The sequence below is a fragment of the Centruroides sculpturatus genome, unplaced genomic scaffold (genome assembly GCF_000671375.1).
Source record: "Centruroides sculpturatus isolate CEXI.00-Female unplaced genomic scaffold, Cexi_2.0 scaffold473, whole genome shotgun sequence".
Taxonomy (NCBI): domain Eukaryota; kingdom Metazoa; phylum Arthropoda; class Arachnida; order Scorpiones; family Buthidae; genus Centruroides; species Centruroides sculpturatus.
Window position 1 is genome coordinate 137,179 of NW_019384687.1, and position 72,089 is coordinate 209,267.

Below are 72,089 nucleotides of genomic sequence, written 5' to 3' on the forward strand. Positions count from 1 at the left end.
TAATATGTAAATATAACTATGATAAATTTTAGCCAATTTTTAAATTTTTTTATATACAGCTATTAAATTAACTTAACATTATTAAAATAACTTATTTAATAAAGTCTTTTTTTTATTAAATTGAAGACAAAGTTTCATTAATTGTACGACATTCGGTACTGATCAAATGTTGCGAAATTTGCTAATAATTATATAAATCGTATATAATTCATATGAATTATATGAATATAATTATATGAATTGCTAATAATTGAAGGGTTGCAGTGTAAAAGATGGTAAGCGCCATAATGAATGTTGCTAGAAACTGGAAAAATTAAACTTCTTAAGAAGTTTTCTGCTTTGTTTACTTTAATCAGAAAAAAGTGCATATTACAAGTAAAACGTACAGTACATATAATATTTAAATTAAATATATTGCTGTACGCAATTAGCACGCATTACAATATACTAAAGGTATCTGACTCAACATACCTTTCAATTATAAAAAGTTCCAATAATAGTTTAGATGGATTTAAACCTTTTCTTAGAACCTATAGACGTTATTAAGAGGTTTTCATCAAATATTTTTCATAAAAATCTCTATTCAATCAAACATTTATTATGATATACAAAGTCAAAACCGTTTAGATATTTAATCATTTATAAATTTTGTTAAACTTGTCGGCTATAAAAATTTTGCAATGATCTAGATAGGTAATAGCACTATTGGAATTTTTATTTGGAAATAGTTTGCTCATGTTTATTTCAATAGAAATGAGCCAGATACTTCATTTTCATCTAAAAGTTAAATAAATATGAGATACGAAAATTATAAATTAATTACATCAGTTAATTTCCGGATTATGAATTATAACATTTCACAAATGAATAGATCTATGTAGACAGATAAATATCATTTATAAATGCTCAAGTCAATTTTCATTGTTTACTTCGTAGATTTAAAAAAAATTATTATAGTAAAACGTTATATTTTAGTTTTATTTCGTATTATTTAATGCTTCGAAGTGCTATTTGAAGTGAAGAATAAAAGAATATATCAAACTCTGCCTGACCAGAAATGATATCAAGATAGAAATTAAAATTAATATAATAAAAACTAAGTAATAATAAATTAATTTTCAAAAAAAAAAAAATAAAATGAACTAAAATATATCACAATCCACCTCAAAATAATTTTAATTATTATACCCTATTGATGGATATTTATATTTTGATGCTGTAAACGAATAGTTAGTTTCTGGCATAAAAATATTTTACCTTCTTTCCTTCATTAAAAATATTATTTATTTTTCTTGAAGTTAAATATATGTAGCAGCAAAAGATTATTCCTATATAAATTTTTTATATTTGGTTCAAATAATAAAAATTCACTAATAATTTGGCATTAGAATTGTTCTTGATCCGTACCAATGGAGTAAAAGAGTTTCTGCACTTATGGCGTGAAATCTTTACAAGTAGTCTTTTCATAATTATATTTAGAAACTACTGAATCGAAACAATCTGTGGCTCAGTAACCTCCAATCATATAGAATACAAAAAATTATTATGGGTTCTCTTTAACTAGATTCATTCTTCTGACAAAGAAGTCAGCATTTTGAAGTAATTTCACTTTTAACATAATTTGAAATAAATATTTCAAATTGCAGCCATTACTTTTTTGCACCTATGGGACAAAAAATTTCTAATTTCTTTTGCAAAACTGGTACTCATGCTAATCTAAGAGAATGATTCAGATTTCTATCGTGGTTAAAATTATATCTGTATTAACTATAGGTTCCTGCTTATCGATTCACGAAAGAGCCAATGATTCGGGTGAATCGGTAACTAGGGACTTCATAATTATCAATGATAACTTATCACTAATTCCTACAAATGATCACAGCAGTAAGATAAATCAGAACTTATTCAAATGCGTTTATCTAAGACCATACTTGATTTTAATTGAATGCAATACAGTATACTTAAAGCCTTAATAAACATTGAAAATATAAATTATCAATTGACTGACAGATTCTTTTGGTCAATATTTTTAAATTAAACATAGAATTTGTTTACACTAAAAATATATAATGTTAATAAAGTCTACATATAGCCTATCACAATAATACTGCATTCAAACAGAAATGTATGCAAACGATATTCGTTATTTGCTTATTTTTTTATTATTTTGAATGTTATTTTATTTGAATTCAATGGTGGAAATGTTATTAATATTATATATATAAAAATATTTTCTATTTCTACACAAAATATTCTGCACGAATGATGCAAATGATGCAAAAACTAACANGCAAACGATATTCGTTATTTGCTTATTTTTTTATTATTTTGAATGTTATTTTATTTGAATTCAATGGTGGAAATGTTATTAATATTATATATATATAAAAATATTTTCTATTTCTACACAAAATATTCTGCACGAATGATGCAAATGATGCAAAAACTAACAGATACAGTATACAGGAACTGCATTCACATTCTTCAGTGAATAATGATTAAGGTTAATACGTAGGCATATTATCGAAAATTATTTCATTTAAATATCTTAGTGTAGAAAGCCTAAAGATTGGAATTAAGCAGACTGAATAAATTACTTTATGCTTTTCGAATGTAAGAGCAATTATATTTGTAAAAATTTTCCAAAAATTTTTACAATTTATGAAAAATGTCTTTGAAATAATTTCTACAAATACAGGTTAACTGTTCTTACTTTATGGCTCTGGATATCGTTCTAAACCAGGCAAGATCAACATATGGCCCGTGGGCCAGATCCGGCCCGTGTAATAAATTTATGTGGCCCGCGATCATTCTTTCAATATTAGGTACTGAAGTCCGAATGGCTCGATGAAAAAATTCTGACGCCTAAAAAAAATTAACAACTCACTGTACGTTTAGAGTTAACCCACCATTATAAATCGTATATAATTCATATGAATTATATGAATATAATTATATGAATTGCTAATAATTGAAGGGTTGCAGTGTAAAAGATGGTAAGCGCCATAATGAATGTTGCTAGAAACTGGAAAAATTAAACTTCTTAAGAAGTTTTCTGCTTTGTTTACTTTAATCAGAAAAAAGTGCATATTACAAGTAAAACGTACAGTACATATAATATTTAAATTAAATATATTGCTGTACGCAATTAGCACGCATTACAATATACTAAAGGTATCTGACTCAACATACCTTTCAATTATAAAAAGTTCCAATAATAGTTTAGATGGATTTAAACCTTTTCTTAGAACCTATAGACGTTATTAAGAGGTTTTCATCAAATATTTTTCATAAAAATCTCTATTCAATCAAACATTTATTATGATATACAAAGTCAAAACCGTTTAGATATTTAATCATTTATAAATTTTGTTAAACTTGTCGGCTATAAAAATTTTGCAATGATCTAGATAGGTAATAGCACTATTGGAATTTTTATTTGGAAATAGTTTGCTCATGTTTATTTCAATAGAAATGAGCCAGATACTTCATTTTCATCTAAAAGTTAAATAAATATGAGATACGAAAATTATAAATTAATTACATCAGTTAATTTCCGGATTATGAATTATAACATTTCACAAATGAATAGNATAAGTTTTCGGTATAAATTTAACACGAAAAAATATAAAAATTATTGATAAACATTGTATTTATGATTAAATTTAAAATTCAAATACTTTTATGCTCTAAAAATCTTCGAATCTTCATACTTAACAATTTTCATTTTTCATAACCATCTAAAAGTTATGTATGAAAAAAAGCTTTTTGATATAATTTATTTTTTATCATCATTTTGGAAATGTTTCTAATATAAACTAAACAGTTTCATTAATTATATACTGTAAAATCTTTCACTTAATCTCTATTTTTTGTTATATAAGACGATTGTTTCCTATTATAAATTCTGAATATAGGCCTACATAAAGAGAAAGAGTTCAGTATAAAACTATTAATGAATTATAAGTTTAATTTATCAAATTTAATTTAATTTTTCAGTCGAGAAAATTTGAAAATAGGCGGAGGAAAAGTTAACCAATGAATGGCACGAAATTAGTTAGTTTTTTTTCCTCAGGAAAGAACCGAAAAAATTCTTATGACTTTTTTCAAAAAGTCATTTCTTTTCAATTTTCTCAGAATAGAGAAATTGTGTTAATCTTATATTCATTATGCAACAGATGTTAAAACAATACATTACTACAGATCATATTAAAATATTTATATACGTATATTATTTCTCTATGTAAAAATATTCATGAACGATGAAAAATACGTACTGTGCCAACAGCATGCATGTTTTAACGATTTTGTCGAAGCTATTCATAGGATTACGGCATCATGTTTACTTTGACATCAACTATGACATTAATTAGTTTAGGATTTAATTATAATATTAACGTAGATAGTTAACAATTAATTAATTATTGTTTATATTAGATCTTGTATAAGGAAAGATATGCCGATTTTATAAGTCCAGACTGTACACGATACAATTTCTTTTTAAATAATAAAATAGCCAGTTTTCTAGAAGTATTATTGATTTAGAAACACAAAAAATTAAAAAAAATATTTTAAAATTAGGGATACATGATACGAATGGTCAAAATAATTTTATAGATTTCATAAATATTTCTAGGAAAACGTATGCATCTGTAGTATGTTTTGCATCTTTATTTATGCACTCATTTATTAGTATGTAGCACTTAAAACAAAGATAAAAGTAGACCAATGTCATTGGTGATGCAGCAGGTATTGTCATAAACAGGTGGGAGACGTTGCTTAGCAACGGACCGATGCAAGCAGAAAATTTACACGAGAGAGGAGGAGGACATATTTCAGTCATGCAGCCGATGAATGACGATTTTCGATCCGTAGAAGTAAGATGTCAACGAAATCCTGCTACTTTCGAGGAGCAGCAAGACCGAACACACAGATGGACCACCATAGTGGTATGTGCTGTCACTGGTTCAATCCTCTTCATTGCTTTTCTACTAATTGTCATCTCCTTGTCATTATCACCTACTATTGATGAAAAAGGTATATATATGTGTGTGTAGAATATTATGTTTCCTTCTTTAAAAATAATTTATTCCGAATTTACCTTTAAATTAATTTATATATAACACAATAAATTTTAATTTTATATTTAGAAATTCAATTTTTGGTGTTTTGTTATTTTAACTAAATATCGCCGTTATGTAGCTATTTAAATATTTAAGATATTTAAATTATTTCCATTAATATTTAAATATCTTTTTGTGGTGCATCATTTTAAATAATACAAAAATCCATTTTGTCGAAATAGCATTTTTAAAAATCATTATAATTTTAATTAAAGACGCATAAACATTTATTTAATTTTTTTGATGTTTATAGGATTAAAACAAATAGAAAAATTCAAGATAAATAATTAAAAATTTATTATATTAACGTTATAAATTTTTTCTAAAATTTTTAATTAGCATAATTGAAATTAAATCTTTGTTTTTAGTAAAGGTTTTTAAATAATAAATAAGATAAAATATAATAATGGTTTTTTTTAATTTATTTATTTTATTTTATNGATTATGATATAAATCACTGTTGGAATAATTAAAATAGTACAGTTTTTCAAGTATTATAATTTTAGGTTATCCGAAACATTAGCTTAATTTAGCTGACACATTAATTTATATATAGCGATAAGAAATTTCGGTGAACTTGCAAGTAATTAGTATTCTAAATGACAAAAATTGCTTTAGTTTCTACAATATATTCTTTCTTAAAATAAAACTGAATTGGAGAAAAAAATTAAATGAGACAGTTAAAATGTCAATTAAATAAACACCTAAATCAATTTAGTAAATTTAAAGAAATAAAGTTAAATTCAATGTCACTTTCAAGTAAAATTATATATAAATTTAAAGAGAATAACAATTGAAATTTTAAAAATTAAAAAAAAAAAAAAATGTTAAAGATATTGATTCTCAATTTATTCTAATGTGATTTGTAAAAAGGTTTCCACAAACTTATATTGAAATTCTTCCAAATTTTTTATTTAATTTAATAAGATTTGATAAAATTATTACAACTTTACGTAAATTTAATTTTATTTAAAATTAGTTATAACATTTTTTTAATTGTAAATCCAATTTTGTGTAACAATTAATTGGATTCCTAATCGTTATAATTAATTTATAAAATCAAGTGAAGAGATCAATGTCAAATGTAAAATCTTTTAAAAAAATGAAATGATAAATAAGATTATAGAAAAGAAATATTTTCATTTTTATAGTTTGTTCTTCTATTTTGAAACCAATAATTAGATTTTCTTTTAGCAAATTTTTCTTTGTCTTTCGTTCTAATTCCAATATCGATAAAGGAATGTGTACAGATTAACGTTAATTCTCATATTTAATTATATAATTAAATGAAACTAATAAGTAAGAAACGATTTTGTACAATTTAATTAACAAATTTTCCGCTTTGGTATGTGTTTATCTGTGTGTCAGTCAAAATAATCCTATTTGATAATAATACAATATAATATTTTCTTAAAATAATTTTAAGTCATGTTATTACCATAATAGCTCATGAAATTAAAATAATTGATTTTAATTTCATTTATGAGCCATTGTAATAACTTACAATATTTCTAATCACAGTGATATATCTAATATGAAGTAATCAATCATAAAATTAACTTCACATACAACTAATTTTTACAAAATTAAATTTAACATTTTTTTAAATTATAAATGTAATTTTAATGTGTTATTTCTTAATTACATTTCCAATCATTTTAATTTACTGATAAAAATATATAATGTTTGCTTAGTTATTTTATAAATAAGTTTTCTTGTTGATGATTATTTCTCTAGCATGATTGGACGGAATCAATAAGTATATATCACACTAGAGCATCTCTTTATATCTTACAAATATGATTTATAACCAACATATCTCTAATCAGAGAGAACGTTCTGATATATTAGCAATCATTCTTAAAAATCAATATCTTTTTACACGTGATAATAAAGCATAAATCATATTTATTCTTGCGATAATATATAAGAAAAATACCTAAAATAGTTTATGTAACAAAACTGTAAATGTAATTTGCATACATGTTTTACTGTTCTGAATCAAAATGGAATATTATGATTTTCTGAGAATGTATCCTATTGATTTCTGGATATTGCTGTATGTACAATGATGCAAATAGAACTTGATATTTTAAGAATATTTTCAAAAAATATGTCTGGAGCTTGTGTTACTCCTACTTATTTATAGAATAAATGATGTGATGTCTGTTTGCCAAATAATTTTTTACAAGTTAAAGTGAAAAAAAAATATATTCAGATTTTGAATTTTTCAAGAGATTTAAATTATAGTTATAATTAAAATTGTCAATTTTTGTTACACTAAAATACACGAAAGGTTATCTTATATATAATATACAGATTTCTATTATATTTATTTACGTACTCCTGTTTAGCTGATCTAACTTATACAGCAAGTTTAAAACGGATTATGATATAAATCACTGTTGGAATAATTAAAATAGTACAGTTTTTCAAGTATTATAATTTTAGGTTATCCGAAACATTAGCTTAATTTAGCTGACACATTAATTTATATATAGCGATAAGAAATTTCGGTGAACTTGCAAGTAATTAGTATTCTAAATGACAAAAATTGCTTTAGTTTCTACAATATATTCTTTCTTAAAATAAAACTGAATTGGAGAAAAAAATTAAATGAGACAGTTAAAATGTCAATTAAATAAACACCTAAATCAATTTAGTAAATTTAAAGAAATAAAGTTAAATTCAATGTCACTTTCAAGTAAAATTATATATAAATTTAAAGAGAATAACAATTGAAATTTTAAAAATTAAAAAAAAAAAAAAATGTTAAAGATATTGATTCTCAATTTATTCTAATGTGATTTGTAAAAAGGTTTCCACAAACTTATATTGAAATTCTTCCAAATTTTTTATTTAATTTAATAAGATTTGATAAAATTATTACAACTTTACGTAAATTTAATTTTATTTAAAATTAGTTATAACATTTTTTTAATTGTAAATCCAATTTTGTGTAACAATTAATTGGATTCCTAATCGTTATAATTAATTTATAAAATCAAGTGAAGAGATCAATGTCAAATGTAAAATCTTTTAAAAAAATGAAATGATAAATAAGATTATAGAAAAGAAATATTTTCATTTTTATAGTTTGTTCTTCTATTTTGAAACCAATAATTAGATTTTCTTTTAGCAAATTTTTCTTTGTCTTTCGTTCTAATTCCAATATCGATAAAGGAATGTGTACAGATTAACGTTAATTCTCATATTTAATTATATAATTAAATGAAACTAATAAGTAAGAAACGATTTTGTACAATTTAATTAACAAATTTTCCGCTTTGGTATGTGTTTATCTGTGTGTCAGTCAAAATAATTCTATTTGTTATATCTAAATTTCTTAAAATATATGAATAATATTAAAATTTTGACCTAGTTCAGGAGCAATGAGTGGATAAAATAGTATTTTCTTAAATTTGCAGTATATTTATAAAAATATTCTTACAATTTGTTTGAAAATAAATACAAAAATATTCCTAAATAGGAACTAACCTTAGTTAAACATAATAAAAAGTTTAAATTTTTTTATAACTGTATCTAATGTAACCATTTTTGCAATTAAAATGCCTTTTTTAAAAAAGGAAACATGTTAAATAACAAGTTTAATTTGAGAATTTTTAAGATACTCTGTAGAAGATTTATGAATTTTTTATTCTTTAATATTTTATATTTAATAAATATATCATTAAAATTTTATGAGGCAATTTCTTAAATACACCAATTAAAATTCTTTACAATACAGTATTACTATATATAATTCTGAAAGATATATATGATATTTTCATCTTATTAATTAATGTATAAAACAAGAATATTTTTATATTTATTTCAACCTGTGACCTCTTTTTTTTAAATTTTATGAGTAACTTAGCCCTGTAAAAGCAATGCAGTATTTTATACTATCGTTATTTCATGTCTATGTTAGCTATGTTCTGCTTATTTCTTGTATTTATTTATTTATTATTTTTTAAATAAAACGGCAACTTTTAAAAAAAAAATTAAAAATGTATTTAGTGAGAAATATTCGGCCATTTTATAGATTTCTATAAATAATAAATAATTGTATTTATGTCTACTTCTGTCCTGTGGTGTAAAATTGTAGGAGAAACATTCAGCACCCAAACTTTGTTAGTATCGATCAAGTACAAAGTATGTTAGGAGTATGGAGAAATATACACAAAGTAAAATATCTATTGACCATAATAAATATAAAATATTCAAAAATTGTCGTTAGCATTAATATTTAGGTTATAGTTGGTATTAAAATATTCAAAAATTAAGAAAGAGTCAAAAGTTTCTTAGATGGATGGAAGATATTTCGGATAGTAGAGTATATCTAATTGAATTCGTGTCCCTGGTTCAACTCATAAATGGAAGGAAAGTTGCACATTTAAGTGGCTCTTATCTCAACCAGAACTTTTTGCTGTATTGTATTTTGTGGTATAAATCTTACATTTGACGAAAGATCAACCCGAATCTCACATATAAGACACATTCTACATAAATCTACAATGTATGTAGCTATCTGAGATCTTCTTGGAGAGAAATCTTATCCATTTATTCTTCTAACAAAATCAAGTTTAGAAAGAAAACATGGCTATATAAAAATTAAATTGAACAAAAATATTTCTTGTCTGTGGTTATTTATTTTACCAGTCTGACGTTAATTAAAATATAAGAAAACTTTCCGTATTATTAATGATTTTTGTTCTCCGTATATTTATTTATTTTTTACTCTGGTTTGAATTTTATTATTACTTTTTTAAAATTTATAAAAATAATTACAAGGAATGAAAATGTATTTAATCAATCGCAAACTTTAAATACAAACAAAACCAGATTACATATTAATATTACTTTCCAATACTGAATTTTATTTATAGTTTCAAACTCCAGTAAACTCCGATTTATTTTAACTTCGAGCTTTTTTTTAATTAACTTATATTCACTATAACAAACAGATATTCAGTTTGTTATAATATATAATTCTGCCCTAAGACTGAGAAGAAATAAACACAATTAAGTTATCTTCTTATCAATTAAAACATGCTAATTAACAATTTTTACTAAAAAAAATTCTAAAAGTTTTATATCATTTAAATTTGATGTTAATCTTAAAGCTTTAATTAAGTTAATGCACTTGAGTAAATACACTATAAAAAGAGCATTTGGCATTTATATGGTAAATAGTATACACCATACTGATTGTGAACAAATAAATCTTAGTAAACATAGGTTGAAAAGGCAATCGTTTCCGAGATATTAACAGTTTTGTATGTTACTATCATAGCTGACTTATTGGCTTCTACGTGTCGCATGCGACTTGAAAATAATAATAATAATAATAATAATCTTGCTAAATCTTTACTCAGATATTTACAAGTGTTCCAGACTTTTTCCTTCCACATTTATACACCCTGGCATCTTCTCACGAAGTCGCGAACTCCTGAAAATTTCGGGTCTTTGTCGGATTATTGAATTCAAAAACAGTCGAGTTTACGAATATGTTCACTGAGGTGTTTTTCTCAGTTTGGTTCATATTATCTACTATATAATTGCTGAATGCTTTTTTAAACATCATATATAATCTCCACCAGTAAAATAACATATATAAGAACCGAGAAGAATACATTAATTTCCTATAAGAAATAAATGCCCGAATGTTTATTATTAATGAAAACAGTATTTTTTTTCTGATTCAATCTTCTAACGATGTTTACTTAAAATGATAAAAGTATAAATAATTCTGTAGTTGCGGAAGAATGTTATTTCCTGTAGAAGCTTAAATTTCCGGTAGAAATGTAGCTCACATATACTGAAGATAATAACTCTAATCTCTTCAAAAACGACACCGATAAAATCAAATAAAAAACTTTTCTACACAGAGAAATGTTTATGATTTATATATAAATAATAAGATAGACTTACAATTATTTTTATAATTGCTTTACGCAATATTTAACTCAGTTGCTAATGTAAACTAATTTTAAATTCTAGTTACAAAGGTTATATTATATATTCTAGAGGTTAATATAGTTTATGAATCATATATATATAAACATCACTCATCATATATTATTTCATATCTATTAAATCATACAAAGTTGCTGGCAGCGAAGACAAGTCACTTCTACATTATTCAACTATGTGATTAAGCTGACAAGAGTATTCAATTTCTGTCCAAATATATGTCCCCGGGGCTTCAGTCAATTGATTATTATTTAAGAGATTGTCGGAAGTTATGAATATTTTCATTTTAAAATAAATTTCATGCAAAATATCATGATTTATGATTTTTTCCCCTCTCGTGATATTCCGTCCAGGCTAGTGATTAATGAAAAAGGTGATCCAGTTATTAAAATAGAGGCGTAAGTTCGAATATAATAATTAAAAAAAGAGATATTTTTAAGAATTTTGCTAGCTTCTAATATAAACAAAAATTCGTTTTAGACTGTCATACATTTTGTATTTAATAAGTTCGAAAATAAAAATTTTCTTTCTCCAGTTTATTGGATTTTAGTTAAATTCCAGAGTGGAATTTTCACTCCTTAATAGATGATAGATGACTTACACACTTCAGCAATTTCTGACACGGATTTGTTTATGTAATAACCTTTCTATAACAAAATATTTATGCCATTTAACCTTCTGTTTCAGTAGAAAATATTCGAATTATGCATTAGAAAACTGAATTAAATAATATTTTCTAGGTTAAATATGACATTATTGATAAATTCTTATTTAGCACGGTAGATTTAATTTTGATGTGTAAATTCATAAATTTTGACGAAGGCCGAGGCTAATTTTATTTTTGAAATATAAATACAAAGATGGTATTTTTATAAATAGTCTTATATATTTTTTTTAAAAAATTGCAGATTTAAGAGTATATTTCACTTTAAAGAATCGCTAATGAATCAGTTTTCTAGGCGAATTAAGTAGCTTGCCTACATAGATGTTAAATACTAAAAAAGTAATAGTTATAATAGTAATAGTACATAAAAATAAATAGAAAAAAGAAAATTGAATGCGAAATGTTTAATAGTTGTAAAATACATTTGCATAGTCCACGGCCATCGCCATTATCATTTATTCATGTGTAGGATATGATTGAAGAACTTGTGAGCAAAAAAAAACCCGAATATTTATTTATTTACGAGAAAATACAGCGATGTCACAACGATAACGATAGCTGACCCCCCTAATAACAAACAAACAACAAACCCATAAAGATAAAAATAAAACTAAAAGTACAGTCGAAGATAAATCCATTTCACTTTTCCTCCTTTCCATCCCTTCTACCACTCTTCTTCCCTTTTCATCTTTCCTTTCTTTAAAGTAAAATATAAAAAATAATACCAAATTTTTTGTTTTACATATGATAATGAATTCTGGCGTAAAAACGCAAAACTCCCAATAATTAAAAACGTTACATTAAATTTTAATTCTCATTATTAATCTCACTAATAAGCTTATATCACTTTAAAGCTTATTAGCGAGACCTTTAAATAATACATTTAATAATAATCATTAAATAAACGTTACACAAATTTTATATCGATAAAACTTTCTCTTAATAAATATGGAATGTTATTTTGGTAAATTGAAATTAATTCACGAATTAATTAAACTTAAAAATATATTTTAGTAGCATAATATGATAATTGACAAGACAATTGCTACAATTGTGATTATTTTATTAGAAAGAATGTTATCTGATGTGCTGTACGTTACAAAAAAATGTTTTATGATTAATCAGATTATATTTTGTTTTATATATTATCCACAGGTTTCCATCTTATAATAATCTTAATGTATATCTAATGACATTTTTCTACAAAAGCAGATGCAGATGCAGAGTAATCTCTGACAAGATCAAAAAATAAATAAAATAAAATAAAGAAAGACAGATACATTCGTTCTTTCGACATATTTTTGTCATGACTTTTTAAAGGATAAATATGAATTTATCTAAAAATAATAAAGATATTCGTTCTTTCTAAATATGAATGACATCCTTTCGGATCACTAAACATCACAAATATTTTATTGAATATGAATTTGGAAAAATTCAGATTATGGACGATAATTTTTTATTATTATTTCTATACGCAATTCTTATTTCCTTCGAATTATTTTGATATTTTTAAAAGTAGTGGTTTCCTATGTTTGCAATATTATAGATACTGTATAATATTTACGCATACCAATCGATTACCTACATAACTTTCGATTTTTAAATGTTTCTCATTTTAAAAATAATCTGTTAAATGTATTGTTAAATTATATTTATTGATATAGATAAATTAAAGTTCTTTTAACAGAATTTTTAGAAGGGTTTAGTAAAGTATTCTAATATTGAATTTTTTCCCAAAAATAAATCGATATTTTCTAAACGTTTAGAGTAAAGCTTGTACTTTATGATTAAAAAAGAGATGTAGAGCCATGAAAACAATTCATTTAAAAGCGAAATGTTGTTTATTTAGTACAGAAATTAAAATAATATTATTATAATATTATTAAAAGATTAAAAAATAGCAATGTCATTGCTTAAGTTAGCTGATATTTACATGACAATATCTAATCGCCTATCGAAAATTATAAATATGCTCGACAATGGCATATTTTATATCGATTCATTGCATTGCGAACAATAAATCCATATCATTCTAACATTTTCAAAAAGCAAGCCACAGAAAAACATGCATTCTCCATTCTCTTTAATGTCGAAGTCCGTTCAGGTAACAATCTTAGTAAATTCTTTCGTTCGAGTTATTATAAATTCAATTTAAATCAAAGTGAGAAAATCGAGTTTGAGTTTATTATTTTATAGTTACGGAAATACATTTTCTGCGAAATATAAACAAATGATTTGATATTATATACACAGTCTTAGATAACTCCATAATTTTGGCTCATTATAATAACATTTTTTATTATAAATTTACATTTGTACTGTACAATATCTAATTGAATTTATTATAGATTGATGTGTGTAATAAGATTAAATCGTTCGTCTTTTTGATTTTAATATCTGAGAAATCATACCTTCAAAAATGCAGTTGTCGACAATCTTTATGAAATTCTATGGAATCCAATGAGTTGTTTATTGCTTTAAAAATTTATTCAGAAATTTTAATTTAGTTTTCGCCTATAATTTTCAAATATATTTATTTAATAAGCTTCGTTACAATGCTGTTAAATATTCTAAACGAAACTTACGGTACTTGTATCTCATATTCGGCCTTTTTATTGTTTAGAATAATCGTTTTTGATAGTGGTTCTTGTGCTATAAGAAAAAAAAAATATTTTTATTTTTTATTATAGAAATAGTTTAGGCTAATGTTTTAAAATGGAGCCGTAATGAGAAAAATCTTCTTAAAGTGTAGAAGTGACATTTGCCAGAAATAGAATCAAAATACAAATCTACAAAAATGGTGTAAATGAAGCATTTGTTTTTACAAATTATAAATAAAATATTAAAACAGAAAAAAGAATTGAAATATCTACGAATATATTTGAAAACAGTACAGAACGTTCTGCAATGCAAGCAATCACGAGTAAGCAAATGAGGTATCAATCTCTTATGTTAGCAACAATACATTTTCAGACAATGACTGCATTAGACAACTTCCTTGACGTCAAACTACCTGAATCAAAGTTGCTCAAAGGTATACTAAAGATCAAATTTAATCAAAGTTATCATCATCATCAGTCACTTTAAGTCCCAGCTGTCCGGTTGAGACGTTCGCATTTCAAATGGGTTTATTTCGTGATTAGTCTTTGGAAACGGGGAAGATATATTTTTCAGGTTTTCAGATTTGTAACAAGAAGGCGTGACATCTTACTTATTGCATGAAAATTCAAATTCTTCTTATTTACATTTAGATACTGTAGCTGTAAATCTTTTATCATTTTGCTTTGCCTATTGCTTTTGCATGAAGTTTATTTTGCTTTTAAATTCTTTGTATAAAACCTTTATAATTCATTATCTCGATAAAATGAAATTTTACAATTTTAATTTTCTGAAGTGTATATAGAAAGTATTAATTAAGATAAATAGTTTTAATTAAGAAAATTTTGTATTACACCAATCGTAAATATTTACGCATCACGATTCTGTTATGAAAATGAATACCATAAATATATTGTATAAAAAATTTAATTTAAAAATTATTTATAAAAGTTTTAAATTTATTCTTCACTGTAAATATTATAAAAATAAATTTTAATGAGGATGAAAATACTAATACATTATTATTAAAGTTAACTACAGAATTCACAGTTTGACTTCTTCTTCTCAACTTATTTACATTAATTTAAAGAAAAAAATAATAAGAATCTTTTAATAAATTCTAAAATAATATAAATTTGTCTCCAAATAAAACAATAGAAAATTAGTTTAATTGATTTTCTTCTCGGAATTATTTTCAAAGTTTCTTTTCAACGATGTACTGTACAATATAAGAATATTTTTTCCTTCTTATATATATATATATATTCCATTTCTTAAAATATATTTTTATTCTTTATTTATTTGTATCAAAAATGTTTTCCCATAATATCATACAATATAATGTACTGTACACAAAAAACTTCCTTTCATCCGACACATGATTTATTGTTTAGTTTGAAGATAGAGCGTACAGTACAATATATATAGAGAATTAAAAAATATATTAAATCGATTTTATGTTCAAAGAGTTATTATAAGATATCACTAAGATAAATAAAAAAATTATGAATTTTATACTACCGTATCAAATAGTTTCTTCCCACAAAATAATCTGTCAAATTGCAGTTTTGCAGAAACTTTTCCGAGTTTATCAACAAGAATGATGATCTCAAATGGTTGAAATGAAGTGGAAGAAATGCTTAAAAAAAAGATAATCATGTCGAATACACTCTATTTGACAAACGGACTAGATTAATGATCAAACTTTTATACTTAATGTTACAAAATTCTTGTTGAATAATGCACGGTAAGACTCGCATTTTATTTCGTATCATTAATTTAAATCATTATTGAGAATAATTAAATAAAAAAGAAATATTATTGCAAAAAATTAAAAAAAATCATTTTTATTAAAAGAATATATGCTTTACATTAATCAAAGAATTAAATATTATAAACTATTAAAAATTATTACGTTTTATAGTAAGAAATGAAATTTAATTAAATCTCACTTCTTACTAAAGATGAAAATCAATTTTTTTTAATATTATATACTCGTAAATTAATATAAAATAGACCGATTATAGTTCAGAATATAAAAAAGATTTATTGATGAACGAATTCTTTTTAAATTCAAAGTTCTTGTGATATTTACTCCATTTAAAAGTAATAGAAAAATGAGAAATTTGTAGTAAGTTTATCAATTATTGAAGATTACAGAAAATCTCGGAACGTTGTTGCATTACATAATTATACGGTGTAGGTGTCCGTTTTCGTTTAGTCTATTTATATAATAAGAATTCAGTCATTATCGTTCCATTTAGCTATCGAGTTTCGAGAATTTCGAAAAATGATCATCTCCAATCTTTTATTTTTTCTTTTATAAAAGAACAAAAATGAAGTCGATCGTCCTTCAAATTGTTTCCATCGTCTTAATTCTTAAGGTGAAGTTATTTATTGATAAAAATCCATCTAAATTATTATTACTTTCTCTTAAATTTTTTTTTAAATATTTTTAAATCTTAAAATTAAAATATTTATATACAGTTTTTTAAGTTATAGAATATGAAACTATCAATTGCACTTTTACAAATTTGGGATTATCTTTAATTTCTATATTACTCGAATTAATTTTATATGTCTTCGACTTATTTATTTATTTATTTTTCGAGTAAAGAATTTTAAAATCTTTCGTTTGATTAGATTATTTTTTTCAACTCTTATAAGTGATAATTAATGTAATCACGGCAGGTGGGCCACACGTTAACCTAAAATATCGTATTATATATTTTTTGTTTCGTTGCAAAACTTCAAGTTCACGTGTGAGAAAGAACAAATTTTCTAGCAGCTGTTTAATGTAAGTAAAATGTTTATTTATAAGTACAGATTCGTCTGTAATTTTCTCATATTTTATAAACCATCAATTGGGAAAATAATTAACGTAAAACAGAGATAGAAAGAACCCTTATAGTTTTGGTTAAAAAAAATGTATGTAAAAATCGAGTTTAAATATCCAAGAAAAAGAAAAATGACGGATTTAGTATTCCACTTGAACTTTTATCTAAACAGCTAATTTTAAGTTTCGAGACTAGAAAAGATAATCTTGTAGTTGAACGATGCACGAGTAGAAAGAAAACAATATCGATAGCATCATTTAAATTATTCCGTATATATTATAAGCGTATCAACAATCGATATAAACTGTATCGTGTCATAAATATTGCAAAGAGTTCGTGCAAACTCAGTAGAATATAAATAATCCATAAATAGTAACAAAACTATTAGAACAAAACCATCTAACTTAATCGAATTAGAGTCGTAAAAATAATTCGAGGCTCGCATCCTTTTGGGAGTAATTTTATTATATAAACCGATATCAGGATCTCAACGATTTTGTCTCTTACACAGTTTATCTATTAATATTTTTCTAAGTTTTAATGGATTTCATAGATGCGATGAAGTGATAATGGAATTTCAGCTGCTATCTAAAAGCGTAATTTTGTACGTTGAATAATTATATTCATTCTTGTGATAACGTCATTATAATAATAGAAAGTACTAATGCATCACTAACTGTTACTATTGTACTTATTTGTTATGGCTATTAAACACGAAAGGGCATTTCGGAAATAATCGTAGTTTGATTTAAAAATAAATTTCCTTATTTTCTCCCATAAATTTAAGCTTCTTTATGAGTATCTTAAGTGGTTTCTCACCGTGTCATCGCATCACTTTTCTGAATCTGTGAGATAGATGAGGAGGGAATGCGTGTCCACGTGATTATCCGTTGCTATGGTGACGAAACACTAACTGAGAATGCGCACTGCCGACTGATTCACCTCTCTCGTGGACTGCCAACACTCAGCAAAGTGTACAGGTCACTTTAGGACCGGTGTCGATAGACTGAAGTTTCAAACCATGGAACCTGCCATGTCTCTTCCGGACCTATCTAATCCAGATAGAAGTTCTTTAAAGCAGAGTGTAAAAACCAAACAATCCAATGGTCATCCAAAAGGAATTATAGTGATGGTGACATCCGACGATGTCGAAGAACAGAAACCCAAGAAAAGTTCTCCGCGGGAAAGAAATTCTACGGAGCTTCAACTATTATCTATTCCAGATGGAAGTTGCACTCATAATTGTCGTAGACATTCCTATCAAGTGGACATGAATGAACGTCACCATCGCAAACATCACAAGAGGAGCAGGAAAGGTTCTTATCCGGAAACGGAACTGTACAGGGGACGAGTGGTTCCTGATATATCCAGTGATACCTTATCAACTAGCAGTTGTCGCCATTCCTCCAGGTGTTCCAGCATTAGTAGTGTCAATCACAGCAGGAGATCGTCCCATTCCGATTGCGGCTCTCAGAGACGAGCTTCTTGTCAAAGTTATCATCATCGAAGAAGTAGTCATTCTATATCCGGAGGAAGTAGTCACAGTCGGAGACCATCTGCAGCTCCTTCTATAGCTAAAGAAGAGCAGAACAGTCCTGAAAATCGGAGAAGAAGGACTATCATCTTCCTAATTGGTTTTGTATCATGTTTCATCTTACTCACTAGTGTTATTTTGATAGCCGTTAGCCTAACCCTTTCTCCAACCATAGACGAGTTAGGTAAGTTAGAAAAGTAATTCTACTCCATTTTATTACCTAATAAAACTGTAAATTCTTACAAATTAATCATATAAACAACTAATGTCCTAAAAAAAAAACTCGAGTAGACACTTTTATAATCATATATAAAAGTAAGCAAGATACAATCTGTAAAGTTTGATTAACGCTCTATTGTTATAAAATCAATATATTTAAAAACTATTTTTAACTGAGCTTATTATATAATCATTGTTAAACAATTTTAATAAATTTTAACCGAGAGGAAATTAACTGTTAGAGAAGTAGTTGCTGATGAGAGTCTCATCGATGGGTCTGATTTTGAAAATGTCAAAAGGCTCGTTGAATGCGGTTATTGACATACTTTCACTGTTCGTTAATTTATTCTAGCTCCTATTATTTATACTAAATAATAATTAATTCGATAAAGTTTAATTTCATTTATGTACATATATATATTTTTTTAATTTTAAACTAAGTTCGAACTAATTTCAATATGGGCGGAGATCAATCAAGGGAGAAAAATTAAGTAAAAGTTATAAATAAGTTATGTTTAGTTTAAAACTTTATTAAAATTGTAATTATTCCTACATAAATTAGCCTCATATTTATAGTTTTTTATGCAGTTACAAAGGTTATATTATATATTCTAGAGGTTAATATAGTTTATGAATCATATATATATAAACATCACTCATCATATATTATTTCATATCTATTAAATCATACAAAGTTGCTGGCAGCGAAGACAAGTCACTTCTACATTATTCAACTATGTGATTAAGCTGACAAGAGTATTCAATTTCTGTCCAAATATATGTCCCCGGGGCTTCAGTCAATTGATTATTATTTAAGAGATTGTCGGAAGTTATGAATATTTTCATTTTAAAATAAATTTCATGCAAAATATCATGATTTATGATTTTTTCCCCTCTCGTGATATTCCGTCCAGGCTAGTGATTAATGAAAAAGGTGATCCAGTTATTAAAATAGAGGCGTAAGTTCGAATATAATAATTAAAAAAAGAGATATTTTTAAGAATTTTGCTAGCTTCTAATATAAACAAAAATTCGTTTTAGACTGTCATACATTTTGTATTTAATAAGTTCGAAAATAAAAATTTTCTTTCTCCAGTTTATTGGATTTTAGTTAAATTCCAGAGTGGAATTTTCACTCCTTAATAGATGATAGATGACTTACACACTTCAGCAATTTCTGACACGGATTTGTTTATGTAATAACCTTTCTATAACAAAATATTTATGCCATTTAACCTTCTGTTTCAGTAGAAAATATTCGAATTATGCATTAGAAAACTGAATTAAATAATATTTTCTAGGTTAAATATGACATTATTGATAAATTCTTATTTAGCACGGTAGATTTAATTTTGATGTGTAAATTCATAAATTTTGACGAAGGCCGAGGCTAATTTTATTTTTGAAATATAAATACAAAGATGGTATTTTTATAAATAGTCTTATATATTTTTTTTAAAAAAATTGCAGATTTAAGAGTATATTTCACTTTAAAGAATCGCTAATGAATCAGTTTTCTAGGCGAATTAAGTAGCTTGCCTACATAGATGTTAAATACTAAAAAAGTAATAGTTGTAATAGTAATAGTACATAAAAATAAATAGAAAAAAGAAAATTGAATGCGAAATGTTTAATAGTTGTAAAATACATTTGCATAGTCCACGGCCATCGCCATTATCATTTATTCATGTGTAGGATATGATTGAAGAACTTGTGAGCAAAAAAAACCCGAATATTTATTTATTTACGAGAAAATACAGCGATGTCACAACGATAACGATAGCTGACCCCCCTAATAACAAACAAACAACAAACCCATAAAGATAAAAATAAAACTAAAAGTACAGTCGAAGATAAATCCATTTCACTTTTCCTCCTTTCCATCCCTTCTACCACTCTTCTTCCCTTTTCATCTTTCCTTTCTTTAAAGTAAAATATAAAAAATAATACCAAATTTTTTGTTTTACATATGATAATGAATTCTGGCGTAAAAACNTATTTTCTAATTACTCGAGTTGAAATTTTGTTCATTATTTCAAACTATTATATAAATATATTTATCTAAAGAGCTAAAGCACTTAAGTAATTTTAATTATTTAACAATAAAATTGTACAAAATAAAAAATAAATAAATAATATAAATTTCCTCAAATTTTGCTGTAATTATGAAAGTAATTTTATTATTTATTTAACTATACCTATATTAATATATAAAAGTTTTCAAACGTTATAAAATCGTATTATTCGTTAAAAAATCATTATAATTAGTAATTAAATAATCTTTTTTAAAGGTGGAATGGTAATAATTGAATTAAACGAATGATTACTTTTTTGTATAAAAAATTTGAGATTGTTATTATGATTTATTATCACAATTAAAATTGTGAGCATCTCTCGAGGAATGTATAAGAAAAAAGGTATTTTATGCTTCCAGATGTTTTTGACAGTAGCTAAACATACAAAAGTCCAAACAGTTCGCCTTTAATACAACATACAAAAGCTACTTGTTGAGTAAAAATGCCTATGCACGGATTGGAAAAAATAAAACATTAGGACAAACAAATCGAAAAGATCAATATTATATATATATATATATATAAATCCATTAAAGGTTTCATTTTTACAAAAATTTCTTTTTTATTTTTCGGTAAGTTGTTTTATTCTATAAAATGTATCTATATTTACTACATCGCTTCCAGTGTTTGGTAGAGTCCATTGTGATTACATCTTGTGCGGACATTCAATTTCGCATTCAATTTGTTGGTGTAAATAAAGTAGGAAATATAAAAATAAAAATATAATAGTAAAGAAAAGTTCGGTTTTTATAAAAGAATAAGCCATTAAAATAATCTGTAGTGAATTCTAGACAAAATAGAACTCTTCATTTTAAGGATTAACTAGAAAGTTTTAAAATTGTAGAAGTAGATTACTTTTTAAGTTTTTAATCTTGTAATGCTTTTTTTTTTTAAGGATTTTGATTTTTATATTCCCTTAAAACCTAATAAGAAAATTTTCCTTTATTTAGAATCCACTAGTGCCCGAGTGGATAAAACCTCGGGACTGGGTCATGGGTTCGCGCCTTAACAACAGGCTGGTCATGTGGGAGTCTTCCGGGTTTTCTTCGTGTATCTAACACTTAAATTTTTTTAGGAACCGGTTCCCGTAGAAAGTCCTCCCGGGAAAAATCCCCAGGTGCTGCGATGCCACCAATCCATTCCTTTGTTTAGTTATTCGCAAAACTTTAAAAATCAAAACTGAAAAACTTATTTTGAGAAATACCAAAATGTCTCAATAATCATTTATATATAACATTTTATAAATTCTTATCTCTTTTTATCTTTCGAATTGTTTAAAATGTTTTTCACAATTAAGGAAAATATGCAGAAAGGTAAAATTAATTAATTTTCTTTTTGTATAAAATATCTTATAAACATTCCTCATTTTCTGTTCTAAAATTAATTATTCACCAATTATTTTTAACCTATTTTTTATAATGATCTTTTAATATTCGAATTAAGTTTAATTGTGTTCTTCAAATGCCGGCATTTCTAAATAAATGTTTCTTTTTTTCTTTATTATAAATTTACCAAAAATTAAATTTTATTAAAATATACACTTTTACTATAAATTCGAATTTATATATTTAAATTCTTAAAATAATTATTTTTATAAAAATATTTTATTTTTGTAATTCTAAATTATATTTTTTTTGTTATTTCTTAATTATTTTACTATATTTAATGAATTCTTTAATTTCATTTTTAAAATTATTTTATAATGCACTTTTAATTTTTCTTCATTTTACATTTATTTTATTATATAACGTTTTGATTTCAATTTATCTCATATTTTATTTATTATATTTACATTATTTTTAAAAATTTAATTATATTTTCCTTCATTTAATACTTCACGAAGTACGTATTTTATTATTTTTACGTATAATAAACTAAATCATATCTCTTTTCTTATATAATAATTTTTTTATGTGCTTTATTATTATTGTACAGTTTAGGTTAAGCCATACATAATAAGATTTTTTATACTTTTTTCCTGAAAAATAGATTATGTATAATACATTGATATCATATATACAATTTTGAAAACTTTTCAGTTAAATTTATTTAAATTTTTAAATGTATTACATAGAGGAGGGGAAAAATACTTTTAACTGAACCTATATAATAATAATAATTATTATAAGTTTAGTTAAAACTATTTTCTTCTTCCTCTTCCATTAGTTTATCCTATTTCTGTATGGGATAAGCTAATGGAAGAAGAAGAAGAAAATAGTTTTAATTATATATATACTATTCATTTATTTATTATTAAGATATTGAAATTATTTTATATTTCATTATTTATATTACTATATTTCGACTTAACTCTGTAGTTTTATATTTTATTATATATTGTGTACAGGATGCATTAGAACAATGTTTGAAATGCTGTAGAGAGCTTCAAACATTGTTCTGACGCATCATCTATGTTTATTTTCATTAATTTTTATGTTATATATTTAAAAAATCATTATTCAAATTATTTATTTTTATTTCATTCGTTATATAATTGATTATTTTCTTATTTATTCGCTATTTGAATCATTATCGTGTCTAAATTATTACATTTTGATCATTTTTCGCAACCTCATCCATTACATTTTTGTTTATTTTTACATTCTCCTTTATGTTTCTTAACCATTTTCGCACTTAATCCATTATGTTCTATCATTTTCCTTCTTTTTTCTTGCATTTTCAACATTTTTTTCTTTCATAATCATTAATATAATTTGAATCATTTGTGTGTATTTTATATAAGGTTTATATTATTAAATTTCTCGATATATTTTTTTTAAAATAAATAAATGATGTAAAATTTAAAATAAATCATTTAATTTATTTTTAAGAATTAAAAAGTTTAAGGCTTTAAAAATTCATAAAAATATTTAAAAAACAAAATCATTTTAGTTTCCATGCACAAGATGGCGCGAAGAATAACACTAAAAATTTAGTCACTCCAAGACTTTTGTTAATTGAATTCGAGTTAGTGATTATTTTTAAATACTTCTTTAATTTAAATATATAAATTTAATTATATCAATTAATTATTATAATACGAGAAATCCAGAGAAAGAAAACATTTTAATTGGAATTAATTTAAAAAAATTAATTCTAATTGACATTTTAAATTAAGTTTCTAATTAAATTGACTATTGTTTAATTATTTGTTTTAAATAAACGACCAATTTATTCTTGTAATAAAATTTTATTTCAAATTTAAAAAGATTTTAAACTTATTAAGCGAGATTCAATAAGAAAGTTTTATTTGAATTAGTTTCTAAATTTAAATTTTTATAAAGACTTGGAGGCGGTTATTTAAAAAGATAAGTTGTTCATTCAACTATTTGAACTTTTTTAAATGAATGCATAAGTGATTTATTTATTTAAACCGACTTTCTTAAATCCAGCCGCGTCAGTATATTTTGACAAACATTTCCCGCAGCGTAATTTGTTTCCAATGATCATAATGAAATTTCATGTAGCGCCATTACTCACACAGACAATAAACAACAAGTATTGTTAACTTGTGTTCTAAGTATACCTGGCAAAGTGCAGAAATAACCGAAAAGTGCACTAGGTATAGCATAAGAGGAGGAGACAAATCATAGCTCCTGCTATAAATAGAACATTTCTGGAGATGTACAAAATCTGGCAGATCAAGAGAGTTTACTTGGAAAAGATCCAGAAAACATCCGGTACGGGTCGAATTAGTCCCAACTAATTCTAAGTGAACAAAAATGAGCGACGAACTATGCTCCGTTCATAATAGTTTAGCGTCAATATCTCCAGGCTCTACTCCGAAAACGATCGATAAAGAGTTAAAGGAGGCATTAGTTAAAAGATTGGAAACTAAAAGGTTATATCGAAGAGACAGTGACCGAGAGAAAGGGAGGAGAAATAGTAAGAAATTAAGAAGGTCAGTATCCGCCATCGAAGCCAGTAGATCACGCGAAAGACCAAGAATAAGAAGAAGTATTAGCGAAAGATGTCCGGACGAAAAACTTTTACATATTCCTAAAAGATGTAAGCAATCTTCGAGAAGAAGTCGATCGCGGCCTTCTTCCGAATTGTCAGTAGGTTCCGAATCGAGTTGTAGGACTGCTTCCAGTCAACCAGCATCCGTAGCCGAACTCGTTGCTCAAGAATTGGGTCTAAAAGAGATACCGGGCAAGGGAGCTAAAGAAGCAAGAAGAAGAAGAGCCGTTTGGGCAATTACTCTAACAAGTGTGGCATTGTTGACAGCTAGCGTCCTCCTAGTTGCCATTACATTATTATTGTCTCCGGCCGTCGATGCTCTGCGTAAGTACTACACAGATTCTTCGTATTAATTATGTTTATAACAAAAAATCGTGTAAATATAATAAATTTCAAACTTTTTAATGAATTATTTAATTTCAAACTGGAAATTTCCGTAATATTCTACTAAAAAGTCAACGAACTTTTCATTTACTTGTTCATATTTTTAGCTAAATAGTGTAATTTAAGTCGGCTTATAATTAAAGGAATATTATCCTTTATAAATAGTTTTTATAAAAATACTTTTTACCAAATTTTTAAATTATTTAATAAGTTTATTAACATATTTATAACTTTTTACATTATAAAAAGTCTTACTAATTGTTAAAAAGATTCAGTTTGTTCAAAGCCGAAAAGACAAACTTGTAATGCAAATAGTAGAAAAGAGATGTGAAGCGTGAGAAGTTGACAGAAGTTTGACAGTTAAAATATCGATTCTTGCTTTATTTCTAAAGCACATACAGCAGTAATGGAAGAGAAATATTTCATAAAGACAACGAATGTAGAGATGCTAAAGTTGTTAAAAGATTTAATTAAATTACTTCAGTCGAGAACAAAACTATTTCATTCAATCTAAGAAAAGTGTTTTCATAAAGAAGATTATTTATTATACATAAAAACTTTCTTCTTAAAAATTTGTTTCACACTTTTTCAAGAATAAATATTTTAAACTGCAAAAAACATAATAATTTTCTTTTTCATTGAAATTTGATTTTGGTTATCGTGAAAATGCAAATTTTATACTAAAAGAAAAGCTTCATTTTTCAGGCGAGTTTTAGTTGATTTTTTATTTAAAAAATATACAGTACTTCGATATTTTGTCGATATTTTTGTAAAAAAAAATTCATTAATATTTTTTGTACAGGAAACCAACGCATTTGTTTTTCTTCTTTTAATGTTTATCATAAAAGAAAATTCCCGAAAACGCAAAAGAAACATTTATAAAAAACAAACTTTTCCAAATATTAAAAAGAAATATCGAAATAAATTCTTATAATAATGTAATTTTATTCTTTAATCGTGTAGACCTTTTATAATCATTTTTTTAATTGCAATTAAACATTTTAAGTAATTATAAAATAGATGATAAATGTGTTATTTAGTGTTTTCTTTTTACGTTCCAATATCTTTTAATCTATTATTTTTCACATATGTTCTAATAAATATAGTTATTTATCTTGTTTCACACGTGTGAATGCGAATAAAAATGTTTTCGTTTCGCTTCTTTATTTAGAAACAGCGTTTGATCCTTTGACGTAGCTGTATAGGATATATAACATAATAATAAACCATGTCATTTATAAATACTTTCAAATATATATATAACATTTAACGCAGACAATTATTAACATAAACATCACTTTTTATGTTTTTATGCTTAAAATATATTTGTTACTTTCTAAATTCATGTAATAAATGAATAAAAATTAATATAATGACCAAAAATATGTTAATTTGTTTTCTTTTGAGAAATTTAGAGATAAGTAAGTGCTTGTTTCGAAAATTAAAAATACGAAAGAAAATTTAATAATTTAAAAAAAAAGAAAACTGATTTTTTATCCTCTTCAAGTTTTTGACGTAATATTTTATTTTTGAATTTTTTGCTATTAAATATTGTAAAAATGGCATATTTTTAAAGAAATTCGAGACTGATTTTATTTATATAAAATTCAAAGAAAAAAATGTACTTTTATAATAATAAAACACCGAACAGTTTTCATTTTTGGAATTTAAAAATATTAAAAAAAAAAATCTAATCGTTAATTTTGGAGATTAAACCTCAAAATAAATATCAGAAATTTAAAAAATGGACAAAAAATTAATTAAGGATTATTTTAAAATATGCTTTTAGCGATTAAAAATGCGAAAAAAATTTCAAATTTTCGCAGTTTAAAAGAGAAGGAAAAAAGTAATTTAAAAGAAATTTATGCACTTTTCTCAAACTTAATCTGTGTAGAAGCTGAGTAATTCGAGAATAATAATATAATTATTTTTTAAAAAACTAATTTATCTCTAGAGTTGAATAACAAATAATGAATAAAATGATCGATTTACAAAATATTAATTAATAGAAAAATTTTGGCATAAAATTTCATAAATATCAAATTTTATTCTATAACTTTTCTTGATGAGAAAAATGAAATATAATATTTCTTTTATTTTTCTTTATTTTGTATCCTTTAAAAATTTAATAAACGTATGATAGATTTCAGTAAATTTTATAAATTTTAAGATATTAAATATTGTTTGATAGAAGAATTTCATTTAGAATTTTAAAACAATTAAATTTGTTAAGAAATAATATAAATATTTCATATTTCTTGATAAATTTTTCAAGGATTTCTGATGAAAACAATAGAAAATGTAGACCTGTATCTATATATATAAATTTTCTTCAGTTGTATAAATCTAAAATTTGTATCGATCAATGGAATCGCTACATTTTTGGATTCAGAATTGGTAAATAAATATAATACATAAAATTTCAGTTTAGTTTCTAGAAATAAAATTGTTGAAAATTATAAAAGAAATATGAAATGTTATCGAAATATCATATTAAAGTTCAATAACAGCAAATAAAAAAAATATATAAAATTGAGAAATATAAAGTTCCTTTTAGCTTTATACGTTGAAGATGAAAGGAAAAGCTGATCGAGAAGATATAACTGAAGTTCACCAATGTCATAATATTTTTGTCATAGAATGATGAAAGATCCTATGGGATTTGATGGCAGGGAAAAATAAAATAAATAAAGTACTTCTCTAATATCCATTTCTAGAAAATAGAAATGGTATTTTCCAGAAAGTATTTTCATGTTTCAATTTTGGAATTTCAATAAATGAGTAATAAACAATAAGGAAAAATAAATTTTTAATCGTGCTTAAGGAATCGGAATTGAATTATTTTGTTTTTATACATTTTATTTCATAATAGCAATCGATTCCTTTCTCTTTCTTGGCCATATGTTGTTCCTAAAATAGTTTTTTGATGTTATTTTTGTTCTTGTCTGCCATTACTAATATAGACATTAGAGAAAGAAAAGAATTAAAAACTATTCAAATTCAAAATCATGAATAAATTTACAATTTTTATTGTTATTTTCTGCTTTTTTTTATTGTCAAAAACATTTAAAAAATCCCGTCTTTAGAAATATTTAAATTTATGATTTGTATAGTCTGACCATCTTATATGAATTATGTCCATGTTTATGTTAGATATTTTGCGCTTACCTTTTAAAATTTTTTAACTCGAGAAGTTGTTTAGAACTTATAAATCAAAGAAGCGGGCAACATCAAAGGAATTCTATTTACAAGAAGCTTTTTTTCTATTTATCTATTCTTATCATTTTATTTAGTTTGACACAAAATTTATAAAATAATTTTATTCTGCCAATTTATTATATAAGAAAAAATAAGCATTTAAAAATTTAAAAGTTTTTTATTATGATTTATTTAATACCCTAAAATTAATTTTTTAGTTGATAGATTAAAGATTTTAGGGCATAATACAATATAATATACTAATAAAACTTGGATGTCTTTATTATTTAAATATATCTTTCAACAATATTTAAAGAACTATCGATATTAATATTTTCACTCTTCGTTTTATATTAAATTAAGTTTATATTTCAATTTATTTAATTTTGTCTTCTTAATTTTTTAGTAATTCTTGTGAATATAATCAAGTTTTCTTTCATGATTCGAACATTTAAAAAATAAATTTAATGTTAAAATAATTTTAATATATTTTCAAGAAGTAAAAAAAATTATTGGTCGTGTTTGTCGAAATTGATTGTGGGGATAGAGTGAACTATCTTACTATAGTGCATTCATGCACACACACACATACATGATTAAATTCTATATTTGGTTATGTTTATCGGATTTAAGAATGGGGAGAATGATGGGTGTGGGCCACTCCCTAAAATATCATTAAAATGCATTGACTTAGGTATGTTCTCAAAGTTTCAGGCTTCTATCTTAATTAGAATTGGATGAAATTTGAGTTGCAAGATATGAGGACGATACAAAGCAAGTTAAATAAAAGCATTTAATTATATTAATTTTAATCTTAAATTAATTTAAAACAAATCACAAAAATCTTAAATTTACACAGATATAAATCTTTTTAAATTTAGTTTTGTGATTTTATTTTATTCATACTGATTGAGAAAAGAATAAGAAGAATTTTATGATATGTAAGATTTGTAGCAAATACTCTATATTTTATTATCGATGATTTGATTTTAAAATATGTACTTTCACAAAAATTTCAAATATATTTTACAAGATATGAAATGATTTTATTAAGTTATATAAAATACAAATATCGATAGCAAGAAAAATTCTATATTCGATATTTGTATTTTATATAACTTAATAAAATCTTGCACTTATACGAGAAAGCATCTTGTATACAGATTTAATAAGTAATAAATAAGTTACTTGTTAATTTAATTTTATGAATAAATCTATACTTGTTTGACATGGATGAAAGGAAGAAGCTTTTAGCATTTTGAATGAGAAAACGACCCTCAAAGCTATAGTAAACCTGATTCTATTTATAGCTCAAATTCTATAGCATATCTTTAAAGTCCCTACAGAATTTGAAAATCTTTAAATTGGGAAAATATCGAATTTTCGTAATTTCCTATTTGTATGCATTTCAACTCTGTAAGGAGGAATATAGTAGTTACGTGGTGTTAAATATTCACGTTATCTTGTTAATCATTAATAGAAAAAAAAACACTTGATTGCGATATTGCGGATGCAATCAAATTACAGGTAATTTTTGTGTCGATAAATGCTCCCACTGATGTTTATTGTTGTAATCTGGAATGACAACAAAAAAGTTTATTGAAGCTATTGTGTTTTATCTAGTTGTTAACTAAACGTGGTGAAGAATTCAAGTAAATATAATAAGTAGATACAGAATAGCTATATATGTATATATATAGAAAAAATTTCGGGGTAATTTCTGTATGTATGGATGTTAATGTGTGTGGGGAGGCACGATTTTGTTCACTCTCTTTGAAGCTTAATAACTCGGGTGCTTTTGGTCAAAAATTTCTGAAATTTTGCAGGAAAATGAGTGTATAGAGGGATTGATGTTATTAAATTTTGGTGATTAAAGGTCGAGGGGGTGGGAGATAAAAGGTCGTGTGTATCTCCAGTAGGGTCGGACTTAATTACGATTTTACTCGTTATTAGCATTTGTAATTTTTTTTATAATAACCCATCCCTACCTTCAAAATTAAGCTTTTTTGTCATTTTATAATAATTAAAAATATAAAAATCATTTTAAAATAAAGTATAATAACAGATGGCACCACCAAATGTTTCCGAGAAAGTTAAGCAACTCGTTACTGGAAATTTTATTCTAGAAAACTAAAACAATTTATAAACATTTATTTTTTGCAATTTTAATTCTTAGAAAGGCAATAAAATAATAATTATTGAACTTATTTTTATTTATCGATAGTAAAAGAGCAATATTTTTGTAAATTAATTTTTTCTGTTTTTTTTTTAATTAAATAAATAATAAAATATATAATATATAAAAAGAAATACATTGATATATAATATGAAAATTAAAAAACTAAATATGTAAACTTATTTATAAAAAAGTAGATCTAATAGAAGCAATAATAAGTATGGACTAATCTACAAATTATTTTACTATAGTTTGTAAATTAGTTCTCAAAAAATTAGACTCTCGAATGTTTAGTTATAACTTCTACGGTACAGTGTAGCCCAATAGTTAAGTAACCATGTTTTTATAAAAAAATTCACCAGTTTTTGATAATATACCAAACACAATTTGTACATTAAATAAGAAGGATCTCGCTTTAACAATTTTTGCAAAGTTAGTAGATAATAAAGTATTCGAATAAGACAGCAATTTAGTCTTTACAGCAGTTAACTGACTTTTGGTCCACCCTGTATAATATAATTTCAATATTTAATACTCTGAACAAATTTTGAAATTGATCTTAAAGACGTTGTATATATAAATTTAACTAATTTAGTAATTACAATACTTTAAATACGGTGCTTTCTTTTCTAGGCAGTTTGAGTAATATGTAACTAATTGTTTACCTCCATGAATTTTTAGAATAATGAATATAATAAAAATATTCAACGTTTAACACTTCAATGATCGAAATTGAGATGGGAATAAGTAAGTAAGATACAAAATATTTTTTTTTTTATTGTCTGCATCTGGGATTGAGTAGATAGAAATGACATTAGAACGTTCCAGTTTGTAAACAGAATCACGAATTCGATTTACAGAACCGAAATAATGACGACACGCAGCACCGAGCCGAGAATAAAGCGGTCCTGTACGCTAGCCACAAACGTCTACCTCTTGTAGGTTTCGATAAGCTAAATATAGTATCTCGATTACTGTCTCGTAACTAGATATAAGTACTCATAACACGAAAATGCAATAATCTTGGCAAATGATTAGGAGTCAGATTTCACCAACTGCCTCTATGTGTCTCTATTTACCAATTTTTCATCTTATACTAATCTGTAACTTGGACATTTTAATATTTATTATTATATTTTAAAAACTTCTTTCTTAATAAAGAATACTTATTATAACTCTTTGTAACTGTTATCTGTTTTTCTTTAGAATTTGTAACGCCTTAGGTTGTTGCCTAGTGAGTTGCACTGACCGACAACAAAGCTAGCCAGATACGTGTCTTGCATTTTTCAACAGGATCTGCTACTTGTTCTATACATAAAAATTGTAAATAGAAATTCTATTTTCTTTATCATTTTTTTTTTCCTTATTGGTCTAGAGACATACTCAAAACTATTTTTCTTCTGCTTAATATATATATATGTATATATATCTTACATTTTCCTCATAAGAAAACATACTTTCTTTATTACTAATTTAAAATTTATATTGTACATTCTTTTAATGTCAAGATGATATTCACTATTATTAATATTAAAGTAATGTTAAGCTAATATTCGTTATCCGAATAAATAAATTCCATTTCAGTTTGTTTTAAAATGAAATTCTTATAAACTTAAGGAATTTCTAAAACAAAGATTAAATAAATGAAATTTTTATTATAATTTTTTGTCGAAAAAATCAATTCTAATTATTTTTATTGGCGAAATTTCGTACATAAATTGGTCTTCGATTATAATAATGATTTCCAATCGAATTATTCTTATTTTAAGTCAAAACTTTAGTTTTTGATAATAGTATTATATAAATATTTTCTCTTATATTTATAATATTTTACTGGTTTCAAGAATGAAAATTCACAAAATTGTGAAAAATAAAATTTCAGGAATTTTATTTATTTATTTTTTAAATAAGAATTTCTCGAATTTTCATGGATAAAAATACAGTAAGAATTATTAATGTAGAAGTTGAAGTCATACTTTTTTCAAGAATGTAAATTTTATCCTGGATTATTTTTATATTCAGAAAAATAACAAAAGTATAAATGTGTATTTTCTAGTTTAAAAAAACTTCTGGATACTGTGACACGAGAATGCATATTCTTTAGAATGAATGAGTTTAGAGAGAAAGTGCTGACTCAATTTTCTTCTTTGTCGTATCTCTGACTTTTTCTTTCACTAAATTCTGACATTGACATACTTCTTAACGTCTTACAGTTTTCTTTTTCTAAATAAAAATACATTATATAAAGTTCTCATTAATTCTCTGTGAAGTTCTTTAACCAATGTTGTTATCGTTCCGAACGTTCGATCCGTTAAACTTATTTTTTTACCTCATTAAAAGAATCTTCTGCCTTTCATGTTAAAAATAGTCCGATGCAATTTATAAGACAAATGAATTTTTTATTATTTTTTTTTTTTTCGTAGACTTTATTGAAATAGTTAATTAACGAGAACTTAAAATGTGTTTCGCTCCATTAAACGTCTGTTTAGCCGAATAGTTATTAGAGAATCGTATTATCTTTCGCTTCAATTAACGGGTTGAAAGGTAGCAATTATTCAGTTATAGAACTTGGATAATATTTAATCATAACCTTCCAATGGTAAAGCAGAAATTATTTAAAATATAGAAGTTTTTTTTCCTTGCTTGGATGCGTGATTAATTAGAATTTTGATCACATGAAAGTGGCTTTGTGTTTAAAAATTGCTACATCATCACTTTTATATTTAAAAAATGAAAGTTTATTATGTATTAAATTGAAGATAAACTTACAACAAAGTAAAATTATAGATGTTAAGATTTAAAAACACAACTGGGATATTTCATTTTACAAGAAATATATTTGATTTATTGTTTTAAACATTTCAACACCCAAATCGAAAGTGTTGATTCGTATTTTATAAGTAACGCTTCGAAAAATAAATAAATTATATAATTTTACTGTGTAATTAANATAAGAAAGTTTTATTTGAATTAGTTTCTAAATTTAAATTTTTATAAAGACTTGGAGGCGGTTATTTAAAAAGATAAGTTGTTCATTCAACTATTTGAACTTTTTTAAATGAATGCATAAGTGATTTATTTATTTAAACCGACTTTCTTAAATCCAGCCGCGTCAGTATATTTTGACAAACATTTCCCGCAGCGTAATTTGTTTCCAATGATCATAATGAAATTTCATGTAGCGCCATTACTCACACAGACAATAAACAACAAGTATTGTTAACTTGTGTTCTAAGTATACCTGGCAAAGTGCAGAAATAACCGAAAAGTGCACTAGGTATAGCATAAGAGGAGGAGACAAATCATAGCTCCTGCTATAAATAGAACATTTCTGGAGATGTACAAAATCTGGCAGATCAAGAGAGTTTACTTGGAAAAGATCCAGAAAACATCCGGTACGGGTCGAATTAGTCCCAACTAATTCTAAGTGAACAAAAATGAGCGACGAACTATGCTCCGTTCATAATAGTTTAGCGTCAATATCTCCAGGCTCTACTCCGAAAACGATCGATAAAGAGTTAAAGGAGGCATTAGTTAAAAGATTGGAAACTAAAAGGTTATATCGAAGAGACAGTGACCGAGAGAAAGGGAGGAGAAATAGTAAGAAATTAAGAAGGTCAGTATCCGCCATCGAAGCCAGTAGATCACGCGAAAGACCAAGAATAAGAAGAAGTATTAGCGAAAGATGTCCGGACGAAAAACTTTTACATATTCCTAAAAGATGTAAGCAATCTTCGAGAAGAAGTCGATCGCGGCCTTCTTCCGAATTGTCAGTAGGTTCCGAATCGAGTTGTAGGACTGCTTCCAGTCAACCAGCATCCGTAGCCGAACTCGTTGCTCAAGAATTGGGTCTAAAAGAGATACCGGGCAAGGGAGCTAAAGAAGCAAGAAGAAGAAGAGCCGTTTGGGCAATTACTCTAACAAGTGTGGCATTGTTGACAGCTAGCGTCCTCCTAGTTGCCATTACATTATTATTGTCTCCGGCCGTCGATGCTCTGCGTAAGTACTACACAGATTCTTCGTATTAATTATGTTTATAACAAAAAATCGTGTAAATATAATAAATTTCAAACTTTTTAATGAATTATTTAATTTCAAATTGGAAATTTCCGTAATATTCTACTAAAAAGTCAACGAACTTTTCATTTACTTGTTCATATTTTTAGCTAAATAGTGTAATTTAAGTCGGCTTATAATTAAAGGAATATTATCCTTTATAAATAGTTTTTATAAAAATACTTTTTACCAAATTTTTAAATTATTTAATAAGTTTATTAACATATTTATAACTTTTTATATTATAAAAAGTCTTACTAATTGTTAAAAAGATTCAGTTTGTTCAAAGCCGAAAAGACAAACTTGTAATGCAAATAGTAGAAAAGAGATGTGAAGCGTGAGAAGTTGACAGAAGTTTGACAGTTAAAATATCGATTCTTGCTTTATTTCTAAAGCACATACAGCAGTAATGGAAGAGAAATATTTCATAAAGACAACGAATGTAGAGATGCTAAAGTTGTTAAAAGATTTAATTAAATTACTTCAGTCGAGAACAAAACTATTTCATTCAATCTAAGAAAAGTGTTTTCATAAAGAAGATTATTTATTATACATAAAAACTTTCTTCTTAAAAATTTGTTTCACACTTTTTCAAGAATAAATATTTTAAACTGCAAAAAACATAATAATTTTCTTTTTCATTGAAATTTGATTTTGGTTATCGTGAAAATGCAAATTTTATACTAAAAGAAAAGCTTCATTTTTCAGGCGAGTTTTAGTTGATTTTTTATTTAAAAAATATACAGTACTTCGATATTTTGTCGATATTTTTGTAAAAAAAAATTCATTAATATTTTTTGTACAGGAAACCAACGCATTTGTTTTTCTTCTTTTAATGTTTATCATAAAAGAAAATTCCCGAAAACGCAAAAGAAACATTTATAAAAAACAAACTTTTCCAAATATTAAAAAGAAATATCGAAATAAATTCTTATAATAATGTAATTTTATTCTTTAATCGTGTAGACCTTTTATAATCATTTTTTTAATTGCAATTAAACATTTTAAGTAATTATAAAATAGATGATAAATGTGTTATTTAGTGTTTTCTTTTTACGTTCCAATATCTTTTAATCTATTATTTTTCACATATGTTCTAATAAATATAGTTATTTATCTTGTTTCACACGTGTGAATGCGAATAAAAATGTTTTCGTTTCGCTTCTTTATTTAGAAACAGCGTTTGATCCTTTGACGTAGCTGTATAGGATATATAACATAATAATAAACCATGTCATTTATAAATACTTTCAAATATATATATAACATTTAACGCAGACAATTATTAACATAAACATCACTTTTTATGTTTTTATGCTTAAAATATATTTGTTACTTTCTAAATTCATGTAATAAATGAATAAAAATTAATATAATGACCAAAAATATGTTAATTTGTTTTCTTTTGAGAAATTTAGAAATAAGTAAGTGCTTGTTTCGAAAATTAAAAATACGAAAGAAAATTTAATAATTTAAAATAAAAAAAAACTGATTTTTTATCCTCTTCAAGTTTTTGACGTAATATTTTATTTTTGAATTTTTTGCTATTAAATATTGTAAAAATGGCATATTTTTAAAGAAATTCGAGACTGATTTTATTTATATAAAATTCAAAGAAAAAAATGTACTTTTATAATAATAAAACACCGAACAGTTTTCATTTTTGGAATTTAAAAATATTTAAAAAAAAAATCTAATCGTTAATTTTGGAGATTAAACCTCAAAATAAATATCAGAAATTTAAAAAATGGACAAAAAATTAATTAAGGATTATTTTAAAATATGCTTTTAGCGATTAAAAATGTGAAAAAAATTTCAAATTTTCGCAGTTTAAAAGAGAAGGAAAAAAGTAATTTAAAAGAAATTTATGCACTTTTCTCAAACTTAATCTGTGTAGAAGCTGAGTAATTCGAGAATAATAATATAATTATTTTTTAAAAAACTAATTTATCTCTAGAGTTGAATAACAAATAATGAATAAAATGATCGATTTACAAAATATTAATTAATAGAAAAATTTTGGCATAAAATTTCATAAATATCAAATTTTATTCTATAACTTTTCTTGATGAGAAAAATGAAATATAATATTTCTTTTATTTTTCTTTATTTTGTATCCTTTAAAAATTTAATAAACGTATGATAGATTTTAGTAAATTTTATAAATTTTAAGATATTAAATATTGTTTGATAGAAGAATTTCATTTAGAATTTTAAAACAATTAAATTTGTTAAGAAATAATATAAATATTTCATATTTCTTGATAAATTTTTCAAGGATTTCTGATGAAAACAATAGAAAATGTAGACCTGTATCTATATATATAAATTTTCTTCAGTTGTATAAATCTAAAATTTGTATCGATCAATGGAATCGCTACATTTTTGGATTCAGAATTGGTAAATAAATATAATACATAAAATTTCAGTTTAGTTTCTAGAAAGAAAATTGTTGAAAATTATAAAAGAAATATGAAATGTTATCGAAATATCATATTAAAGTTCAATAACAGCAAATAAAAAAAATATATAAAATTGAGAAATATAAAGTTCCTTTTAGCTTTATACGTTGAAGATGAAAGGAAAAGCTGATCGAGAAGATATAACTGAAGTTCACCAATGTCATAATATTTTTGTCATAGAATGATGAAAGATCCTATGGGATTTGATGGCAGGGAAAAATAAAATAAATAAAGTACTTCTCTAATATCCATTTCTAGAAAATAGAAATGGTATTTTCCAGAAAGTATTTTCATGTTTCAATTTTGGAATTTCAATAAATGAGTAATAAACAATAAGGAAAAATAAATTTTTAATCGTGCTTAAGGAATCGGAATTGAATTATTTTGTTTTTATACATTTTATTTCATAATAGCAATCGATTCCTTTCTCTTTCTTGGCCATATGTTGTTCCTAAAATAGTTTTTTGATGTTATTTTTGTTCTTGTCTGCCATTACTAATATAGACATTAGAGAAAGAAAAGAATTAAAAACTATTCAAATTCAAAATCATGAATAAATTTACAATTTTTATTGTTATTTTCTGCTTTTTTTTTTATTGTCAAAAACATTTAAAAAATCCCGTCTTTAGAAATATTTAAATTTATGATTTGTATAGTCTGACCATCTTATATGAATTATGTCCATGTTTATGTTAGATATTTTGCGCTTACCTTTTAAAATTTTTTAACTCGAGAAGTTGTTTAGAACTTATAAATCAAAGAAGCGGGCAACATCAAAGGAATTCTATTTACAAGAAGCTTTTTTTCTATTTATCTATTCTTATCATTTTATTTAGTTTGACACAAAATTTATAAAATAATTTTATTCTGCCAATTTATTATATAAGAAAAAATAAGCATTTAAAAATTTAAAAGTTTTTTATTATGATTTATTTAATACCCTAAAATTAATTTTTTAGTTGATAGATTAAAGATTTTAGGGCATAATACAATATAATATACTAATAAAACTTGGATTTCTTTATTATTTAAATATATCTTTCAACAATATTTAAAGAACTATCAATATTAATATTTTCACTCTTCGTTTTATATTAAATTAAGTTTATATTTCAATTTATTTAATTTTGTCTTCTTAATTTTTTAGTAATTCTTGTGAATATAATCAAGTTTTCTTTCATGATTCGAACATTTAAAAAATAAATTTAATGTTAAAATAATTTTAATATATTTTCAAGAAGTAAAAAAAATTATTGGTCGTGTTTGTCGAAATTGATTGTGGGGATAGAGTGAACTATCTTACTATAGTGCATTCATGCACACACACACATACATGATTAAATTCTATATTTGGTTATGTTTATCGGATTTAAGAATGGGGAGAATGATGGGTGTGGGCCACTCCCTAAAATATCATTAAAATGCATTGACTTAGGTATGTTCTCAAAGTTTCAGGCTTCTATCTTAATTAGAATTGGATGAAATTTGAGTTGCAAGATATGAGGACGATACAAAGCAAGTTAAATAAAAGCATTTAATTATATTAATTTTAATCTTAAATTAATTTAAAACAAATCACAAAAATCTTAAATTTACACAGATATAAATCTTTTTAAATTTAGTTTTGTGATTTTATTTTATTCATACTGATTGAGTAAAGAATAAGAAGAATTTTATGATATGTAAGATTTGTAGCAAATACTCTATATTTTATTATCGATGATTTGATTTTAAAATATGTACTTTCACAAAAATTTCAAATATATTTTACAAGATATGAAATGATTTTATTAAGTTATATAAAATACAAATATCGATAGCAAGAAAAATTCTATATTCGATATTTGTATTTTATATAACTTAATAAAATCTTGCACTTATACGAGAAAGCATCTTGTATACAGATTTAATAAGTAATAAATAAGTTACTTGTTAATTTAATTTTATGAATAAATCTATACTTGTTTGACATGGATGAAAGGAAGAAGCTTTTAGCATTTTGAATGAGAAAACGACCCTCAAAGCTATAGTAAACCTGATTCTATTTATAGCTCAAATTCTATAGCATATCTTTAAAGTCCCTACAGAATTTGAAAATCTTTAAATTGGGAAAATATCGAATTTTCGTAATTTCCTATTTGTATGCATTTCAACTCTGTAAGGAGGAATATAGTAGTTACGTGGTGTTAAATATTCACGTTATCTTGTTAATCATTAATAGAAAAAAAAACACTTGATTGCGATATTGCGGATGCAATCAAATTACAGGTAATTTTTGTGTCGATAAATGCTCCCACTGATGTTTATTGTTGTAATCTGGAATGACAACAAAAAAGTTTATTGAAGCTATTGTGTTTTATCTAGTTGTTAACTAAACGTGGTGAAGAATTCAAGTAAATATAATAAGTAGATACAGAATAGCTATATATGTATATATATAGAAAAAATTTCGGGGTAATTTCTGTATGTATGGATGTTAATGTGTGTGGGGAGGCACGATTTTGTTCACTCTCTTTGAAGCTTAATAACTCGGGTGCTTTTGGTCAAAAATTTCTGAAATTTTGCAGGAAAATGAGTGTATAGAGGGATTGATGTTATTAAATTTTGGTGATTAAAGGTCGAGGGGGTGGGAGATAAAAGGTCGTGTGTATCTCCAGTAGGGTCGGACTTAATTACGATTTTACTCGTTATTAGCATTTGTAATTTTTTTTATAATAACCCATCCCTACCTTCAAAATTAAGCTTTTTTGTCATTTTATAATAATTAAAAATATAAAAATCATTTTAAAATAAAGTATAATAACAGATGGCACCACCAAATGTTTCCGAGAAAGTTAAGCAACTCGTTACTGGAAATTTTATTCTAGAAAACTAAAACAATTTATAAACATTTATTTTTTGCAATTTTAATTCTTAGAAAGGCAATAAAATAATAATTATTGAACTTATTTTTATTTATCGATAGTAAAAGAGCAATATTTTTGTAAATTAATTTTTTCTGTTTTTTTTTTAATTAAATAAATAATAAAATATATAATATATAAAAAGAAATACATTGATATATAATATGAAAATTAAAAAACTAAATATGTAAACTTATTTATAAAAAAGTAGATCTAATAGAAGCAATAATAAGTATGGACTAATCTACAAATTATTTTACTATAGTTTGTAAATTAGTTCTCAAAAAATTAGACTCTCGAATGTTTAGTTATAACTTCTACGGTACAGTGTAGCCCAATAGTTAAGTAACCATGTTTTTATAAAAAAATTCACCAGTTTTTGATAATATACCAAACACAATTTGTACATTAAATAAGAAGGATCTCGCTTTAACAATTTTTGCAAAGTTAGTAGATAATAAAGTATTCGAATAAGACAGCAATTTAGTCTTTACAGCAGTTAACTGACTTTTGGTCCACCCTGTATAATCTAATTTCAATATTTAATACTCTGAACAAATTTTGAAATTGATCTTAAAGACGTTGTATATATAAATTTAACTAATTTAGTAATTACAATACTTTAAATACGGTGCTTTCTTTTCTAGACAGTTTGAGTAATATGTAACTAATTGTTTACCTCCATGAATTTTTAGAATAATGAATATAATAAAAATATTCAACGTTTAACACTTCAATGATCGAAATTGAGATGGGAATAAGTAAGTAAGATACAAAATATTTTTTTTTTTATTGTCTGCATCTGGGATTGAGTAGATAGAAATGACATTAGAACGTTCCAGTTTGTAAACAGAATCACGAATTCGATTTACAGAACCGAAATAATGACGACACGCAGCACCGAGCCGAGAATAAAGCGGTCCTGTACGCTAGCCACAAACGTCTACCTCTTGTAGGTTTCGATAAGCTAAATATAGTATCTCGATTACTGTCTCGTAACTAGATATAAGTACTCATAACACGAAAATGCAATAATCTTGGCAAATGATTAGGAGTCAGATTTCACCAACTGCCTCTATGTGTCTCTATTTACCAATTTTTCATCTTATACTAATCTGTAACTTGGACATTTTAATATTTATTATTATATTTTAAAAACTTCTTTCTTAATAAAGAATACTTATTATAACTCTTTGTAACTGTTATCTGTTTTTCTTTAGAATTTGTAACGCCTTAGGTTGTTGCCTAGTGAGTTGCACTGACCGACAACAAAGCTAGCCAGATACGTGTCTTGCATTTTTCAACAGGATCTGCTACTTGTTCTATACATAAAAATTGTAAATAGAAATTCTATTTTCTTTATCATTTTTTTTTTCCTTATTGGTCTAGAGACATACTCAAAACTATTTTTCTTCTGCTTAATATATATATATGTATATATATCTTACATTTTCCTCATAAGAAAACATACTTTCTTTATTACTAATTTAAAATTTATATTGTACATTCTTTTAATGTCAAGATGATATTCACTATTATTAATATTAAAGTAATGTTAAGCTAATATTCGTTATCCGAATAAATAAATTCCATTTCAGTTTGTTTTAAAATGAAATTCTTATAAACTTAAGGAATTTCTAAAACAAAGATTAAATAAATGAAATTTTTATTATAATTTTTTGTCGAAAAAATCAATTCTAATTATTTTTATTGGCGAAATTTCGTACATAAATTGGTCTTCGATTATAATAATGATTTCCAATCGAATTATTCTTATTTTAAGTCAAAACTTTAGTTTTTGATAATAGTATTATATAAATATTTTCTCTTATATTTATAATATTTTACTGGTTTCAAGAATGAAAATTCACAAAATTGTGAAAAATAAAATTTCAGGAATTTTATTTATTTATTTTTTAAATAAGAATTTCTCGAATTTTCATGGATAAAAATACAGTAAGAATTATTAATGTAGAAGTTGAAGTCATACTTTTTTCAAGAATGTAAATTTTATCCTGGATTATTTTTATATTCAGAAAAATAACAAAAGTATAAATGTGTATTTTCTAGTTTAAAAAAACTTCTGGATACTGTGACANGAGTAGAAAGAAAACAATATCGATAGCATCATTTAAATTATTCCGTATATATTATAAGCGTATCAACAATCGATATAAACTGTATCGTGTCATAAATATTGCAAAGAGTTCGTGCAAACTCAGTAGAATATAAATAATCCATAAATAGTAACAAAACTATTAGAACAAAACCATCTAACTTAATCGAATTAGAGTCGTAAAAATAATTCGAGGCTCGCATCCTTTTGGGAGTAATTTTATTATATAAACCGATATCAGGATCTCAACGATTTTGTCTCTTACACAGTTTATCTATTAATATTTTTCTAAGTTTTAATGGATTTCATAGATGCGATGAAGTGATAATGGAATTTCAGCTGCTATCTAAAAGCGTAATTTTGTACGTTGAATAATTATATTCATTCTTGTGATAACGTCATTATAATAATAGAAAGTACTAATGCATCACTAACTGTTACTATTGTACTTATTTGTTATGGCTATTAAACACGAAAGGGCATTTCGGAAATAATCGTAGTTTGATTTAAAAATAAATTTCCTTATTTTCTCCCATAAATTTAAGCTTCTTTATGAGTATCTTAAGTGGTTTCTCACCGTGTCATCGCATCACTTTTCTGAATCTGTGAGATAGATGAGGAGGGAATGCGTGTCCACGTGATTATCCGTTGCCATGGTGACGAAACACTAACTGAGAATGCGCACTGCCGACTGATTCACCTCTCTCGTGGACTGCCAACACTCAGCAAAGTGTACAGGTCACTTTAGGACCGGTGTCGATAGACTGAAGTTTCAAACCATGGAACCTGCCATGTCTCTTCCGGACCTATCTAATCCAGATAGAAGTTCTTTAAAGCAGAGTGTAAAAACCAAACAATCCAATGGTCATCCAAAAGGAATTATAGTGATGGTGACATCCGACGATGTCGAAGAACAGAAACCCAAGAAAAGTTCTCCGCGGGAAAGAAATTCTACGGAGCTTCAACTATTATCTATTCCAGATGGAAGTTGCACTCATAATTGTCGTAGACATTCCTATCAAGTGGACATGAATGAACGTCACCATCGCAAACATCACAAGAGGAGCAGGAAAGGTTCTTATCCGGAAACGGAACTGTACAGGGGACGAGTGGTTCCTGATATATCCAGTGATACCTTATCAACTAGCAGTTGTCGCCATTCCTCCAGGTGTTCCAGCATTAGTAGTGTCAATCACAGCAGGAGATCGTCCCATTCCGATTGCGGCTCTCAGAGACGAGCTTCTTGTCAAAGTTATCATCATCGAAGAAGTAGTCATTCTATATCCGGAGGAAGTAGTCACAGTCGGAGACCATCTGCAGCTCCTTCTATAGCTAAAGAAGAGCAGAACAGTCCTGAAAATCGGAGAAGAAGGACTATCATCTTCCTAATTGGTTTTGTATCATGTTTCATCTTACTCACTAGTGTTATTTTGATAGCCGTTAGCCTAACCCTTTCTCCAACCATAGACGAGTTAGGTAAGTTATAAAAGTAATTCTACTCCATTTTATTACCTAATAAAACTGTAAATTCTTACAAATTAATCATATAAACAACTAATGTCCTAAAAAAAAAACTCGAGTAGACACTTTTATAATCATATATAAAAGTAAGCAAGATACAATCTGTAAAGTTTGATTAACGCTCTATTGTTATAAAATCAATATATTTAAAAACTATTTTTAACTGAGCTTATTATATAATCATTGTTAAACAATTTTAATAAATTTTAACCGAGAGGAAATTAACTGTTAGAGAAGTAGTTGCTGATGAGAGTCTCATCGATGGGTCTGATTTTGAAAATGTCAAAAGGCTCGTTGAATGCGGTTATTGACATACTTTCACTGTTCGTTAATTTATTCTAGCTCCTATTATTTATACTAAATAATAATTAATTCGATAAAGTTTAATTTCATTTATGTACATATATTTTTTTTATAATTTTAAACTAAGTTCGAACTAATTTCAATATGGGCGGAGATCAATCAAGGGAGAAAAATTAAGTAAAAGTTATAAATAATGGAAGATATTTTGTCGCGTTTAAAGAATATAAACCTATAATTATTTTTATAATTTGACTTTATAAAGTTAATTTTTTCAGTAAAATTTTTCGTGTAATTTCTTCTTTTCAATCCTAAAATAATCATTTTTCTAAAAATAAATGCAAGAGGCTTGAGCCAATTTATTAATGAAGCATTTTTAAAGTGAAGAAGGCATTAACCTGAGCATTTTCTCACCCTTCAATTATTTGTGATTAAGATGCGATTAGTTCTGAAGAAAAAAGTATAATTCCCTGTCGAATCAATGTGTTATTGATGAGATGGTGAAAGCTTGCAGACTTATCGGGTTATAAACGTAAAATAAATAAATAAAAAATATTCATTACAGTTTACGTAGCATAAAAGACTCCATTTAATAATATTTTATTTAGATATATTTATATAAAATATTTCTAAATTTATTAATTAAAATTTAATAAGAATAAACTTAAGATTGAAAGGAAAAGTTTCTGCAATTAAACTATAGTTTTGTGAAGGAGAATTTTAATTGCAGCTATTATTAAATATTGTTAATTGTATAAAAAAAGCAAATATTCTTCCATTTTTCTTTTCATGGTTACAAAAAAGGATCAATAAAACGGTTCCTTACAATTGTTTCTTTCAATGTTCTTCATCAATTCATATATACTATACTCTTAAATATAGCAGAAACCTATGTATATTTTATTGAAAGTGATTACTTTTTAAGTTGTGAAAGAGACAAAATATTGCACAAGTTAGCTGTTATTTTTAACTGTATTTTTTATAGATTTCAGAGAAGACTTTCTTTAAAATTATAGCGAAACTTAAAAAAATAAATAAAAACTATCCAGAATTAATTATATTTAAATTCTATTCGTTAAATTCGATTTTAATCATAATATCTAATTTATTTTCGGAATTTTTTACATTCTCTCTCGTTAATAAAAAATTTTTTAGTGAAATTAAACTAGTTTTAAATTAAGTTTTTTCCTTTGTTAGAAATGGATACAGTGAAGTAATTTTCCTAATTGCTAACATGGAAAGTTTCAATTAAAACTCGCTGATAAAGCGAGTTTTAATTGAAATTTCTATTAATATAATATTCTAAACTAAAACTCTGATACAAATTCTAAGAATATAAATGATTAAGGAAAATGAATTTTGTGTAATTATGATAAAGAATTAACATATTTTTGTATTCAGTTTCTTGNATCAATGGAATCGCTACATTTTTGGATTCAGAATTGGTAAATAAATATAATACATAAAATTTCAGTTTAGTTTCTAGAAATAAAATTGTTGAAAATTATAAAAGAAATATGAAATGTTATCGAAATATCATATTAAAGTTCAATAACAGCAAATAAAAAAAATATATAAAATTGAGAAATATAAAGTTCCTTTTAGCTTTATACGTTGAAGATGAAAGGAAAAGCTGATCGAGAAGATATAACTGAAGTTCACCAATGTCATAATATTTTTGTCATAGAATGATGAAAGATCCTATGGGATTTGATGGCAGGGAAAAATAAAATAAATAAAGTACTTCTCTAATATCCATTTCTAGAAAATAGAAATGGTATTTTCCAGAAAGTATTTTCATGTTTCAATTTTGGAATTTCAATAAATGAGTAATAAACAATAAGGAAAAATAAATTTTTAATCGTGCTTAAGGAATCGGAATTGAATTATTTTGTTTTTATACATTTTATTTCATAATAGCAATCGATTCCTTTCTCTTTCTTGGCCATATGTTGTTCCTAAAATAGTTTTTTGATGTTATTTTTGTTCTTGTCTGCCATTACTAATATAGACATTAAAGAAAGAAAAGAATTAAAAACTATTCAAATTCAAAATCATGAATAAATTTACAATTTTTATTGTTATTTTCTGCTTTTTTTTTTATTGTCTGCATCTGGGATTGAGTAGATAGAAATGACATTAGAACGTTCCAGTTTGTAAACAGAATCACGAATTCGATTTACAGAACCGAAATAATGACGACACGCAGCACCGAGCCGAGAATAAAGCGGTCCTGTACGCTAGCCACAAACGTCTACCTCTTGTAGGTTTCGATAAGCTAAATATAGTATCTCGATTACTGTCTCGTAACTAGATATAAGTACTCATAACACGAAAATGCAATAATCTTGGCAAATGATTAGGAGTCAGATTTCACCAACTGCCTCTATGTGTCTCTATTTACCAATTTTTCATCTTATACTAATCTGTAACTTGGACATTTTAATATTTATTATTATATTTTAAAAACTTCTTTCTTAATAAAGAATACTTATTATAACTCTTTGTAACTGTTATCTGTTTTTCTTTAGAATTTGTAACGCCTTAGGTTGTTGCCTAGTGAGTTGCACTGACCGACAACAAAGCTAGCCAGATACGTGTCTTGCATTTTTCAACAGGATCTGCTACTTGTTCTATACATAAAAATTGTAAATAGAAATTCTATTTTCTTTATCATTTTTTTTTTCCTTATTGGTCTAGAGACATACTCAAAACTATTTTTCTTCTGCTTAATATATATATATGTATATATATCTTACATTTTCCTCATAAGAAAACATACTTTCTTTATTACTAATTTAAAATTTATATTGTACATTCTTTTAATGTCAAGATGATATTCACTATTATTAATATTAAAGTAATGTTAAGCTAATATTCGTTATCCGAATAAATAAATTCCATTTCAGTTTGTTTTAAAATGAAATTCTTATAAACTTAAGGAATTTCTAAAACAAAGATTAAATAAATGAAATTTTTATTATAATTTTTTGTCGAAAAAATCAATTCTAATTATTTTTATTGGCGAAATTTCGTACATAAATTGGTCTTCGATTATAATAATGATTTCCAATCGAATTATTCTTATTTTAAGTCAAAACTTTAGTTTTTGATAATAGTATTATATAAATATTTTCTCTTATATTTATAATATTTTACTGGTTTCAAGAATGAAAATTCACAAAATTGTGAAAAATAAAATTTCAGGAATTTTATTTATTTATTTTTTAAATAAGAATTTCTCGAATTTTCATGGATAAAAATACAGTAAGAATTATTAATGTAGAAGTTGAAGTCATACTTTTTTCAAGAATGTAAATTTTATCCTGGATTATTTTTATATTCAGAAAAATAACAAAAGTATAAATGTGTATTTTCTAGTTTAAAAAAACTTCTGGATACTGTGACACGAGAATGCATATTCTTTAGAATGAATGAGTTTAGAGAGAAAGTGCTGACTCAATTTTCTTCTTTGTCGTATCTCTGACTTTTTCTTTCACTAAATTCTGACATTGACATACTTCTTAACGTCTTACAGTTTTCTTTTTCTAAATAAAAATACATTATATAAAGTTCTCATTAATTCTCTGTGAAGTTCTTTAACCAATGTTGTTATCGTTCCGAACGTTCGATCCGTTAAACTTATTTTTTTACCTCATTAAAAGAATCTTCTGCCTTTCATGTTAAAAATAGTCCGATGCAATTTATAAGACAAATGAATTTTTTATTATTATTTTTTTTTTNTAAAAACTATTCAAATTCAAAATCATGAATAAATTTACAATTTTTATTGTTATTTTCTGCTTTTTTTTATTGTCAAAAACATTTAAAAAATCCCGTCTTTAGAAATATTTAAATTTATGATTTGTATAGTCTGACCATCTTATATGAATTATGTCCATGTTTATGTTAGATATTTTGCGCTTACCTTTTAAAATTTTTTAACTCGAGAAGTTGTTTAGAACTTATAAATCAAAGAAGCGGGCAACATCAAAGGAATTCTATTTACAAGAAGCTTTTTTTCTATTTATCTATTCTTATCATTTTATTTAGTTTGACACAAAATTTATAAAATAATTTTATTCTGCCAATTTATTATATAAGAAAAAATAAGCATTTAAAAATTTAAAAGTTTTTTATTATGATTTATTTAATACCCTAAAATTAATTTTTTAGTTGATAGATTAAAGATTTTAGGGCATAATACAATATAATATACTAATAAAACTTGGATGTCTTTATTATTTAAATATATCTTTCAACAATATTTAAAGAACTATCGATATTAATATTTTCACTCTTCGTTTTATATTAAATTAAGTTTATATTTCAATTTATTTAATTTTGTCTTCTTAATTTTTTAGTAATTCTTGTGAATATAATCAAGTTTTCTTTCATGATTCGAACATTTAAAAAATAAATTTAATGTTAAAATAATTTTAATATATTTTCAAGAAGTAAAAAAAATTATTGGTCGTGTTTGTCGAAATTGATTGTGGGGATAGAGTGAACTATCTTACTATAGTGCATTCATGCACACACACACATACATGATTAAATTCTATATTTGGTTATGTTTATCGGATTTAAGAATGGGGAGAATGATGGGTGTGGGCCACTCCCTAAAATATCATTAAAATGCATTGACTTAGGTATGTTCTCAAAGTTTCAGGCTTCTATCTTAATTAGAATTGGATGAAATTTGAGTTGCAAGATATGAGGACGATACAAAGCAAGTTAAATAAAAGCATTTAATTATATTAATTTTAATCTTAAATTAATTTAAAACAAATCACAAAAATCTTAAATTTACACAGATATAAATCTTTTTAAATTTAGTTTTGTGATTTTATTTTATTCATACTGATTGAGAAAAGAATAAGAAGAATTTTATGATATGTAAGATTTGTAGCAAATACTCTATATTTTATTATCGATGATTTGATTTTAAAATATGTACTTTCACAAAAATTTCAAATATATTTTACAAGATATGAAATGATTTTATTAAGTTATATAAAATACAAATATCGATAGCAAGAAAAATTCTATATTCGATATTTGTATTTTATATAACTTAATAAAATCTTGCACTTATACGAGAAAGCATCTTGTATACAGATTTAATAAGTAATAAATAAGTTACTTGTTAATTTAATTTTATGAATAAATCTATACTTGTTTGACATGGATGAAAGGAAGAAGCTTTTAGCATTTTGAATGAGAAAACGACCCTCAAAGCTATAGTAAACCTGATTCTATTTATAGCTCAAATTCTATAGCATATCTTTAAAGTCCCTACAGAATTTGAAAATCTTTAAATTGGGAAAATATCGAATTTTCGTAATTTCCTATTTGTATGCATTTCAACTCTGTAAGGAGGAATATAGTAGTTACGTGGTGTTAAATATTCACGTTATCTTGTTAATCATTAATAGAAAAAAAAACACTTGATTGCGATATTGCGGATGCAATCAAATTACAGGTAATTTTTGTGTCGATAAATGCTCCCACTGATGTTTATTGTTGTAATCTGGAATGACAACAAAAAAGTTTATTGAAGCTATTGTGTTTTATCTAGTTGTTAACTAAACGTGGTGAAGAATTCAAGTAAATATAATAAGTAGATACAGAATAGCTATATATGTATATATATAGAAAAAATTTCGGGGTAATTTCTGTATGTATGGATGTTAATGTGTGTGGGGAGGCACGATTTTGTTCACTCTCTTTGAAGCTTAATAACTCGGGTGCTTTTGGTCAAAAATTTCTGAAATTTTGCAGGAAAATGAGTGTATAGAGGGATTGATGTTATTAAATTTTGGTGATTAAAGGTCGAGGGGGTGGGAGATAAAAGGTCGTGTGTATCTCCAGTAGGGTCGGACTTAATTACGATTTTACTCGTTATTAGCATTTGTAATTTTTTTTATAATAACCCATCCCTACCTTCAAAATTAAGCTTTTTTGTCATTTTATAATAATTAAAAATATAAAAATCATTTTAAAATAAAGTATAATAACAGATGGCACCACCAAATGTTTCCGAGAAAGTTAAGCAACTCGTTACTGGAAATTTTATTCTAGAAAACTAAAACAATTTATAAACATTTATTTTTTGCAATTTTAATTCTTAGAAAGGCAATAAAATAATAATTATTGAACTTATTTTTATTTATCGATAGTAAAAGAGCAATATTTTTGTAAATTAATTTTTTCTGTTTTTTTTTTAATTAAATAAATAATAAAATATATAATATATAAAAAGAAATACATTGATATATAATATGAAAATTAAAAAACTAAATATGTAAACTTATTTATAAAAAAGTAGATCTAATAGAAGCAATAATAAGTATGGACTAATCTACAAATTATTTTACTATAGTTTGTAAATTAGTTCTCAAAAAATTAGACTCTCGAATGTTTAGTTATAACTTCTACGGTACAGTGTAGCCCAATAGTTAAGTAACCATGTTTTTATAAAAAAATTCACCAGTTTTTGATAATATACCAAACACAATTTGTACATTAAATAAGAAGGATCTCGCTTTAACAATTTTTGCAAAGTTAGTAGATAATAAAGTATTCGAATAAGACAGCAATTTAGTCTTTACAGCAGTTAACTGACTTTTGGTCCACCCTGTATAATCTAATTTCAATATTTAATACTCTGAACAAATTTTGAAATTGATCTTAAAGACGTTGTATATATAAATTTAACTAATTTAGTAATTACAATACTTTAAATACGGTGCTTTCTTTTCTAGACAGTTTGAGTAATATGTAACTAATTGTTTACCTCCATGAATTTTTAGAATAATGAATATAATAAAAATATTCAACGTTTAACACTTCAATGATCGAAATTGAGATGGGAATAAGTAAGTAAGATACAAAATATTTCTTTTTTTTTTATTGTCTGCATCTGGGATTGAGTAGATAGAAATGACATTAGAACGTTCCAGTTTGTAAACAGAATCACGAATTCGAATTACAGAACCGAAATAATGACGACACGCAGCACCGAGCCGAGAATAAAGCGGTCCTGTACGCTAGCCACAAACGTCTACCTCTTGTAGGTTTCGATAAGCTAAATATAGTATCTCGATTACTGTCTCGTAACTAGATATAAGTACTCATAACACGAAAATGCAATAATCTTGGCAAATGATTAGGAGTCAGATTTCACCAACTGCCTCTATGTGTCTCTATTTACCAATTTTTCATCTTATACTAATCTGTAACTTGGACATTTTAATATTTATTATTATATTTTAAAAACTTCTTTCTTAATAAAGAATACTTATTATAACTCTTTGTAACTGTTATCTGTTTTTCTTTAGAATTTGTAACGCCTTAGGTTGTTGCCTAGTGAGTTGCACTGACCGACAACAAAGCTAGCCAGATACGTGTCTTGCATTTTTCAACAGGATCTGCTACTTGTTCTATACATAAAAATTGTAAATAGAAATTCTATTTTCTTTATCATTTTTTTTTTCCTTATTGGTCTAGAGACATACTCAAAACTATTTTTCTTCTGCTTAATATATATATATGTATATATATCTTACATTTTCCTCATAAGAAAACATACTTTCTTTATTACTAATTTAAAATTTATATTGTACATTCTTTTAATGTCAAGATGATATTCACTATTATTAATATTAAAGTAATGTTAAGCTAATATTCGTTATCCGAATAAATAAATTCCATTTCAGTTTGTTTTAAAATGAAATTCTTATAAACTTAAGGAATTTCTAAAACAAAGATTAAATAAATGAAATTTTTATTATAATTTTTTGTCGAAAAAATCAATTCTAATTATTTTTATTGGCGAAATTTCGTACATAAATTGGTCTTCGATTATAATAATGATTTCCAATCGAATTATTCTTATTTTAAGTCAAAACTTTAGTTTTTGATAATAGTATTATATAAATATTTTCTCTTATATTTATAATATTTTACTGGTTTCAAGAATGAAAATTCACAAAATTGTGAAAAATAAAATTTCAGGAATTTTATTTATTTATTTTTTAAATAAGAATTTCTCGAATTTTCATGGATAAAAATACAGTAAGAATTATTAATGTAGAAGTTGAAGTCATACTTTTTTCAAGAATGTAAATTTTATCCTGGATTATTTTTATATTCAGAAAAATAACAAAAGTATAAATGTGTATTTTCTAGTTTAAAAAAACTTCTGGATACTGTGACACGAGAATGCATATTCTTTAGAATGAATGAGTTTAGAGAGAAAGTGCTGACTCAATTTTCTTCTTTGTCGTATCTCTGACTTTTTCTTTCACTAAATTCTGACATTGACATACTTCTTAACGTCTTACAGTTTTCTTTTTCTAAATAAAAATACATTATATAAAGTTCTCATTAATTCTCTGTGAAGTTCTTTAACCAATGTTGTTATCGTTCCGAACGTTCGATCCGTTAAACTTATTTTTTTACCTCATTAAAAGAATCTTCTGCCTTTCATGTTAAAAATAGTCCGATGCAATTTATAAGACAAATGAATTTTTTATTATTATTTTTTTTTTTCGTAGACTTTATTGAAATAGTTAATTAACGAGAACTTAAAATGTGTTTCGCTCCATTAAACGTCTGTTTAGCCGAATAGTTATTAGAGAATCGTATTATCTTTCGCTTCAATTAACGGGTTGAAAGGTAGCAATTATTCAGTTATAGAACTTGGATAATATTTAATCATAACCTTCCAATGGTAAAGCAGAAATTATTTAAAATATAGAAGTTTTTTTTCCTTGCTTGGATGCGTGATTAATTAGAATTTTGATCACATGAAAGTGGCTTTGTGTTTAAAAATTGCTACATCATCACTTTTATATTTAAAAAATGAAAGTTTATTATGTATTAAATTGAAGATAAACTTACAACAAAGTAAAATTATAGATGTTAAGATTTAAAAACACAACTGGGATATTTCATTTTACAAGAAATATATTTGATTTATTGTTTTAAACATTTCAACACCCAAATCGAAAGTGTTGATTCGTATTTTATAAGTAACGCTTCGAAAAATAAATAAATTATATAATTTTACTGTGTAATTAATTATAAACATCATCACTACATAATATAAAAAAACTATAAAGTGATTTTTTTATATTACATGCTTATAAATTATAATTAATTAATCATTGATTAGTTAATAAGAAATTTTGTTACTATTTTAATGTAAAAATATGAAATTTAATTTAATAATTGTTAATTTTGAAGAGAAATTTAGTTATTTTTTTTAATTAAATTATAAATTAAAATTTTTCACAATCTTTCACAATTTAATAATGATTGTTGAAAAAATAATAAAATTATAAATTAAATTTTATAAAATTTTCTATTTAAAATTTGCCTACGAGATTTTAATAAATTAAAATGTATATTTAAGAAAAATGAATTATAATTCACGTGTAATTTTTGGCAACATATATTTTCAATTTAACATTTAAAATTTATATAATTAAAATAATTAATTATCAATTTTTTAAAAAATAATTACCCAAAATTCATTATAACGAATAGTTGTTATAATTACATTTTATCGTGTTCTTTTAATTAAAATGTTTTTTAAAAATAATATTTAAAATGTATTTGACTTTAAAAAGTTAATTTTTTCAGTAAAATTTTTCGTGTAATTTCTTCTTTTCAATCCTAAAATAATCATTTTTCTAAAAATAAATGCAAGAGGCTTGAGCCAATTTATTAATGAAGCATTTTTAAAGTGAAGAAGGCATTAACCTGAGCATTTTCTCACCCTTCAATTATTTGTGATTAAGATGCGATTAGTTCTGAAGAAAAAAGTATAATTCCCTGTCGAATCAATGTGTTATTGATGAGATGGTGAAAGCTTGCAGACTTATCGGGTTATAAACGTAAAATAAATAAATAAAAAATATTCATTACAGTTTACGTAGCATAAAAGACTCCATTTAATAATATTTTATTTAGATATATTTATATAAAATATTTCTAAATTTATTAATTAAAATTTAATAAGAATAAACTTAAGATTGAAAGGAAAAGTTTCTGCAATTAAACTATAGTTTTGTGAAGGAGAATTTTAATTGCAGCTATTATTAAATATTGTTAATTGTATAAAAAAAGCAAATATTCTTCCATTTTTCTTTTCATGGTTACAAAAAAGGATCAATAAAACGGTTCCTTACAATTGTTTCTTTCAATGTTCTTCATCAATTCATATATACTATACTCTTAAATATAGCAGAAACCTATGTATATTTTATTGAAAGTGATTACTTTTTAAGTTGTGAAAGAGACAAAATATTGCACAAGTTAGCTGTTATTTTTAACTGTATTTTTTATAGATTTCAGAGAAGACTTTCTTTAAAATTATAGCGAAACTTAAAAAAATAAATAAAAACTATCCAGAATTAATTATATTTAAATTCTATTCGTTAAATTCGATTTTAATCATAATATCTAATTTATTTTCGGAATTTTTTACATTCTCTCTCGTTAATAAAAAATTTTTCAGTGAAATTAAACTAGTTTTAAATTAAGTTTTTTCCTTTGTTAGAAATGGATACAGTGAAGTAATTTTCCTAATTGCTAACATGGAAAGTTTCAATTAAAACTCGCTGATAAAGCGAGTTTTAATTGAAATTTCTATTAATATAATATTCTAAGCTAAAACTCTGATACAAATTCTAAGAATATAAATGATTAAGGAAAATGAATTTTGTGTAATTATGATAAAGAATTAACATATTTTTGTATTCAGTTTCTTGAATATTTCTTTGATTCTTAAAGAAAACTTTAATGATGTACTGTACTTATTAAATATTATTGAATTGAATAAAAAGGAATTAAATAGAAAATTTTTAAGTGAATTGATTGAATTTGAGAAACAAAGACGGACAGACATCAGCTGTCGATCAATGATTTCCTTTGACGGAATCCGACTTAAATGTAAGAATACCATAGGGTAATCATGTCATTTTTCTCTGTTTATTTTAAAAAAGGTGGAAGGAAAAACCTCGCCGGTGAAATTTGTAAAAGTGGATGGTATCAAAACGCATTAGTGTCATGTAGAATTACTTTATATAGATTCTTCTTATAAGTGACAAATTATATTTTCGCTTTATAAATTCTACTCGAATTATCTAAGTAGAATAACTTATAAGTAAATGTATTTTGTCATCAAATTTTATCGTCACTTTTATTATAATTAATAGTAGTTTGTAGGTTAAAGATTGAATTCCATTATAGTTTAATCATAAAAGCATAATTTTTAATGTAAAACATAATTTTAAAACTCTTCAAACTGCATATTGATTTTCAAAAAATTTTTAAAAGGGCTTATTTCAGTTAATAAACACAGTTTAAGAGGATGATAAAAGTTTGTTTATTACTCTTTGCTATTTTTATTTCACACTCAAAGTCGTCTACTAAAGTTCTAGTAGTCCTCTGGGAATACTTTCTTGAAAAAATTCAATTCAAATAATCTTAAAGCCGAAGTTTAATGATGATCGTCAAACTCGGTTAACCGTGAAAGTTCCGTTAATTCCTCTCTTCAGTTCAAATATTATATGATCACTCCCATTCGAGATACTATAATTAAATGCAAAATTTACATTTGGATCTATAGTAATATGATTCGAACTTGTCGACAACTTTATAACGTAGTTAATTATAGTTAATAAATATCTCGTGTTAAATCAATACATTAACAGATTTATACGTTCGTCTTTATACATACTCAGTGGCGTGTTATAGCTTCGTGGGAGCCCAGGCAAATTTGAATTAGTACAGTATTGACTTCAGACATCTTTCTCGAGGTATTTTTGGGGAAAAATATTTTCTTATAAATGATTGGTTGGGGGCCCCCAGTTGGTGAGTGCCCCAGGCAATTCCACTTAGCCATAGGATAACGCACTCATTAGGCAGTTATCTAGAGAGGTGAAATTTTGGGAGCGATAAAATGCAAAAGTAAAGTAGTAGTAATCTAATGAAGGGAAATGGTGTGTGCACTTTTATTCTGACTTAAAAGTCACGTTAGTTTTACTTTACGTTAAGTTAAAGTCATGGAGCAGCAAATAAGCTAGAGCCGGCCTTTCTTACAAGTATATGCATTAAAAATCGATTACCAACAGATTTGTTTTTTTAATTTTTTTCAGTTCGTAAAGAAAACGAAGAGATGTTTCGAGGTCTAACATCGTCAGGAACATCTACTTCAACCGAAGCCGAGACAAACAACCAAACCATGATTCCTTCAACAGTTCATCCGAGCTGAAAGCAAAACTAATCATCAGAATAATGAACAGTAACTTTCGTGTACGGAAACACGTTAATTCTCGATAAGTATGTGCAGTATTTTTGTTTTGTTTTTTTAAAATTTAGTCTTCATTCATTCGTCATGGATGATGAGAAAAAAAACCGATAATTCTATTCTGTGAGATAGATTTAAACACGATAAATGAAGCAATAATTGCTGTTGTTCATTTAGTTTTACACGCTTTTAAATTTAATGTAGTTGTAAATTGCAATTAGCTTTATTTTGTCAACCAGAAATTTATAAAAAGATAAGAAAAAGTTATAAATAATGGAAGATATTTTGTCGCGTTTAAAGAATATAAACCTATAATTATTTTTATAATTATAATGGTTACTATGTAAATAAACTAGAATATTTTAGAATATTTAAAATTTGAACTAGAAATATTTAGTAAAAGAAAATGTTGTACATCTCCAGATATTTCCAAATCTCTATATGTTATATACCAGTTGAATGTTGAATGTTATGGTTTAATTACTAGTAAAGAAATTAATTGTTCTTCTTTTTGTATCATCAGAAAATACAAACTTGGTGCCTGTAGCTCATTAAACTTGATGATAGAACATTGTTACGAAAAATAAATGATTATATTTAAACATATTTCTATAAAACGAAAGGAGAAATATATTTAAATATTTAAAATGATGTAAACTTCAAATTGTATTAATAAATTTTCGACTGTTTAGAAATTGTTCGTGTTATTTGTTGAAGATAATTTCGACTACATGAAGATTTTTATCTTATTAAATAAAGTAATAAAGTATTTTCTTCAAAGAATCTGATAAAACTATAAAGAATTTAAAAGCAATTTATTCTTAAAGGTTTAAATAAGCAATATATCATATCAAAGTTTTAACCCAGTAAATGAGTCTTATCAGTTATAAATTTCTTCTGGGAACAGAACTATTTACAACAGAGATTACCACAAGTAACTCATTTTATCTTTAGTTAACAAAAAAAAAAAAAAAAAAAAATCGATAAAAATGTCGGAAGGTCGATTGTTCATTACCTCAAATTCTCCAAATTCTTCAAAGGTATAATTGATACGTAGTTACACAATAAAGAGAGCAACTCCATGACAGTTATTATCTTTTTCACTGTCTATGGATAGCTCTCTTAACAGTATAACTTCTCGAATTCTCGAATATTTACTTCCGAAAAGCATTTTTCTCTTTCGTTCGTGAATTACCACCTAAAATATGACAACCGAGCAAAAATTTTATTTATAAATGAGTACACTTTAGCTTTTATGCCGTAATAAGTTCAAAATATTAATATTTTCGAATACTTATAAATTCTCAAGTAATTTCTTTCCTCTTCCTTTATTTAATTATAACAAAAATTAACATAATTTAAACAATTTCCAATTTATAAAGCTGTATTATGCCTTAAGAACTTAACAGATTCGTTCTACAGGTTGTAAACAATTTTTAAAAAGTAGGTTGATTAATTCTACTAATTAAATAACTTAATTATAAAATATTTATTATATTAATCTAAACAAAATTCAAATATTAAATTTGAATTTTTTACAAATAAAATATAGTGTAAATTGCGCCAAACGGTTAATTTCTCTTACCTGAGTAGTAGTTTAGTCGTTTAGTCCATTTAGTTACCTGTCGCATCCTGTTGACACTGTTTGTCTAATCCACAAGAATGATAACAAATGACGACAAACGAATTCGAATGCATTTAGATAAGATAATGTTATTTAAATAAGAAAAAAATAGTCTCGTTATAATTTTTATGAACTTCCTTCTGCAGTGGCAATTAATACAAATGTAATTCATTTAAAAAGAATGCGTAAATTAAATAATTTTTTTTTAAAAATGATATTTATAAAGCTTAAAAATTGCTATTTTATGTCGTTAAATTAATAATTTCAAGAACAGTTTTTGAAAAATTTATTTTATTCAGGTTATCAGAAAGGAAATGAGTAATAAAAACTGTTTACAGAATAAATGACTTTATCGAATTTTATATTAAATATATTTATTCCAAAAGGATTTTATTCGTTTATCGTAAATTTTATAATTAAATTCATTTTTTAATTAATCATTTTAACAGATTAATACAATGTTCCTTTAAATGCTTTATAAATTTCATATAATAATCATCCTGTCAGTTGTTAAATTTGCCTCTCGTTAATTATCTATTCAGAAAGAATACAGGAAACTGAATAATGAGACGATAAAAATTAAAAAAAAACTATCAATCATAAGATTACTACTTAATGGAATTAAATGAGGTTTTAAAACCTTATAATATTTTTTATTTAAAATTCATTATCAAGAAATCATTACATTAGGGAATTACATTTCAAAAACTTTTCGTGATAAGATTGAAATTTTCGAAAGAAATTATAACTTTTTTATTGACTTTTTTTGGGAAAAAAGAAAAATTTAAAACCTTAACCGGTAAAAAAAAAAACATGTTTTTTAAGAATGCTCTCCGCCAATCTGGCTTAGATTATCAAATATTTAATATATTATTTCCAATTTGAGTGAATAATTATTTTAATTATGTGTAGTAATAAGACAGACTTCATTATTTTTCATTTCTTAAAATAATTAATTTCTAAAAGATTTTAATTATACTAAAACAATGCTCTGTACCATTGGAAAATACTTTCTTTGAATACTCTCATCAAACAAACATTTAAAGACATTCAAGTAAAGTTTATTACTGATTTTACGAGGTTTATGGCTTACTTGTAAAATTAATTTATTTTGTGATTAAAGAGTAGAATTAAATGCTATTGTATTGTAATTTAAGCTACTAAAATTTGAATTAATTAAAGAATAGAGAATTTATTTACATTAATTAATGTAACGCAAGAAATCTTGGTTCATTATTTTATTATAATGCCAATACAAATTATTTTTATTCCATTTCATTTATTTTTACATACAGAAGGAGATTTTGAATAAATTTATTTCTTGTCAGGAACAGATAAGATATTTCCTCCATTCAACATGTGTAGATAAGAATTAAGTAAAGGATCCCAAGGTTGGAAAGGATTATAACGTTTATTCCCAAATCCTCTTTTATTATCGAATTGTCTCTTTTCTGCAAATCCTCGTTTCTCTCCAAATCCTCTTTTCTCCCCGAAACCTCGTTTGTGATGACAACCCACGCAATTATTTTTTGTCAATTCGTCATTTGTCTCTTTTTCTGTAATATCAGAAGCCGAAATCGTATTTGGAAAGGTGTATCTCATCAGATTTAAACGATCTTCTGGTGTCAAAGAGTTCCAATCCATGCATCTGATTGGAAATTTTAAGATGAAGCCAATTGTCAGAACCAATAACAGATGCAAACTCTTCATATCTGAACTGTAAATTTAGAAAAATAATTACAGTAAATATTAAAAAAAATTATTTATTCAATTTCTATTGGCGTATTTTAACGAGAAGTAAATTATATTCGATAATTTAAAATACGTAAAAGGCGAATTCTAAAATGGCTGAAGAATTTGAAGAAGCCGAGATGAACAAGGAACAATCCAAAGAAAAATCATCGGATTATGATGGCGGCTTGGATTTAAGAGAAATTGATACTAAGCGACCGTTTAAAATTGATTATTCTTGCGAAAAAGATAAAATAAGGAAGAAAAAGATATGTTTAGAAGCACTGAGATTAGCTAGAGAACATTTTGATTTAAAACAATATTCTATGTGTAGATTTATGATTGAGAAGATCCCTAATAAAGAATGTAGTGCGGAAGCAATGTTTACGTTAGGGGTTCTCTATTTTGATGGTCTAGCGGTTCAGAAAGATCAAGCCAAAGCGTTACAAATTATGATACGCACTGGGCTGATGAAGTCTTATCCACAAGAAGAAGAAGATTTTATCGTACAAGCTCAATTTAATGTAGGCGAAGCGTATTTTTACGGTACTGGAACTCTTAACAACGATGCCGAAGCGGAAAAATGGTGGCTTAAGGCAGCTTTAAAGAAACGCAATCCGGGAGCAATCAGAGCACAATCGGCTCTTGGAAAATTTTATTCCAGAAGGCTCTATTTCTTCCCAGACAAAAGTTTTTATTGGCATTCGAAAGCTTGTGAAAATGGAAGTTTAGAATCACAAACCGCTCTCGGTATTATGTACTTTTATGGTATATGGGTCGAGAAAAACGAATATATCGCTTATAAGTATCTTTCCAGCGCTTCGCACCGAGGAAGTGTAATGGCTATGGCTCAAATGATGGTATTTTATTACCAGCGTAGACTCTATCAAAGTACGGCACAGTTAGGTAAACAACTTTGTAAATATTTCGATATTTTGGAGGTATCTAGAAACACGGAATGCTCTTTCGGAAGTGTCGTGGAAGGTCTATGCATCGCTTATTTTTATTTAGGAAGATGTTATCATCGTGGTGCAGGAATCGAGCAAAACATAGAAAAAGCTCTCGTTCTTTACAAGAAAGCTACGGAATATTCATCAAGAACGGCTTCGCAACTGCATACAAAATTGTTAAACGGTCTGATATAATCAGGATGAATCTTAAACTGATTTATTTAATTACCATTAAAGTCGTTACAATAAATTTCTCTCGATTCTTGATTTTTCTCATTAAACTAAACCATCTTATAATAGGTAGACCTACATTCTTTACTAGCTACAAAGAAATTGTTAAATAACGTGCACTTACCTCTAAATGTTGTCGAGATGTGATTTAATTTGCGTTTAACTCCCAATTTTATATACGAAGCATTCGAAATCTTAGTAAATCCCCAAATGATTAAAATTTAATTTATTTTAGAAGAGATACATAATTGAGCGATTAGTCTTACAAACCGTATTTCTCCATTTTAGTGTGTAGTAAATTTAAATTTTTTTTTTATTAGAGAGGATTTTAAAAAATATATTAAGTTTTGGAATATTCTTATGATTTATAAAAATAGTTTTTTCATATCTACATTTACTTATTAGATAAACAAGTTGATTAAAGTTGCATGTATCTTTTTAATTAAAATATTTAAATTTCTACTTGAGGGTTTGAAATTTTTTGAAAATATGCAAAACAAGTTAAATTTTTTGATAAATATTTTAGTATTTAATTACATTTAACTTTGTTTTTCTTATAATTGCTTAAAAAAGAAATAAAAAATTTATTAAATGATTATTTAGACCTAATTTTAATATAGCATGTAAGGAATACAATACAACGTACAAGAATCTGATTACTTGATATTAAAATATGTATAAATGAAGGAAACTAAATCTAACATTTAACATGTTAGACCCAGTTCTAAGTTGTTGAAAATTTAATTTAACAATTATCAAGAAATTGAGTTCACAAAAATCAGATAAATTTTTATCTACTTTATTAATTATTTATAAATGTTTGTGACATTATTTTAAAATTATCAAATGTGAAAATCTTTTCTAACTTTTTGTAAATTTACAAATCAATTTATGCTGTAGAATACCTTATTTTTTTCCTACAGGGAATACAAAATAAAATTAATTTTGACTAAAACATACAAAATGTACACTTTTAAATAAGTTTAACTTAGATTAAAAGTTTTTATCATAGCATGTTGCAATAGTCATGAATAAATAATAAAATTACTTTTTAATATTATCAAAATCAAAATAGTAATAAAATCTTATCTTTGTCTATATGTGAGCATTAAATGTTTAAAATTTCAAATTTAAATTTTTTAAAACTACAGCAAGTAAACAAATTAATGATTCTGGTAGTAGCAGCATACTATATTAAATAAAACTTTTATTTTTTAAAAATGTGATAGAAATTTAGAATGATTGATCATGTAATTTAGAAATTTATATTTATTACATTAAAAAAAATGTTATGTTTGAACTTAAAAATTAATTTTTTAGAGATTATTTTCTTTAAAAACTTAATGTAAATACAATTTTTTCTAATGTAATCATGAGATTTAATAAAATTCAGTACTCTGTAAATATTTAAAATGAAATCGTCACTATTTTATTATTATTAATTTTTCAATTGAAGATTTTTCTGTAAATAATCAAAATGAGGACTTTGAACTTTAAAACAGCACAGAGCACTTAATTGAATAGTTTATTCCAACTTAGAAAATTAAAGATAATATTTGGGAAGAAATTCTACTAAGAATTTATTACTTAATAACCAAATTAATTTTAATAAGAAAAAAATATGTCTTAAAAAAATTTATATATTTATATAATTAATGTATATCTATTACTAACTGACAAAGTTCAAAACAAATTCTAAAATTCCAAATTGATTTAATATACTAAACATAAAAGTTCACCTAAAAATTATTTCTTGTAATATTATTTATTTCATATATATCTTTCTATCTTTCAACTTCCATACCACATGTTGTAATATAATTGCATGAAATTCATATATGTTATGGAGTATATTATTGAGCATTAAATAAGCATTGCATCATTATCATTACAAATACCTACATAAAAATAAATAATATTACAACATGAAATTCATAAAACATATTGTAGCATTTATTATTTGTGTTTGTACATTTATGATTACTTTGTACCTACATTTTACAAGGTAGAAGCCAAAAGTTTCCAGCCTAACTAGGTTTTAGAGTTTATAGGTATAAAACAATTATGTCATTTTTCAATATAGTCTCCTTGTAGTTCAACACACTTATTACATCTTGGAATTTGCATTTCAAAACTGCAGACTATTTTTTCAAGAATTTTCCCTTTAAAAAATAGTTTGCAGTTTTGTCTACAAAGTGCTCATAAACTTTCTCCTAAAACTTTTCATCACTTTTTTTAAAGGCGTTTTTTGAGTTTTAGAAAAAGATAATAATCACTAGGAGCAGGTCCATGGAGGGGAGGATGTCAAGCTCCTCAAACCCACACTCCTTTACAGCAGCCTTGGCAGTGTACTAGCATATTGTCCTGCAAGAGGAGAACATGATGCAAACTAATGTAACAATTCTAACTAAAATGAATGTTTTCAAGTGACTTATGCAAATTGGCAGGAAAAATTGTTTTATTAGTTCACATAGAGATATTGTTATCTGATACTATTGTTATTTTATTCCTATCATGTCTAAAATATAGTTAGGCTGGAAACTTTTCGTATATTTATAAACTTCTTTTCAAGAAGAAAGAATTTTTAGGGTAAATATTACAATACTACTCATGTTTATTGAAGTAATACACCAAATTCATATTATTTTCTTTTTATTGAAAACAAAATACTGTTTATACAGATTAACAAATTTATGTATAAGGCACCTTTATGGTATTTCTAACAAAATATTGTAATTGATACTTTGACTGCATCAAGTATTCTCATTTGCAGATGTAAAAACTTTTGTATTTACATACAAAATATTTCCATAGATTTTTAAAACAGTGTTAATATTTGCTTAGAGTCTAAAATTCACAAATTTATTTGATATAATAAATAAAATTTTATACCAATTATTTGTCATCTCCCACTCTTTTAACTCGAACTAGAATAAAAATTAAAGGAATTTATCATTACAATTTTATATTGTTAAAGATAATCATTTAAAAAATGTTTACCTTTGTCATAATTTATCTGCAACTGTTCTGCAACTCTCATACATGCATTTGTGATTTCAAAGTGCAGTCCTAATCGTAACATTGTATTATTATGTTCAATTAATTCTGCAATTTCCATTTCTAATTTATTCCCAAGAACACTGCAACCCTGTTAAATTAAACATATCAAAATTTTAATAAATTCAAAAAAAAAAAAACAAATTAATGAAATAAATGAATGTAATTAACTTGCAAAAATCAAATAATTAAGTCAAAACTTTGTCTAATTTTAAAAATCCATGAATATTTTTTATTGATTTTGTATTTATCTGATTAAATTTAATAAATACATCTGCTCTTTTTATATTTTTCAATTTTAAATTACTATACTTATATAAAACTTAATATTCTATTCAATAAAAGACATATCTGAATGTATCAAAATTTTTTTTCTTCAAAACAGTAAAAAATTAGTAATTAATATTAAAAAACGTATAAGAATGTAATATTTTAATTATTTTTGATTTGCCATGTTTTGATAAATAAAATGTTTATAGTTTCTATAAGAAATATTTATGATTAGAGATCTGATTCAAAATATGTTAATAGTGGATACTGTAATAATAAATTATGTGAATGTTTGCAAAATGTCTGAATTCTTGTGTTAAATAAATAATATTTTGAAAAACACTAAAATACATTTTCTTAATGGTTTATTTATATTTAAACAATTGCATACCTGATTTGCAGCTCGAAATTCTATCACAGTCTGATTCTTATTAATGGCTTCAATAATATTTTTTACCATAATATTACTTATGTAATTTGATTCTACATTTAAGATTATTAAAGCAGTATTCTCTTTTAAAGCTTCAACAAGCAACTATAGAAATATAATGAAGGCAATAATTTAGTAAGAGTATAAAACAAAAAACAAAAATTACATAAATTGATCATTAATAATATTGAAAACAACAATTCTTTACTAATTTTCTTAATAAAAGCTTATTTTTTTATATATCAATAATTTAAATAAAATAGTAGCTAAATTATCCTTTAACATATACATTATTTAATGTTATACTATTCTTGAATTTATAGCATATAATATCATCCACCAGTATTACACTAAATAATATATATATATATATGTATTATCATTCTTAATATGAATTCAATTACTCAACATACATATTTTAAAATTAAATAATAAATTACAGCAATATCTAACATTTAAAAATAATATTATATTAGTATTTTTTTATTATTTCTTAGTAAAATAAATAAATACCTCAGTAGGACTATCAGTTAGACCTGTATTGGCTACACTTAAAGACTTCAAATGGGTATTTTTAGCTAAACCTTTGAATAATCTTTGAAATTTCTCCTTAGAAATATTCTGAAAAGAGAAAAATAAGTGCATTATTTTTTAGTTAAACATTTNATAATCTTGCACCACCAACCAGACTTTCACCTCATAGAACAGTACAAGCACAACTTTGGCCTCACACTCAGTTTGGAGCAAAGCAGGCATTTTCTGGATCTGGATACACATCTCAACCATTGGATATTTTTAAATTTTCTATATTTACAAATTGTTCCCAAATATTCTTTTAACAGTATACAAAGTCAGTAAAGAAGATGCTGATTATTTTTGTATATAAAAAAAAACAAAAATTTTTAGGAATACACATCAAACTATATAGGGTAAAAATAACATGACTCTGCAAAACAGAATGGAATGTAATTGCAAAATGAGGTCTGTCATTTTTTATAGTGTAAACTAGTCTCTGTCATTCTTTAATAAGCAAACAGTAGAACAAACAGAACACCGTTATGAAACTATTGGAAAAGTTGCCAATCTGCCAATTAATTTTGTTGATATAATTTAGTAAGATAAATATAATTTAAAAATGACATTAGTGTCTAACTCATTTTATTTCTATTTAATAAAAATTTCATTTCTAACTAAACTCTGATAAATTCTACACAGATTTTTAATTTAAAAGAAAAAAAAATAAGAAAAATAAAAACAGAGAGAAGTTTATATTTAAGAAGTAAAACAAAATATTCATGGAAAAGATCCAAAATTTTAGCAGCAAATGAAGAATTTTGATATTTTCTTAGAACATATGCTATTCATTAGTGTGAGACATCAAAGGAAAAGATCATATTTTATTTTTGTTGAATTTATACACACACATTGGGTAAAAAAATATTTTTAAAAATGTCTAGATAAAAAAATTATTTATAAAAACAAAAGTACGGTAAGAAATTGTCAATAAAATACAATACAGCTGAATTACTTAATATTAAATGTTGAAAAGAGAAAATACTGTAAATTTTTATGCTGGTAGAGAAAGATGAAATTATTCATATTTTATCGATAAATACTCAAAATTAAAAATACTTAAAAATCAAAACAGATTTTGTTAAATTAGGTAAATAAATTCTTCTATCATCTTTATAAGCTTTAATTTTTCAGTTTAATATAATTTGATATATATGTATATATACATTATATTGTTGATAATATATACTGTACAGTATATTAGTTAAATATAAAAGATCAGTCTATTTATATAGAATATATAATTTAAAATAGTGAATATATAATGAATAGTGGAATATTTATAATACAATATTCAATTATTATTGTCATTACAAAATTCTTAAAATCTATATACAGTAGAGCATCGATTATCCGACTCAATTGGGGACTCAGGTTGGTCGGATAACTGAAAAAATCGAATAACCGAAAAGAAGGAAAAAAATACATTATTAGTATAGTATATTAGAATATTAGTATATCCCATGTAATTAGTTTATTAGTATATCGCTATTAACCAACTTTGCGTTGAATTTTCATCGATGTTTAGCCTAACAAATTTTTTTTTTAAATAATAATCGTCGCTATTGTGTCATTAAAAATTATTTTAAAATTATTTTATTTCTCACGAAACAAACAACCACTCATAATTAGAAAATTAAGCCTCGTTTAAATACTGGCCTCCCTTTCATGGTTGAGCGATGCTGCTAGCTAAAACACGCAAAACTTTAACAAAAATAATATTAAAGTAGCCAAGACATAGCCAAATATTGTACTGCCACATCACTAGCGAACATTTGAAATTTGCCGACTAGAACGGTCGGTTAACCGATGTGACGGTTAATCGAGAGTCGGATAATCGATGCTCTACTGTACTAAAAATATTTGTAGAGTTAGATCTTTATATTACTTCATAAATTTATTTTATTTTAATTCAATATTTCTGTAATTAATATTCATAATGTTGGCTCATACTATATTTAAAAATATCTACCATATTGCTAAATGTTTATAAAAGTTTCTTAGTATAATCTTCTTTACTTCAAAACAGAAGCTAAACTAAGAAAATTATAATGAAATGATATATATAACAATTGCCCACTTTTCATACTTCTTAAATTTTTGTTAGCATTCTTTATTATATTATGAATACCAATTTGGATTAAAATATATCTTCAATTTTTTACATTATTTCATTTGCTTCTTTGATCCTAGAATTATACTGTAAATTCTAATTTAACAATATAATATTAAAGTATGAAAATATGACAGTCAATATTCTTTTCTTCTTGTATGTCCTTTTATTAAAAAGAAATCAAGTCTATGTTTTCAACTTGAACACCAACTATATAGTGTATTCACTCAGACACAACGCAAATCTCATTATTAATTTTTATTTAGTTGACTAAATAAAAATTAATGATGAGATTTGACTTCTTTTCAAGAGAATACACTATATAGTTGGTGTTCACATTGCATAACAATTACCGGCATGGTTTCATAAGTACTAGAAAAAGTCTATGTTTCTTTTTTCAATTTTCTGGCGACATCTAGCATATTTCATTTACTTCTAACACAAAGGGGTACTGATGGGAAGTCCAATTTCTGGCACTCCCTGTGAATTGGTGATATGCAATTTAGAAGCCATGATTCTTCCGCACTTTGGTGACTGCATCGCCCTTTATGCAAGACATGTAGATGACACTCATAATCTTGCACCACCAACCAGACTTTCACCTCATAGAACAGTACAAGCACAACTTTGGCCTCACACTCAGTTTGGAGCAAAGCAGGCATTTTCTGGATCTGGATACACATCTCAACCATTGGCACTTCAAAACTAGTGTATATAGAAAACCTACTTACCATCCTTTTTTCATTGCAGCCACCTCACATGACCCATTTCATTACAAATTAGTGGCATTTAACACTTTTATCCGAAGAACTTTTACCCATTACTCTGACATTCAGGACAGGGAGAAAGAATGTCATTACATCCTAAGCTAGGCACTTGATCCTGTGACCAAGTGCCTGCCTTAGGATGTATGTTTGGAAATCTATTAAAAGTCTCATTTCCCACTATGAAGCCTACTTGTATGCTTCAGCCCCAAGCACACCCTCCACAGACATTGACTTTAAAACAGTCATGTACAACAAGCACCCAGGGAAATTTCCAAATCTTCTAGCTTTTGTTTGGCATTTAAGCAATGCCCTACCATATTTTCTCTCCTTCACAATGCCAAGGACTCTAAAAACTGGCACCACCCTGTACTTTGTTCTGATCATAGATGTGATACCACCTTGCATACATTGGGGCTACATGCAGGCACGTACAAATCTGCCTCAAGGAACACTGTGAGGACATCAAAAAAGGCTGTTATTAGACTGCCCTCATATCTTATGCTTCAGATTGGGAGTGAAAGTTTTCTTTCATCTATCCAGGATCCTCCACTCTGCATATGATAGGATGCTTTTACAACACCTGGAGACATGAGATCTACAAGGACACTGTAAGGAAACGTGCCATCAACCACAAGGACGCAGAGTCATTCCCCAAGGCTTGGAAGGTTTACGTTCATCAATGTCAATCTGATGATGTTCCATCCAATAGCCAAATTCTGCAACGTCATATATATCCACCAATAGCCAGGCGCCACACCTACTATGAGGCATGTGTAATGAAGAATTCATTACAATTCATTCTAATTGAAGAATTTTTTAATAAATTGTAATGTTATGCCTGATGATGTCTGCTGGAAAGTAGATGAAAACATTCATGCATCTCTTCTCAAACTGCACTTTCAAAAATAACTACACTTTAGCAACCTTTAACATGCAGTCTATTTTATTAACATAATCTAACATTTTCAGTCAATTAATTGACCTTCATCAGGATTAAACAATTTTTCAATTTATGACAAATACCAGCGAAAGAAAAAAGCATGGACAGATAAAAGAGGCATTAGTTGGTGCCCATTATATCATCACTTGTTTTTATTTATCTATTCATTTATCTATTTCTTTAATATTATTAATTTTTATTTTTACTTTTATTTTTGTGTGTATAATTAGTGTATATGTATATTGGTACATTTTCAATCTGTAGATTCTATTTTTATCTATTTTCAGATTTGTGCAATAGCGTTGAGAAAACTTTTGAAGTTAAAAACATTCTATAAGCGGTTTTGTTCATCATAAATCGAAAAATTGTTTGATCCTCATGACAGTCAATTAATTGACTGAAAATGTTAGATTACATTAATAAAATAGACTTCATGCATCTGTTTATTTGCTGAATTCTGGTTGTCTGTGTGAGTAGTCTTTCTGTTTATATATCCAGTATTGTGTGTTGTTCTTATATTTCATTTACCTCTCTTTCTATTTCTTCTTAATATTTAACACAAAAAATTGTAAATAAAAATGTTAAAAAAGATTAAAGAAAAAATATCATCATCATTTAGGTAATTATCCTCAATAATATTTGATAATTTAGAGTTGCTAATGAAAAGTCTGCTTTATTGGAGCTTGCTGGAATAAGAGTTTCTCAACTAGTTTCAGCCAATCAAGCCCATCATCAGGAGATACACAAGTGAATCAACTTGACAGCTTTCACTTGACTTACTATCAAGCTGATACACTTGTGTATCTCCTGATGGGCTTGGTTGCCCAAAAATACTTAAGAAACTGATATCCAAGTGAGCGCGAATAAAGCAGAATTTTTTTGTTCTAATTATTATCAAACTTCTAATTTAAGACTGAATTTTTCTACATAAAATGATAGTTAAAAAAAAAAACAATAAAAAACAAAACAAACTATAATAAGAAACTATATTAAACCTTAAATATATAAATAGATCATCATTTATCATCTGTTTAAATGCTCATTCTATGGGAATAAAGGTATTTTCATTAAATTGACAAAATATTAAAAATTTTTTATTTTGAAATTGAAATTTACAATTGAATTATTTCTCTGTAATTATTTAGCTTCTCTAAACATTTTTCATATTGGTTCACAAGTTTTCTAATATCACATAAAAGAAACATTTTACAGTTGTTTGATAAGCCATATATGCACTGGTATTTTTCTTTGGTATTTAAGAATATAGTGTAGATGTGTAATCTGATAGAAATAAGAAAAACAATATTCTGTTTTCTTGAATGTCCTGATATAATAATATTTACTTCTGCTAAATTGTTCAGAAATAACAAAAAATAAAAATATTTCTCAACCATTCTTGCTTTGCTACTTCTGAATTTAACCCATTCTTTCTTAAGCTTCTCTTTGACTGCTGTTCTTTATATTATATTAATATTCTGTGTTAATACATAAAATTGTTGTTATTGTTTTGCAAACTTAAGATTTGATTACTGGCTCTTTGGAACAGGAAAAATTAATTATGGTAACATATTGGTTAATTGTTCATTAACAGTGCAACTAGAAAGTAAAACAAAATAATTCTATTGATATACAAAAGAGTGAATAAATTAAATTTTTTGTGTAATTTTAGTACTCCATTAGAGCATATAAACCAAATTAATTGCACTTTGATTTTCAAGATCAGATTAAATATAGCCAATTAAAAAAATACATTTCAACTTGTAGTTATAATAACTTTGAAATCAATAACTTTTTCACATAAATTGTTAATTTTATACACAAATTACCTTTACTTTTTTGATTTTGTTTCATAATATATTAATACTATTTTATTTTTTCAGTCCTGGAACCAAATTGTAGCACTTAATTTACTAATGTGTCTGTAAAAACTAATATTAGCTCATATGAATGTTTGCTTTGTCAAACATCTTTATAAACAGTTCTGTAACCAAAAGTTAAAAAAAGAGCATGCAATTATATTAATTTTAATCAAATAATTCTTTTAAACTAGATATTTGTGCAGAAAAAGTGGCTTATTGATGAGCCAAAGCTTTTATGATTGTTTTATTGAAAAGATGTCTTGTCAATATTAATAAAGACAATAAATAACTCCAGACTGAAGAAGGGATAAGACATGTTGTGAGGATCTCCAGGTCATGCTGGCATCGACTGGAGAACAAAGGAGACAATAAGCCTAAGCTAGCATTCGACAGGAGCCTGAAATATATCTTGTTATAAGGATCTTTGGAAGCTTATTGAGAGAACCTGATAGAGTTCTGCAATCAACAATTCCTACAATTCCTAATAATTCAGCAATCACCCCCAAGATCATCGACACTTTGGGTACCCATTCTTTTCTATCATCATATATCCATCTATTCTATTGTCTATCTTTTCTGCCTCTCTTTTTTTTTTTTAGTATAAGTAGTTTTAAGTATTTAGTCATAGTTCCTTTCATTTTGTGCCGCAATGAATAATTTTTTGTCAAAAGATTTTACTTAACGATTCTGTCTGAGTATCTGCAGAAATTGTATGTAAAAGAACAAAAACAAGGAGTGTCAGAATTTTTTAAAAGAATCCTGTAAAGAAAGTAAACATGGGTGAAGGAAGAACATATATGTGTTATATGCTTATCCTCTTGTTGGATTACACTCACCATGTGTGTATCTTACACTATAAAAAAAAAACATGAAAGAAATTATTATTTTGTCACACCAGATTTCTATCAGATAAAAGTTTAAGGTCACTATTATCATACATTATGCAAGAACTATTATCATACATTATGCACTATTATCATACATTATGCAAGAAGCTTCAAATACTATGATTCAATGTTGGATCAGCACTCCCACAAGGTGATGCTGGTTGCACTTGCAGCTAACTTGAAAACAAGAATGGGAATTTTGGTCAACATACAACAAAATTGCATGGATC

At 25.4% G+C, this 72,089-nt stretch overlaps 6 protein-coding genes across 6 annotated transcripts in view; 5 read left to right on the plus strand and 1 right to left on the minus strand.

Annotated features, from left to right (window-relative positions):
- Positions 1–18,163: 18,163 nt before the first annotated feature.
- LOC111627080 lies at positions 18,164–18,936 on the plus strand. Its single transcript, XM_023370637.1, has one exon. The coding sequence runs from the start codon at positions 18,223–18,225 to the stop codon at positions 18,934–18,936; it is 714 nt and encodes a 237-aa protein (XP_023226405.1). The 5' UTR covers positions 18,164–18,222.
- A 5,388-nt stretch (positions 18,937–24,324) lies between these two features.
- LOC111627081 lies at positions 24,325–32,047 on the plus strand. The gene is made up of 2 exons (XM_023370638.1): positions 24,325–25,313; positions 31,954–32,047. Exons 1-2 carry the CDS (start codon positions 24,752–24,754, stop codon positions 31,968–31,970), a joined length of 579 nt encoding a protein of 192 aa, XP_023226406.1. The 5' UTR covers positions 24,325–24,751; the 3' UTR covers positions 31,971–32,047.
- A 1,710-nt stretch (positions 32,048–33,757) lies between these two features.
- Positions 33,758–41,482, plus strand: LOC111627082. The gene is made up of 2 exons (XM_023370639.1): positions 33,758–34,746; positions 41,389–41,482. The coding sequence occupies exons 1-2, from the start codon at positions 34,185–34,187 to the stop codon at positions 41,403–41,405; spliced, it is 579 nt and encodes a 192-aa protein (XP_023226407.1). The 5' UTR covers positions 33,758–34,184; the 3' UTR covers positions 41,406–41,482.
- Positions 41,483–43,002: 1,520 nt separating this feature from the next.
- On the plus strand, positions 43,003–57,106 carry LOC111627079. The gene is made up of 2 exons (XM_023370636.1): positions 43,003–43,760; positions 56,276–57,106. The coding sequence occupies exons 1-2, from the start codon at positions 43,064–43,066 to the stop codon at positions 56,389–56,391; spliced, it is 813 nt and encodes a 270-aa protein (XP_023226404.1). The 5' UTR covers positions 43,003–43,063; the 3' UTR covers positions 56,392–57,106.
- Positions 57,107–59,876: 2,770 nt separating this feature from the next.
- Positions 59,877–61,043, plus strand: LOC111627076 (LRP2-binding protein-like). Its single transcript, XM_023370629.1, has one exon. It carries the CDS (start codon positions 59,896–59,898, stop codon positions 60,925–60,927), a length of 1,032 nt encoding a protein of 343 aa, XP_023226397.1. The 5' UTR covers positions 59,877–59,895; the 3' UTR covers positions 60,928–61,043.
- Positions 61,044–63,598: 2,555 nt separating this feature from the next.
- The window catches only part of LOC111627084 (tropomodulin-like), a 10,425-nt gene continuing 1,934 nt past the window's right edge, over positions 63,599–72,089 (minus strand). The window contains exons 3-6 of the mRNA XM_023370640.1: positions 65,234–65,341; positions 64,682–64,825; positions 63,964–64,111; positions 63,599–63,890 (exon numbers count right to left, since the gene is read on the minus strand). Of these exons, the coding sequence (XP_023226408.1) occupies positions 63,859–63,890; positions 63,964–64,111; positions 64,682–64,825; positions 65,234–65,341 (432 nt within the window). The 3' untranslated portion in view covers positions 63,599–63,858. The remainder of the gene's footprint in view (positions 63,891–63,963; positions 64,112–64,681; positions 64,826–65,233; positions 65,342–72,089) is intronic.

What these genes read in the sequence shown, in the direction of transcription:
- LOC111627080 (XM_023370637.1), top strand. Translation starts at nt 18,223, where the DNA reads ATGGAACCTGCCATGTCTCTTCCGGACCTATCTAATCCAGATAGAAGT.
- LOC111627081 (XM_023370638.1), top strand. Translation starts at nt 24,752, where the DNA reads ATGAGCGACGAACTATGCTCCGTTCATAATAGTTTAGCGTCAATATCT.
- LOC111627082 (XM_023370639.1), top strand. Translation starts at nt 34,185, where the DNA reads ATGAGCGACGAACTATGCTCCGTTCATAATAGTTTAGCGTCAATATCT.
- LOC111627079 (XM_023370636.1), top strand. Translation starts at nt 43,064, where the DNA reads ATGGAACCTGCCATGTCTCTTCCGGACCTATCTAATCCAGATAGAAGT. An exon ending in TCCAACCATAGACGAGTTAG is followed by an intron (nt 43,761 to 56,275) that starts GTAAGTTATAAA and finishes AATTTTTTTCAG; the next exon opens with TTCGTAAAGAAAACGAAGAG.
- LOC111627076 (XM_023370629.1), top strand. Translation starts at nt 59,896, where the DNA reads ATGGCTGAAGAATTTGAAGAAGCCGAGATGAACAAGGAACAATCCAAA.